A 72,089-nucleotide genomic window follows, 5' to 3' on the forward strand; every position below is an offset into this window, starting at 1 on the left:
TGAAAAAAAATGAGAGTGCATTTTTGTATAGCTTCTTTAATTTATTTTTATTAATATTATTGTAAGAAAAACAAATCTCCAGGCAGTCATCAGAAAAACTGTCTGCTTCAGTAAAGAACTTTTTCAGGAGAAAGTGCTGTCCTAGGTAAGTGCAATAAATGCGTGTAAGACGATGGTTTCATGAGAATCAGTGAAGTGGCCTAGAGGAGGAGGTAGTCCATGTCACTCCCTGGGAATAACTGACCCTCCTTCCTCAAGATGCCATGCGCCTGGACCATTGCAAGTGATCATCAAGGGGCCTGAGTGTCTTAATATTTGTCTGGCCCTCCCAGGCTGAAAGAAGAAATTTAATAAGAACAGAATTTCCCATGGAGGCCTCTCCTATGAAACAAACTAGCAACATGCAGAAGGAATCAGTTTATGAAGATGGTTTGGTTGATGGTTTGGAGCTAGGTCTAGGAGATTCTAACTTCCCTGTATGCAAATGTGACCACAGATATAGAGCTATCAGGAAGGAAGTTTGTGAATATCATGGTTCTCAGTGTTATAAACATGAGACAGGCATTTGTCCTGAGTTCCTAATGAGATCTTCAGGATGCTTATGCCCCTGAGATCCTCAATGTCTCAATTTTATATCATGATGAAATTACATTATTTATTGATGTATATTTTAATCCTCTAGTGACAAAAGAAAATACAACAGTCTGGAAGTAGAAAGTGAAAGTCTTCATTTTTCCACGCATCCATTATAGTAAATAACTCCTTGAGTTAATCACAGTTAAGAGTTTGAAGAAATTTGTTCTAAAACTAAAAATATTCACAATGTTTAATAAAATACGCAATTCATATTGGGAAAAAAAATTTGTAAAATAATTAAATAATATGAATGATAATAAGTTCTTGATAATTCCTTGTTCCATATGAGTTTCCTAATGCAATAGAAATCCATCATTAGTGCAAGCCATATCTTTCCAGACCATTTTATATGCCATTTCAGATGCAGGATAATAATAACATACAGTGCACTGCTATTTTGGGTTTATATTTTACATAAATATTACATTGTACATAGTATATCAACAATTGATAATATTAATCAAGAATCCTTTTGGACATAATTTTAACATTAAAGAGTATGAACGTACCAGAGTTTACCTATATTTTTTCATTTTAGACTTTAATATTTTGGTTTTTGTGTTATCTAGAATGTACAATAATTTTACAAAGATCATTGTACTTTCTGGATTTTTAGCATTTGTGAGTATTATCAGGGCAGTTCTGAAAAGTGGAATTTACAGCTCGTAGGTTGTATGAGTTATATCTTACAACATAACGAATTACCTCCAAACTGAGGAGCTTAAAACCACAAGTTTCCATTGTCACACACTTCCGGATGGTGAGAAATCTGGGAACAGTTTTGCTGGGTGGTTCTCACCCAGTGTCTTTCATAAGATAGCAGGCATCCTGGTTACTAGATCTGTAGTCATTTAAAAGCTTGTTCTCAAAACTAACTTCACAGCAAACAATGAGCCTATCAAGAAGGAACATATCAGGAAATCACTATATTCTCAGATTAGGAGATAGAATGCTCATGGTTAAAAAGATGTAAATGAAAGGAAATAAAAGGATTCACTGAAATAATTATAAAATCTACATTTTGAACACTCAACAACAACATATAGTTACCCATTAAATGTTTTTCATTATTCTTATATTGTAATGTGTAGTGATCGCTAATAACTGAAATGTGCTCTAATTGAGTATTTTTTCTAATTTACTGATGAGAAAAAATTTACAAGGGTAAAAATCTATTTACTCAATGAACAGTTTTCTCATTTAATGTTTTATATGTTGGATCACATTAGTAGATTCTCTTGTTGGCATGTTTTCTATTCTTGAAATAAATCCTTCTCAGTAACAATGAAAATTTTAATTATAAATTTCATATGTGAATTTATAAATTATATTGGTTTATTTTCAATTTTTGGGTATCAGAACATAGATAATACTCACCTAATATCTTTTCATAGATCTCTCTTTTTTTGTTTTGTAAGGTCGACTTGAAAGACTACCTAAAACTTGAAAATATGGGTAAAGAAACTTATAAAACAACCAGAAAGTTTTGTTTATGTTTCAAAGTATTTATATGTTGTTTGTGGTTTTCTGGTTTACAATTCTTTTTTTTTTTTCTTTTTTTTTTAATTAGTTTCAAGTATACAGTACATTGGTTAGACATCTATATAGTTCATAAAATGATTCCCTCAGTTGTTCCCTCCCTCCCCTGGCCCTCCAACTAGCCAACATGTTAATGCTAGCTGCATTCACTATGCCCTACTTCCCATCCCCATGACCATCCATCAACTACTAATTTGTACTTTTTTAACCCTTCACTCCATTCGCCCAGCCCCCCAACTCCCCCTCTCTTCTGTCTACCATAGTTGTCCACTATGTTTGTGAGTCTGTTTTTGATCAGTTTGTTCTTGTTTCTTAGATTCTGTGTATAAGTGATATCATATGTTATTTATCTTTCTCTGTCTGACTTAAATACCTTCTAGGTCCATCAAAGCAATATCTTGTTCCATCACCTTCCTTTTAGTCTGTGTGTGTCTTTTAATCCGGTGAGTCTCTTGTACACACCATGAAGGGGGTCTTGTTTTCTTATCCATTCATCCAATCTATCTTTTAGTTGGAGCACCTAATTCTTTTCCATTTGAGGTTCTTATTGATAGGAATGTAGTTGTTACCATTCTTTACTCCTGTTTTTGATACATGTTTTTTCTTCTTAAAGAAGTTCTTTCAACATTTCCTGTAATACTGGCTTAGTACTGATATATTCCTTTAGCCTACTTTTGTCTGGGAAGCTCTTTATTTGTCCTTCAACTCTAAATGATAGCTTTGCTGGATAAAGTAATCTTGGTTGCAGATCCTGGGTCTTCATCACATCGAATATTTTGTGCCAAGCCCTTCTGTCCTGCATAGTTTCTTTAGAGAAATCTGCTGCCAGTCTTATGGGTGCTCTCTTATAGGTAATTATCTGCTTTTCTCTTGGTGCTTTTAAGATTCTCTCTTCGTATTTAACCTTTGACATTTTAATTTTGATGTGTCTTGGTGTGGGCCTCTTTGGATTCCTGGTGTTTGGGATTCTCTGAGCTTCATGGGGTTGTATGTGTATTTCCTTCACCAGGTTAGGGAAGTTTTCCATCATTATTTCTTCAAATAGCTGTTCAACATCTTGTTTTCCTTCCAGTATGCCAATGAGACATATATTTTTACTTTTAATAGTGTCTCATAGACTCTTTAAATTATTATTATAGTCTTGGCGTCTTTTTTCTTGCCAATCCAATTAAATGTCCTTGGCTTTCCTGTCCTCTAGATAGGTCATTCGATCCTCTTCTTTATTCACTTTGTTTATTCCTTTGTTTATTCCATCTAATATACTTCTCATCTCAGATAATGTGTTCTTTATTTCAGACTGGTTTCCTTTTATAATTTCCATTTCCATTTTTATTTTTTTTATCTCTGTGTTAAAGTTCTCACTGAATTCATCTACACTTCCCCTGAGTTCATTGAGCATCTTTATAACCAGTGTTTTGAACTCTGCATCTGTTAGATTGCTTGACTCCATTATATCTGGATCTCTGTTCTGTTCTCTCATATGGTTTCTGCTTCTTTGTCTTCCCATTTGGCTGCTTTTCTGTGCTGTTTCTATGTACTAAGTTTCCCGGTCTTATTAGTGTGGATTTGTATAGTAGGTGTCCAGTGGCACAGTCCTGAGAGGGGTTCAGCCAAATTTAGCCCAAGCCTGTGCCCCTCCACTTCACTGTTGTAAAAGTGAAAATTCTCCAGTTTCAGGGAGGTGATATCTCCAGGCGCCAGCCCTAGGGAGAAGCACAACATTCCAAGGTGAAGATGATAAAATTGTCTATTAGGCCTTGTTTGAGCTGAGAGTTCCCCCCGGATACCTTTATCTGTGTAGTAAAGGTTAACGACTAACTTCTTCTTCTTGTGACCTATTCATTCAAAAATGTAGTAGGAGACCTTATAAGCTGCCCGCCTCGGGAAGTTCGGGGCTGATCTCCTCTAACCCTGCGTGGTAGAGATTCAGTTACCGGCCGGCTAATAAAGGTTCATGATTAATCTCAATTGGCTCCGTGGGTCTTAGAATCATTCGCGCCATAACACTGTTAAGATTCAGCAAGCAATTCACAGATACTGTGCTTATAGTTGCCTCAAAAGGCCACACAAGAAACCGAGTCCAGCTGCCTCCAGTGTGAATCTAGGCACTGCTCAGCAAGGCGCACCTGACTCACTGAGGATATACCTAAATGTGGCTTGGGTGGGGCCCTGAGCTGGGGGAGGTAGAGTTTCAGGGAATCCTCTGGGCGGAGTGAGTGATCTCTGTTATCCAGTTTGATGACTTCTCGGCTATGGTAGCGCTCCCTCAGGGCACTGAGAGTGGGGAGGGCTCAAGAGAGGAACAGTGGATCCCCCCACCCCCTAGCACTTCTGTACAGAGCAAGTCTCGAGTCTCACCTTGGCCCTCACTCCGACACCTCAGTGTCTCCCTGTAAGTCCCTGGTGCTCCCTGTGTGCAGCCGAAGCGGCACTGGTGCTGAAAGTGAGCAGGTCCATTACCACGAAAGTCCGGTCATGGATGTGGCTCCTTTAAGAGGTGTCTGCCTCTGCTGCTGCAAATGGGCAATTAATATAGCCGTTACCTTGTAAAGTGGTTGTAACGTTATATATAAAACATGAAGAACATTGTGTCCCTGTGTGTGTGTATTTATATCTTACCTAATAAGAAAATATTCAAAGCTAGCAAATACCTTAGGGAGAGTATAGTCTGTGTTTCACTCAGCCATTGGAGACCAGGAAGCCAAGTGTCCTCACCCCATCCTACCTTCTGCCATTGCAGAATGATTTCTTAAATTTCTCTCTAGTTGTAGGGCTTGTTCATCTAGATCCCAGGTGATTTTTCCTTGCTGTTTGCTCCTTGTTTCCATCACAACTTTGATTTGGTCGCCTGAGGGATGAACAGAGCCTCTATCATCTACTCCATTTTTGCCCCCTTTGGTTTATAATTCTTTTAAATTCAGTTTTGATAGTCTATATTTAAAAGAAACTACCTTTTCACTTTTAATTTTTGAATTTATTAGTATAAGTTGATTACATTTGTCTCAAGACTTTTTTTTAAATTTCTACTCTATCAATGGGTTTTTTTTAACTATTCATTCTAAATGTTAAGTGTGTCTGCAGAATTCATGAGTCCTCAAGACTACCACAAGATACAAGAGTTAACCAGAAGGACTGATAGAACTCTCTGAAAGCTGTTATATTCATAGTTACGGTTTGCCACAGTGAAAAGATACAGATTAAAACCTGCCAAGAGATGAAGTGCATGGAACAGTGTCCAAGAGATTTTCAGTCGTGAAGCTTCCAGTCATCCTATCCCAAAAGAGTCCTCAGGGACAACGCTGACTTCTCCCAGCAATAGGAGCCTCTATTTTTTGTTATGATTCTGCAAATTTTACATGCTTGCATATTTCAATGCAGTGCTTCTCCACAAACAAGGCAATTCCATGACCTTCCCCCTCAGAGATTGGTGAGCACCTCCACAGTAGACACATTACCCCATGCTGAGAACATGGAGTCTACTACGAAGCCTTTGTCTTCCCAAAATATAGAACATTCCCAGAATGTTCCAAAAACCCAGTCTTTGGTGATAACTCCTATCACCAAAACCCTGGTGGCCATTTCCCAATGATGACACATTCATGGTCAGAAGATCTGCACAGAAACATGAATACCGTTTTATCTTGGCAACTAAAATCCACTTACCATTAATTCCTACTTATAAATTCTTACAAACACATATTTTCTTCTCCCTAAGGTATTTGCTAGCTTTGAATATTTTCTTATTAGGTAAGATATAAATACACACACACAGGGACACAATGTTCTTCATGTTTTATATATAACGTTACAACCACTTTACAAGGTAATGGCTATATTAATTGCCCATTTACAAATTAGGAAACCCAGGGACAGACAAGCTAAACGATGTTTCTAAAGTCATCTTCTAATAAGAGACAGCTTCAGTCATTGACAACGTGCTTAATCACTATGCTGTCACAACCTCAGACTTAATTTGTTTTTCTAATATTCCACATACATATGCATTTTTGTTTGCATATTCTGTTCATTTTTTAAAAAAAAGATTTTTCTGTCTTTTAAAAATTGTGATTGTGGCAATTTTTCATTTGTCTGTTTGCTTATTTCATAGGCAAATATCACCTGTAAATGTTCAGAGATCCAAATAAAATATACATGCCCTGATTTTAGCCAAATCCGAAAACAATAAACACCTGAAACAAAATGAAGTTTATTGAATGCATAGATGATTCATTATGAAAATAAAGAGAGGAGACTTTTTGTCCCAACCATGAAGGAATGTTATAATGCAAGAGCCCTAGGCCTGGAACTTGCCTAGGTTTGGATATTCTGGAAGAACCACCAGGAGGACGAGAGGGGTGAGAAATGCTGTTTATTACTCACAAGGAAGGGAAGCTTCAGCAGCAGCTGAGCCCTGATCATCACAGTGGTCCTTTCCCTTTTATACACATTGTATACTTACTCATGTTCTTTCTATATAAGGACAGTGTATTTTGATTGGTTGGTGGGCTGTAAGGGGAATGACTGACCAGGGCTGGTGGTCTATGCCACGTCAGCTGTGACACTCAAAAGTCTCTTTCCTATTATGGGAAGGGAAGTGAACAACCTCCAACCGTTATAGGAAATGGTTAGCTTGGCCTCCGCTACCCCAAAAGAAACGAAGTTTGTGTGCAGTTACAAGATCATCATGGACCAGATTACAGAAAGATGCTTTAGTCACACATCTGGATTTCAAACTGAAAGCAATCAGAGACCCTGGGGGAATTAAGTAGGAGAGTGACAAGATGAAGTTGATGTTTGTAAAAGGTTTCTCTGTGATTGCCAAGTGAAGTAAAGCTTACAGAGAAAGAGATCCCTTAGGAAGCTATTGAAATAGAAAAGGAAAAAAATATGCTTTCTTTTAATTGAGTGGAGTTAATTATTTTAAAGATGTAACATACCAATATCTCACCTGATTGTCAGGAAAACTTGTGAAAGACTTTGAAACAAGTAAGGAATAATTTGGTTTCCTCTCAATGGAATTCTGGCATCCTAGGATTGATGCATATGGTACATTTTTCCCTCTGAAAATTGGGAAATAATTTTCTCCCCCAAAGAATTATGTACTTGTATTAATTTTTTCTTTGTTGAAATACTTTTAATATCTTATGATAGTTATTAAAATTTCGTTAAATGTTTTTAAACCATCATTAAGCTAATATCAATTTCTAATGCACAAGTATAAACTCAATGTAATATCACATGTTGATAAATAATTATTACACATGAAAACTATAATTGTATTATAAATATAACCCTGAATGAAATAGATAATAAAAAGACAAACAGCTCAGTTCCTAACAAGCTTTGGAACCTTGCCAGAACCAGCTCCGGCTATCAGCTAAAATATGTAACCTAGAGATCCTTGAGCCCCTGCCAGAGTCAGCCCCAGCTATCAGCCAAAATAAACAACCTACAGATGCAAACAGACCCCAAGGCTCCCTGATTTTTCTTTTTCTCGAGCTTAAAGTTCACAGGCCTGGGAAAAGATACCAATGATATTGGCCATCACTTGAAAAATTTTTAATCTTTTTAGGAAACCTAGTTAAATCTTGTGGGCCCCAGGCCTGGCTGGTCCCAGGTCTGGCTGTGATCCAGACTCGTGGCTAGAAATAGGACCCCAGATTTAGAATGTTACATTAGTGTAGAAGGGTGCCTGCGTCTAACATATGTAAGCATGATTCAGCTTATTGAATCACACATGTATAGCAGAATGCCACTGTTGTTCTCTGATATATATAAAGTGGTCCCCATGCAGTCCCCTACAGCTTGTAACTGCACACAAATTTCATTTGTTTACTATAGTTTTTACCTCTGACTCAAGCTGGTTTCACCTGGATAATGAGATTATGACATTTCTCCACCCCCTCCACCCTGCCCTTATCCTCTGTATGTCTGTTCCTTTATCCTCTGTATGTCTGTTCCTTTAATCATTACATACGATATACTGTACTTCAGGACAATAGATTTTAGTTGAACTTTTTAAATCAGACAATAGATTGTTCCTAATCAAACTAAAGCTTAGAATGTCCCATGCCTCAGAGAATTGCCCTGAAACTTGTGACTATGTGTTAACACTTGCTAATCACAATCTTTATGGCTTATCGTTCTTTATGGATTGTTCCCATCTTTGTTCTTGAGTTGCTGATGCCACAAGAAAGACCACAAAGCTAGAAGGAAGTCTGGAAAGCTCCATGAAGTTGACTAGACCCTCCCCAGAACCCTCAGGTAGCTATGGGACAATGCCCAGATTTTCTCTGCAATACCCTAACCCAGACTGAGAATGTTAAGGCAGTTTTTGAAGGTGTTAACCTGCTCCCTTCTCAGATATGACAATATTGCTCTAACAATAAACACTCATTCTAAATAGCCCAACTCCTGTTTTGGTCTATTGGTTGAGTAGCACAGCAGCATAAGCCCCGGACTTGGCTGCCCTCCGGTTTCAGTCACAGTGAAGCTAAGTGAAAAATAGATGCCATCCAACTTTATTTCTGAAATGCATGGATTTATAGATCACCTCCTGTGTGTAATAGATCAACAAACTGAAGATAAAAAGGAACCAAGGAATTAACATCTATTTTTAAAATTCTTTTTTTTTTTTTAACTGTTTTAAAGCAATGGATTGGTGACCTAAATTATCAGATTCCCCTCCACTCACATACCCAGGTTCTTGGCCGATGAAAGACCCTGGAGCTGACCCCAGGGTGGCTTCTCTGCCTTCCAAGTGTGTGGAGAACAGAAATAGGAATTAAGTATTGATGGAAGGCAGTATAAAATTGCACATTCCTCACCAGCAGTTTCACATTTCACCTTCCAGTTTCTAGTTCCTATACAGACAACTCCAGCCCTTGCTCAATTAAATAATTCATTCTAATTTTTCAGGCCATAAATATTCCCATATCAAACCACTGTAAGAAAAAAGGGTCCTACTAAAAGCGACCTCACAGGGTGATTTTCATTCAGGATAGGGCAAATTTCCCCCAAGTGACAGGGAGACCAAGCCCTGCACTGAGAGAAGAGGGGCCTTTGGCAGAGAGTGTAGAAAGAATTCAACACCTTGCTAAAGTTAGAGTCAAAAGGAAAGTTTATTAGAAAAGGTGTAACACTCCACAAAGTGTGTTCTCTTAGAGACAGAGAGTGAGAGGGACCAAGAGAGGTTTGGAAAGATAGTATGTGGCAAGTGTTCAGAGAATTCAGTTTATATATCATTCTTTAGCTCCTGTGAGTTATTGTTTAAAAGATTTTTTAACCCATTTACTTTGATAAGGACATACAGTAAAGGGAAGGGGTATATAGCGTGAAAAAGTAAGTAGAGTTAAAGTCCTGCTGGCAGTTCCTAGCCTTAAATCGGTAGGTTCCCCATGGTTTTAGCCATAGAGAATGACTCTTGACTCCTGTTTCCCCTTCACAGATGTGGAGAATGGGCTGTTAGCAATCCCAGCAGAAATCTTCCTTTGTTCTGCAGGTGTCCTGCTCTGGCTGCAGGGCTGATCAGCACATTGCAGTCTCTGAATGTGGCTTTATTAACATTTTTAATTCTCTTGCCTCCTTCCTACATTAATTTGATCATAAATTCCTAACAGGGCAGGTCATGGTGGGTAGTCACACCCCAGGCCTATACCTTCTTTTAATACAAGACTTATCTTTGCCTTAAGCGAGTCACATCACTTGTTTCAGCACATCCAGGTTAACCCACCTTTGAAATAAACTGTAACCACCCTAAAGAGAGCACATAATCTTGTTAACTATCCTATAATCCGATACCTGCCTTGCTTTCTCCCATCTTCATGTAATCTTCCTTCCATTTTCTCCTTAACTCCAAATGCATAAAAGAAGCTGCAAAGTGCCATTTTCCAAAGCATTTTTCTCAATCTAGTGAGATCTTGCTTGCAGGTGTATCCTTGGTTGGGCTCCAATACATTTTTATTAAAATTCTCCACAGGCTTAGACATTCCAACTGCTCTACATCAATACCCACCAAGGTTCCAGTGCCCCACAGCCCCCTTGACTCCTAATGTGTCTCCAGCCCTCAGCAAAAAGAGCTTTTGACCAAACCCAGTTCAGCTTATCAACAGGAAAACATCTCACCTTCCAAATATCAGTGATCCACACCACCCTAAGCTTTTATATTACATTGATTGAAACATTCATTTAAAATAGGCAGGAAGTAGACTTGGTCCCATAGTGTAGTGGTTAACACGTCTGCTTTACATGCAGAAGGTCCTGGGTTCACACCTCAGTGGCACCACGGTCCATGGTCTACAGCCATGCCACCCTGAACAAGCCAGAACCCATCTGATCTCAGAAGCTAAGCAGGGTCGAGCCTGGTTAGTACTTGGATGGGAGACCACCTAGGAAGACCAGGTGCTGTAGGCATAAATAACAAAATAAATAAATGAATGAATGAATGAATAAAATAGGCAGGAAGCAACTCTTGCTCACACTACACAAAAGAAATTCAAGCACATATAAACCCAGAGGTTCAAGTTCTACTTCAGGCGCGGTGGAGGGTGGGCCCAGCGGCCCTGGCGCCCCACCCACTTCCAGAATCCGTCCCTATAGCTACTTAACCCAGAATCCAGGATGCTCCCTCTCAGGCCTAGGACGCAGCCCAGGCCGCATCCCCTTGCACGTCCCAACGCCGGAGTCTGCGCAGTTTACCGCATACCCGGAAACTGATCTCGAGAAGCGGAAGTCAGGTTTGTTTGAGGGATATTCTGTCTTTCTAATTCAAACCTGGGCTTGGCAAGTTCCCAGCCCATATGCCACACATCTCCACAGCTCGGGGCTCCACAGCTCGGGTTCGGGGGTCGCTATGCCCGTGTCTCCGGGAGACCTTCCCAATCCTAGGTCCCCCTGTGCGTTATCGGTTATAGTCGCTCAAATGAGGATTGCTGCTCCCTTTCAGCTTTCTGGTCTTGTGGATGTCATCTGCCTCGTTTTCCTGCTTAAAACCCTTCACTGACCCTCCTTACCCACCTCTACGCCGTGTAAAGTCCTCAGTCTGTGTGCAGATTCTAGCCCTTCGCCTCCTCGAGGCTTCGCGGGTGTCCACGTTCTCTCTCTGGCCCTGGGATTCTGCAGACTGCACCTGTCTCGCCACCACTAACCACCACTCATGGCGTTCTTGGGGCCAGGATTTGCCTCTCCCCTGGCCTCTCCTTCGCATTTACTACCTCGGGAGTCCCCTGCCTTGGGCAAGGTGATAGACTCCTGACCCGTAAAACCTGTTTTTTTCATCTCAAGTCTTACGCCATGACAGTGCTAGTTGCGTTGTGTTTACAGCCCCAATCCCCCACTGGAAAGTGATCTTCCCATGCAAGGAGCATCTTCATTCCATTCTTGTATCCTCAAATTTGATTTAAATTTGATCCAAATTTGATCCCACGTTTATTACATTTTTCTTTACTTTCAAATTACTTTTTCCTTTTAAATATATCAGATTCAGATGCGGTTTCAACGCCTTTCTAATCATTAGATGTTGAAATATTCTTCAGTATTTTGTAACTTTACACTGTTTCATTGTGGGTGGTAGGTGTATGTATTTCCTAGGGGTGCCATCGCAAAGTACCACAAATTGGGTGGCTTAAAATAAATTTATTAACTCATAATTCTCTAGGTTTTAAGTCCGATGAAATCAAAGTATGGGCAGGGCCATGTTCATTCCGAAATCTGTAAGGGAGAGTCCTTCCTAGCCTCTTCTACCTTCTGGTGTTTGCTGGCAGTCTTTGAGGTGAGATGCCTTGGCTTGTAGGTATATCACCCCAATCTTTTATCTTCACAAGATGTTCTCTCTTGTGTGTCTCTTCATATGGCATTTTTATTAGTTTATTTATTTATTTGGCGAAGCAACCCTTGGTTGACCTCACAGATTGCAAGTACTTGTCAGCTTACAATCCCTTACTTTTTATTTTTTTACGCTACAGCACCTGGTCTTCCTAGGTGGTCTCCCATTCAAGTACTATCCAGGCCCGACCCTGCTTAGCTTATGAGATCAGACAGGATCAGGCTTGTTCAGGGTGGCATGGCTGTAGACTGGTGTTCTCTTTATAAGCACTCCAGTTGTTGAATTAGAGGCCCTCTCAACTCTAGTATAATCTCATCTTAACCAACTACATCAGCAGTGACCCTATTTTCAAATAAGATCACACATTGAAGTGGGGTTTGGACTGCAACATATTTTTTGGAGGGGGGCCCAATTTTACTCATAATAGTAATGATTATCTTTTCTATTGATCATTAAAAACTAGTTTAACCAGATTACCTAATACTCAACAACTTCATTTCTTATGTAGTCTGTTAAATATCAATAATGGTGTGTTTTCAGCCTTTAATCATGTTTTTATGTCCTTTAATAAAAATGTATGGCTTTTTCACACAAATCTGGAAATGCCTTGTAAGAAGAGGTCACAGGATATTTGCTAATGGGAATGGGGGCTGTTTGTTTTTATCATTTTTTAAATACCGCTAGAAAAAGAGGAAGATTGACGTCAGTATTTTAAGGATTTGCCCTATGTTCTCATTTCTGTTAGCCCTTACAGTTAAAATAAATCGTCCACTGTTTCAGATTTGTAATCATGTCATCTGTGAATAATAATAGCTCTAGTTATTTGATTCTCTTTTCTTGTCTTTCCTTTTCTCTGGGTCCTGGCTCAGGCATCGTGTGCAGTGGTGAATGGCTGGAACCCTGACCAGGGCCTTAGCCTCGCCCTGTTTCATGAAATGTTTGCTGAAACGTTCTTGCTTAAATTGTTTTTGATTTCATATTCTGTATGAGTTCATTATCAAATATCATTCAAAGATTTACTGAAGTGCTCAAATGTTTTTTCTGTTATTTTAATGTATAACATCAACTGATGTTCTAATATTGAATCTTTTTTAATTAACAGAATAAACTGAATTTGGCTAATATTGACTGCTAACTAGCTAAATTTAAATGGCTAAAGTCATATTTGTTTTTATATTATGCATTTAATGAAGGTTCAAGTTAAATTTTTTTTAATTTTGTTCAGCTTTTTTTTAATAGCCTAATGTTTAATAATAGGGACAAACTTATTTTTCTTCCTTAGAACTTAATTTACATCACAATGCAACTATCCCTGGCTTAAAATGAATCAGACTTTGTTAGGATTTAGAGCCCTCTAATTCCTTTTAATCTGTATATTAAAATTGGTTATTTTTCAGTCAGTATTTATAACAATCTCCTAGAAAATAATAATTTCCCTTAAATATGTGTGTTTGCTTTTTTAATGGGAGGCGCTGTACTATTTTACACTCTGAGCAGAAAGGTATGAGGGTTTTAGTTTCTCCACAGCTTGTGGAACAGTATTCTCACTCTTTTATATTGTAGCCATTGTAGTGGGTGTAATATTTCATTCTGATTTGCATTTTCTAATGCCTAATGATGTTGAGCATATTCTTATTTATCAGCCATTCATATATCTTCAGTGAAATATCTATTCACCTTTTTTCCATTTTTGATTGGGTTGGTTTCTTTAATGAGTTGTAAAAGTTCTTTGCATTTTGTTCATCTGGAAATGTCTTTATTTTGCCCTTATTGGTTAATAATAGTTTTGCTGGATAATAATAGTCTTGTTTGATTTTAACTTTTTCAACACTTTGAACATTTTATTACACTCTTTTTGTTTACTATTTTTAATAAATGCCAGGTATTAATCAAATTGTCGTTCCCCTCAGTGTGATGATTTATCTCTCTCTTGTTGCTTTTAAGATTTTCTCATTTTTAGCAGTCTCTCATGACTTCTGGATTTTGAGTTATAGTTAGGATCTCCATACTTCCATATTATATGGACATTTTAGTCAGGTTTATGTCTTTTTTTTTTTTTACATATACATCTCTAATCAATTTGTACCATATTCTGACATATAGTTTCAGGTATTTAATTAATTTGATCATTTTCCAAAAAACTACCCTGTTATCTCAATACCTTTTTTAAATAGTTCATCACTGACAATATATTGTCTTGACTTTAAAACTTAGTGGGAGCCATTCAAAGGGCAAAAGGAATTACAAAGAACATTGTAGGTTTTTTCAGTTATACCATAGTCATTTTAGTACTATCACCATTGTTATTTTGAAAATATGTCCTTTATATTGTAGGCAACAGTAAATAGTTATGTTAATCTAGTTAGGATTCAGTAAATTAAGAGAAAAACGCTATAAGGTGGCTAAAATTGATCTGAAAATATGAATAGGGAGACATTCTTTTTCTACTTCTTCTGTCCACTGAAAATGCCACAATGCAGTGTTAACCCAACAGTCTCACTAATGTTATTGCCAAATGAAAGGAACCAGGGCTTTTTGGAGAAGTGGGTGATTCTGCATCTGGAATAAAGAATAAAGTGAGCCTGGGAGAGCTGGCTGGGTAAAAAAGCAAGAAAATTTTCAATAACTCATGGAATCAAAAGAAAACGGGTCCTGTGAAGAGGATATCATTGCTACTGTGAACATTTGAGCCAATTATAGGGTATATTGATTTCTAATTTGAAACACATTGATTCAATTAAAATTCATGGCTCTATAATAAACTCAAGAAAAGGCCAAAAATAACAAGTTATCAACATTCAAGGTAGTTTTTAAAACAGCTGATTACTTTAGCAAATGATAATTAAAGAAGCAAACATTACGCCTTTTCAATAGGATCAATATTAGATGCACCCACAAAGTCCCGCTAAGGTTTATTTTATAAAAAATATACCAGTTAATGGATGTAGAATTAGAAAAGCAGTTTTAAAAAAAAATAAAATAATGACTTAAGGGAAGATCTCAATTACTCTCAAAATCAGCCACTTAATAATAGATGAGGAGTAGAAATTCATATACAGTTGACCCTCAAAATAGTGAGGGTAAGAATGCCAAATCTCCAGTTCCCAGGCAGCAGAAGATCCGCCTACGCCTTTTGACTACCCTAAAACTTAACTGCCAAGTGGGTCCTCTGGTATCTGCAGGGCAATTGTTTCCAGGACCCGAAGGGATACCCAAATCCGCCGATGCTCAAATCACTTTTATAAAATAGCCTATGGGCTCTCCACATCCCTGGATTCCAACTGGATTGAAAATATTGTTTTCATTGGTTGGTTGAATCCAGCTGACGCAAAACTCCCAATACAGTGAGCCAACCGTTAACTGAAAAAAATTCACATATATGTGCACATGCACAGTTCAAACCCTTGGTTTTCAAGAGTCACCTATAATTCCAAAGTAACATCACACAGATTACTAACTAGAAACTCTTAAATTAGGTCCGAAGTGCACGTTAGGAGTAATCAGCACCAATGGACTTCCACCCTTTGGCGATTACCTCCTTGACTCTGAACATTTTCCACGGGTATGTGGTGCATTGTCTTAGCAGTGGGACAAATTTCATTCTAAGAGAAATGTGAAACGCTGGCAGGGCTCCTAGCATTTGTAGATTCTGCAGCTCTAGCATACACACCACCCACACTGAAGTTTCTGGGGGCACAGCTCCTTTGAGGAAGGAGCCGGACACCTTCTGAAGACCCGGTGGCGGGCTGGGAGGGTTCCCGCGATGTGAACTACATTTTCCAGAAGTCTCTGCGGCACAGCTCATTAGGGCCTTGTAGAGTTGCACGCTGGGGAAGTGAGTGGCCGCGCTTCCAGCTCTGCAGATGCCAGGGCGCGGGACTACATTTCCCAGAAGTCTCTGCGGCACAACCCCATTCGGAGTTCTCGGAGTTGCTTGCCTGCTGGGGAAGCGCTTCCTGCGCGAAGGATGTTTTAGGCTCCGACTTCCCCGGGTCAGCATCCTGAGTTAAGCTCAACCCTTGCGCCCCCTCCCGACGCTCCGTTCGTCTCTGAGCCCGAAGCGGCAAATTGTTAGTATCCCAGTAGGAAACCAGCGCGGGATGCGGCGGGGATGGCGGGGAGGCAGGCGCCTGGGGCGAGGAGGCCGGAGGTGGAGCTTCGGCCTATGGCTGCGGAGAGATGTGCGCAAGTGTGGGGGTGGGGGGAGTGTGCGCGCGCGAGCGTGTGTGTGTGTGTGTGTGTGTGTGTGTGTGTGTGTGTGTGTCAGGGACTGGGCCGCGGCCCCCGAGACTGATGTCTATGACAGAGACAAGCCCTGTTCCTGTGGTTGTGACGTACTAGCGAGTGAGTGGGGGGAGTGAGTGGGTGACGCGGCCGGGCCCGATCCCCGTGGCTGTGACACGCATGTGTGGGAGCGTCTGTGGGGGACGCGGTCGGGCTGTGACTTGTTTACTCTGCTTTGTGAATTACCTGCGTGTGGGCTTTGGGAGGGTGACAGGGCGCAGAGGTCTCTCCGTGGCAGTGAGCTGTAGCTTTGCTCCTTTGTGGGGTTGGCAGAACCGGGCACTGTTTCTGACCTGGGCGTCAGTGGGTATGACAAGGCCAAGGTGTGTCTCCTAATGGTGAGATTGTTAGGCTGTGACTGGTGTGGGATTGTGCTCGAGTGATTCGGTGTGTGGCCGCGGATTGAGCGAGCGCCGGTGTGTCAGTGTAACCTTAGCTCTGATGTCTCTGCTGCCCCCTCTGCCTTCACCTTCCAACCATGTGGTACTTGACTAGAGGCAGTTTAGTTTAGATTCGTTTTAGATTTACAGAGAAGTTCCAAAGATGGTACAAAGGATTCCCAGGTACCCTGAACCCAGTTTCCCCTGTTTATATGGGACGTTAGTTACAATGAATGAGCCAATTTTGATACATTATTGTTAACTAAAGTCCATGCTTTGTTCATTTTCCTGAGTTTTCACAAAATATTCTTCATCTGTTCCAGGATCCCATCCAGGACACCACATTACAGTTCATTGTCATGTCTCCTTAGGCTCCTCTTGACTATGACCGTTTCTCAGACCTCCTTTGTTTCTGATAACATTGACATTTTTAAGAGGTACTGGTCAGATATTTTTATTTTGCAGGATGTCCCTCTATTGGGATTTGATGTTTTTCTCGTGATTAGACTAGTTTATGGCTTTGGGGGTGGAATATCACAGAAGTAAATGACCACTTTCTCACATCATGGCAAGGGTACATACCGTCGACATAATTTATGATCGTTGAGGTTGCCCTTGATTGCCTGGCCAAGGTCGTGTTTGTCAGTTTTCATCACTATAACGTTACTCCTTTTTCCTCCTTTCCACACTGCACTCTTTGGAAGGAAGTCACTCTACGCAGCTCTCACTTAAGGTATGAAGAATTATGCCCACTCCTCCTCCTTTGTTTTTTGTTTGCTTGTTTTGTTTCTACAAACCTTTTAAAATATAAAACCCATCCTTAGCTCTGTGGCCCTACAAAAACAGACTGTGGAGCTGGATTTGGCCTTCAGGCTGGACCTAGGTATTGGGGTCTTAGTCCTGTCTCTGCCTCTTCCTAGCATTTGAGCTTTATGAAGATAGGATTATGGTGAAGATGCGGTAATGCAGGTAAAGTTCTTTAGAACACTCTCCAGAGCACAAGTGCTCAGCAGATTCTGTTTTTGCTATGTGGTCAGTCTGGATGTTGTATAGATCAGAAGCACTGTACATATCACAGTCACTGTGATGGACTTGCAAGTTCACAAAATGAACCAAAGCTCCAAAGGGTCTAGAACGGGAATTCCTAACCTGAGGTCCTTCCTTTAATTTCATTTACAATTTTAGTAAGAAGGATATTCATTTGAAAGGATAACCTTTCAAAATTAGACTTTCTAAGATTTTAGTGTATCTCTCACAGACTGTGACAGTGATTACTGACACATTACAAATATGGACTGTACAAGTGACATTTCCCAGGGCGGTTATGTGAGAAAAGTAGATGATGATGGTAGTTTAAAATGTACATAAATCTTATTTATGTAAATTTACATAAATAAATTTACATATTTATTTACATAAATCTCCCATATTGCATAGAAGACAAGAGTCAGCAGCTCGGTAACATTCTCAGTTTGGCATCTCCTCAATTTAGATTCTTCCAGCTGGATTTTTGATGCAAAATGCTGGCTGTCCGTCTCTTTGCTGGTGGGTACGGAATGTTTCCTCCTTCTGTGCCTCAGAATCTTTTTTTTTTCTTCTTTTGTTTGCAAACATTGTTAGTTAAAAAGAATTTCATTCTTAAGAGGCTTTGAAAATTTTTAGTTAACAGTGATTATATAAACAGCAGAGTTGAGAAACACTTTTTTGTATAAGAAAAAAGAGACACAGCAGGCTTGGGTTTCTTTTATAAAAACAGATTGAAAGATTTGTAATGTTATTGATCCTCAATAATAATGGCTCACTTGTATTAAATAATTACTACGTACTGTGTTTTATGTAGATTATCTTCTTAATAGATGAGACAGCCAGACCTGGTAGGTACTATTTTTACCCCAGTCTTACCCATGGGGAACAGACACTGTGAAGTTAGTGACTGTCAGAGCTGAGATTCACATCCAGAAAGCCAGATCACAGAGCCTTTGTTCTTAATTTCATGTAATTAAGACTTCTCCCAAATTATACATACCTTTTTAAAAATTTAATTTAATTTTATATTAGTTTCAAGTGTATAGCACAATGGTTAGACATTTATATGATTTACAAGCGATCCCCCCAATTAGTCTAGTCCCCACCTGGCACCATTCATAGTTATCACAATATCATTGACTCCATTCCCTGTGCTGTATATCACATCCTGTGACTATTTTGTAACTACGAGTTCGTACTTCTTAATCTCTTCACTTTTCTCACCCAGCCCTTTAACCCCCTCCCATCCAGCAACCACCAGTTTGTTCTCTGAATCTATGAGTCTGTTTTCATTTTGTTTGGCCGTTTATTTTGTTTCTTAGATTCCACATAGAAGTGGGATCATATGGTATTTTTCTTTATTTGTCTTACTTCTTTCACTTAGCATAATGCCCTCTAGGTCCATCCATGTTGTTTGTTGTAAATGGTAAGGTTTCATTTTTTTTTTTTATGGCTGAGTAATATTCCATTGTATATTATACATATCTTTTTAAACCTGCCTTCTTCGCTTGGTAATTTATCTTAAATTTCTTTCTCAATTAATATAAATCGATATTATTAATAAATATACTGTATGCCCTTATAGCAGACCATAATTTATTTACTCTGTCCTGTATGGTGAGATATTTATATTTCTACTTTTTTTCATTTTTAAAAATAATTCCCTCAAAAATCTTAATAAAATCAATGGATTGTCTCAGTGTCAACATCCCAACATAGCGATATTGTGCTGTAGTTCTATGCAATGTAGTACCACTGGGGTAAACTGGGTGAAGGGTACACAGGATGCCTTTGTCTTATTTCTCACAGTTGTGTGTGACTCTATAATTACCTCAATTTTTTTTAAAAAAAACTGTCCCATTAAAAAAAAAATTCTCTGAACATTCTTTTGTATATCTATGTGTACTGTTACAGCTTCTTCCTTGGGATCCATTCCAAAAACAGGAATTTTGAGTCAGAATCATACTTTTGTTAAGTACCTGCAATATGCCTGACCCTGTGAATGATACTTGGAATGACAGAATGATAGAAAGAACATTGTTACCTGTGTATTACCTGATAATCCAGCAAGGAAGGGAAACTGAAGGGAAGAAACACAAGGCAGCCTGTGGTCAAGGCCAGTGGTGAACTCCATGTGATGTTCTCTGAGAGGTGCTAGGAATGGGGTTTCATTCTCACTATAGCCGCTAGTGTCAGGTCATGACCAAATAATTCTGAATGCTCGGTCTCTATGCAGAGATAAATGGAATTTATTTCCTAAGTTTTATACCTTACGTATTTTTTCTAATAATGTTCGATGCAAAGTGAAAACTAATAGGGTCAGACGATTTAGCAGTTGTCTGCAGGACACCATACAAAAAAAGAAACTCAAGATCAAAGCGGGTGTCGGAGTTGCCAAGGCCACTACCAAGCTCAGTGTTTCTCTAGGTGGACTCACAGGATTCACCCTACAGTCTTGCTTGGCCAAGATTTCTTACAGTGAAAGGACACACAGCAAAGTCAGCAGAGGGAAAGACACACGGGACAACATCCGGAGTCACCCAGGCTCAAGATCCCCAGAGTCCTGTCCCAGTATGGTCACACGGGACGTGCTTAACTCCTCCGGCAGTGAGTGTGCAGTGTTGTCTACGAGGGAAGCTCAGCTGAGCAGAGGAATCGAGGGTTTTCCAACCTCCTGTGTTAACTCTTTTCTGTGCAAAGTACACACAACTTTCCAGGATGTTTCCTTCTATTCCTCTATTTCTATTTTTATATCTCTTTCTGTCAATGTCTTATGATTTGTCATTATCTTTATATCTGTGTGTTTGTGTGTGTGTGTATTTGTATATCTTATATACAAATGTGTTATCTTGTTTTGGCCTCCTGATTTTCCTACTGACAATATATCCAAAATACCTTTCATGTCTCAGTATTACTTCCAAATTGGCATTGAACAACCACGAATACCAGTGTTTGCATTGATCATCTGCATGTATTTATGCTGTCAGCTTCTCTGGACTCAGAGCTGACCACTGCCTGGGTAGCCCCTTTTCCACCCTGTCTACCTGTCATGTCTTAACCCACGTCATCCTCTCTGAGGCCAGAGGAAACTCAAGTTTGGATGATGCAGCCCCTCTTCACCCTTGACAGTGTGACTGGAGGGAGCAGGATGTGTACCCTAAACCTGCCCAGTCTCGGGTCCAAATCACAGGCCCCCTGCCCCGAGTTAGCCAAACAGGTCCGAGGGCACAGCCTCCACCCAAGACCACTCTAAGTTCTGACACCAACTGCACGTTCAGGAGATTCCAGAAACCAGCGTCAGGTTCAATAATTCAGGACTGGAAGGAGTCCCAGAACTTGCCAAGAGCTGTTCTACTCAGGTGTAGTTAATACAGGAAAGGGTACAGGTGAATGGCAGCCAAGGAAACAGGTGCATAAGGACAGGTCCAGGGGTGTTCCCCATGTCCTCTCTGCAAGGAGTCAGGACTTGTCAGTTGGCCAGTGTCCATGTATGACAACATGCATGGAGTATTGCCAACCAGGGAAGCTCACCTGAGCTCTGACGCTCACTGGGACGTCATCACGTAGGCACAGCTGGTTGATTGATTATAGACATGATTGTTTCATTAATTGCTCTGATGTTAACCTCAGTCTCCAAGTCAACTGATATCCTATGACCCAAAGCCCCTACTCTAAGACCTGGGTATAGCCAGCAGGCACCCAAAATAGAGCCCACCCTATCAAGTGTGATGTAGATTACCTCTCAGAAGCTGAGGACAAAGGCCAGACCTCTCTTTGGTCGAGGCCAAATTTTTTTTTTCTTTAATTTTTATAAGAGTTTATTTGAGCCAGACTAACCTCATATGCTGGGGGGAGCGAGGTCTCAGGTGCTCCCTGGGCTAAATTCTTAATCCCTGCTCCCCAAAAGGGAGCTGGCCAGGAATCCTCCTGCTAAAATTCTAGACTTCAAGGTGAAAATAAATAAAATCTCCTCCACTGTGTTCTGTGCCACTGGGTGGCCTGGACTGTCAGGGAGAGCTTTTTTTTTTTTTTTTTTTCCAGAATCCTTTTAGTCTTCTCCAGATACATTTGTGTGTGGATGTTGGAAAAGGAGCCAGGGATTCTTTGGAAGCAAAGATAGAGGAGCAAAAAGGTTGTAGTAAGTCATTTTGGGGAGGAAGGTGCACTTACTTTAATGCCTCTTTCTCCTCGTCCAGCTCTGGCTACTCTGGATTGTGTGTCTTCGGTAAAGAAAACCCTAAGACGACTGATCAGTTCTTGATTCTAAAACTATGGCCCATGTAAGTATTTCTCTTTCCTTCTCGAAATGTGATATTTAAGTCCTGTGGCTGTTTTTATGAATTATCCTGAAGTCACCTGTCCCAGAGAGTCCCACCTAATTACCTGCTTTACAGCTCTTCCCTGTCTAGTAAACAGTGATGCCATATCGCTCCATGCCTACCTTTGTGGCTGACGTTCACAACCACGGAGTTTACTGTTCAGTATCTCCTTTGTGCTCAGTTTTTGATCAAAAGGAATGTTGGAGCAATGGAAGAGGGAAGTCCCTCAAGAGAAGTATTTGAGTCGGGTCCGTGGATTGCTAACTTAGAGGTGTTGGTCCCATGTGACCACAGGAGAAATCAGGAACTCTCAGCTGATCTCCACTGATTTTTTTTTCCAGGCAGATAAGAGGGCGTGTTTGTGTTGATTGGTCTCAGGCTTAGTGTGCAGTGGGAGGGCAAGTTTTATGTGGCTTTTGGGATCAGCTAGGGCTGTGATGGGGCCCACGGACTTAGAGGCCATGTTCCCGCCAGGAAAGCCAAGATAGATATTGTTGAGCAGACCTGCCAGACTCCTGTCTGCTTCTGCATCGTTTGATACCAGTATCCTCTAGATCAAGAACAAAAGACAGGCAGGGTGGTGCTAGTGATAGGTAACATCACCCAGTACAGAATAGGTGATCTTACACTCCCAGAACAGGGGGAAAACTTGGACATTTTGTTGAACCTCAGTGTATAAGTATAATAATTAAGTCTAATCTGTCTCTATGATGGAATAAAAAAAATGCTATTGTCATTACAAAGGAAAATAGAAAATGATAAAAGATAAGCTGGCAAAAGGATGGACTTGAGGCTTGAAAACATTCAAACACGCAAACCTTATTTTTGAAGATACAAGACCTTATATTACATTACACAGAAACAAAACTGTAGGAATTTTTTTCTTTCCCCCTAAAGGAGAAAGTATATTATAGGGATCACACTGGCTGAGAATTTATGAGGTGGGCATCTGTGCTTGTGGATGAGAAGACTCTTGGCTTATTCTAGTCACGTCCTGGCAGGTTGGGGTACATAGAATCCCAGGGTGTAGGTGTTTTTCTCCACAGCAGTGGGGCTCTTCAGTAACGTGGGGTTCCACTTCAGTCACAGCCTGTCTTTACTACCCTCTGCCCATACGACAGGTTTTCAGTCTGCACACTATGTCCACCCTACCCAGAGCCCTTTCATATTGGGAACATGTGGGTTTGTGTTTTCAGGGTCCGGTGACGTTCTCAGATGTGGCCATAGACTTCTCTCAGGAAGAGTGGGCTTGTCTGGACTCTACGCAGCGGGACCTGTACTGGGATGTAATGTTGGAGAACTACAGTAACTTGGTGTCACTGAGTAAGTCGCCTGCGTCATATACCTTAGACTCTGCTTCCTGGAATGTCAGTTCCCTCTACTGTGAATTTCAGGACTGTCTTTCAGGAAACTAGTCGAATATCTTCTTCTTGTCCCTGAGGAATACTGAGCTTTGTCAAGTTGGAAGTTAGCATCACTCACCTTCATCTTCTCATTCATCAGTGATCTTGCCACCTTTGTCTGGCTTCCTTCCTAACCACAGGATGAATTAGAATTCTGGATTAGAAACTAAGCTTTGTACTGTGATATTATGTTTCCACTCAAATTGCTGTTGATGGCCTGTGGTACTTTGGGGACCCACCTTTTAGGGAAAGTGGCTTAGCACAGTGGCTTTATTTTCTCTAGTTAACCAGCCTCTGTGTCTGATGTAGACATAGATTGAACAAACAGAATTCATGTGAAACCAAAGTGCGCATATTCCATTTCCATCTCATTGCACCCAAAGTAAGGATGAAAGTTATTATCCATGAATGTTGAGTTAAACATTGGATGATAATATCTTGTAAATATTTCAGGAAATTTCTTAACTTACTGTTAGTAAATAACAGTCATATTAAGGGCTAATGTTGTGCTTACTCTATACCAGGCATTGTTCTAAGCGCTGTATTTATATAAATACATTTCACTTCATTCTCGGAAGTTTGAGCTACACATAATATTGTGACTGATTTGTAAATGAGTATTCTGGGTCATAAAGTGACTTTGACAACAGAGGAGGCAGAAGCAAGAATCAAACCTGAGAATTCAGGCCTAGGATCCATACCATCAAGTGCCATGTTCTATTTCCTCCAGGGATAAGGCCTTCAGAAGTTTAAAATAAGACCTGTTCTTCACCTGTCTGGTCTACCTGTTTAGTCTTTGACCGTTTCTTTCTTGATTTTTTTTTTTTTCAATTCTCTATGATTTTGACTTTTAGGCTGTTATAAATTTGACTAAGCATCAGTCAAAAATTTTGTGAGCTGACAGTTCTTTCTCAAGTTCTCCATCATGTGGCATTTGTATTTTTGAAAGCAGGACAGCTCATTTCTAAGCCAAATGCCATTGTCTTATAGGAGCAAGGGAAGGAGACTTGACGGCTTTGAGGGAAAAGACAAGAAGACAGTACAAAGAAAGTGAGGGCCAGTCTGGCTGGAACAAGCCATTGTTATGGCAAGCGACCCAGCTAGGCAGGGAGTAGGTGCACCCCTGAGGTGTTTGGACCTAGCAAGGTCCAAGGCCCATGGCCTCACGGTAGGAAATCACCACCATGAAGTTCATCTTTACCCCATCCCCCTCTCACCTTGTTTTTTTCTCATATTTCAGCCCTATTTTATGTGTTGCTGATGATAATCTCTATTACAATCTCCATGACATTCATGGTCTGTGAGCCACGCCTTGGATAGCGAGAGTGTAAATGACATCATTCTGTACCTTCTGTAGTTCCTGAAGATTGGTTATTGTCCTAGCACTTTTTTTCCTTTTCCTTTTTTCTGATTTTTGGCAATACTGCCTCCTAGGTGCTGTTAAATTCTTTCATCCCAAGGTGATATCTGGTTATGGCGTTTTTTGAGCCGTTAGCTTCACCAACACTCGGTACCTAGATTCACTATTTCAGTGGGCGTTCAAAGTGGTGGTGTTCTACCATCACTTCTTCATTTATTCACAGTAATAATTCTTTAAATAGAAACTGTACTCTGTCTCCTAGTTGGTTTTGTATGTAGTAGCACTGTTCATATTGGATAAAAAGGAGGAAGAGCTTGTTCTTTAAAGAAAAAAGTATTATTTTTTTAATAATAAAGGGCAAATGGGCTTCCAGAATGCTCCAAGATTGGTCATTTAACATTTTTTAGTATCATTATGAACTCATGGATTTAAACATGTCTGAAGCTTTGCAGCGCCTTGCCATCAGCATCCTTTTTGATGCTCAAATTAATTTTTCTGAACATTTCCTCATAGGTATTTCACATTTTTTACTAAATTTAATCCTATACATTCTCTTTCTTACTGCTTTTGAGTGTTGGTGGGTCTTTTTGTCCATAATTACTTTTATTATATTACTTGCATAAACATATATCAATTTCAGAATATTAATTTTACACACAGTCATCCACCTGTATATTTTTATTTTTTACAGTACTGAATTTGATTTTCCTGGGTTTCCCAGGTATGTCATGTTGTCTACAAATCGTGCTCTTTTTCATCTTCATCTTTGAGATCTACCCTGCTAATTTCTTTTGCTTTATTGTGTCAGCTGGAGGAAATAGTGAGGCTAATAGTACTGTTTTCCTATTTGACTTCAGCAGGAAAGTCTCCAGTGTTACTTCATTAAGTATCGCAGTGCCAGACGTGGACTTTACATTTTAACAAGGTCTAGTTAATTCATATTTATTCTACTAGGGAAGTGTTTGCTCTGTATTTAGGTTTTTTGTGTTTGTTTTCATAAAAGGAAACAAAATTTGGTTTTCTTTTCCAGATTTGGAGTCACCATATGAGACCAAGAATTTACTTACAGAAAAGGGCATTAATGAAATAAATTTTTCCAAATGGAACCCAGATGGAAAAAGTAAATCCCTTGGCCTCTACTGGCTGTGTGAAGGTGAGTTGGTTGGAGCACAGGGCCCTCAAGAGGGCTATTTCAGTCAGGTGATAACCAACTATAGGAAAACACCCACTGATAGAGAAAATACCTCTGTTAGACCACAGCAGAGACTTCATAATAGGGAGAATTCCTATGAATGTAAGGAATGTGGGAAGGCCTTTAGTCGTGGCTATCAGCTTACTCAACATCAGAAAATTCACACTGGTGAGAAACCCTATGAGTGTAAAGAATGTAAAAAAGCCTTTCGTTGGGGTAACCAACTTACTCAACATCAGAAAATTCACACTGGCGAGAAACCCTATGAATGTAAGGACTGCGGAAAGGCCTTTCGATGGGGATCGAGCCTCGTCATTCATAGGAGAATTCATACAGGTGAGAAACCCTACGAGTGTAAAGACTGTGGGAAGGCTTTTAGACGTGGTGATGAGCTCACTCAACATCAGAGGTTTCACACTGGTGAAAAAGACTATGAGTGCAAAGACTGTGGGAAGACCTTTAGCCGTGTATATAAACTAATCCAACACAAGAGAATTCATAGTGGTGATAAGCCCTATGAATGTAAAGACTGCGGGAAGGCCTTTATCTGTGGTTCGAGCCTCGTTCAACATAAAAGAATTCATACTGGTGAGAAGCCCTATGAATGTCAAGAATGTGGGAAGGCCTTTACTCGTGTCAATTACCTTACTCAACATCAGAAAATCCATACTGGTGAGAAACCTCATGAATGTAAGGAGTGTGGGAAGGCCTTTCGTTGGGGTTCAAGCCTTGTTAAACACGAAAGAATTCATACAGGTGAGAAGCCATATAAATGCACAGAATGTGGGAAGGCCTTTAATTGTGGCTATCACCTTACTCAACATGAGAGAATTCACACTGGTGAAACGCCTTATAAATGTAAGGAATGTGGAAAGGCCTTTATTTATGGATCAAGCCTTGTTAAACATGAGAGGATTCATACAGGGGAGAAACCCTATGAGTGTAAAGAATGTGGGAAGGCCTTTAGTCATGGCCATCAACTTACACAGCATCAGAAAATTCATACCAGTGAGAAACCTCATGAGTGTAAGGAATGTGGAAAAGCATGTAACCATGTAAACCATATTAGGGAACATCAGAGAATTCACACTGTAGAAAAACCTTTTGAATACAAAGAATGTTCAGAGGTGTCTATACAGCATTCATTTCTTCTGCGACATGAGGAAAATTCATGATATAATTTAATATACAAAGTCTTCACTGGTCACTTTTCTTATAGAACTTCAGAATAGTCATGCAAATTTGGAGGCAAATTAGAAGATTGGAGAACTTACTTTTTCTTAATGATTATAACATACTCAGTGTAGACGATTTTTTTACTAGATGGGTTCGTTTAATGGATGCATAGAAGCTTTCCAGTACCTTTCAATCTCTTACATTTTGGATTCATTCTAGGGAATAACTCTGCTAATGTAACGTGTGCAAAAGCCTTTCGTCATGGTACATACCCGACTGGTTATGTAGGGTATAACCATCATTATCATCCCACCTCTTTACTCCCTGTGAGATGCTGGGCAAGTTAGCTATACTCCTGTGTAGTATTTGTGAAATGGGGATAAGCACACCTACCTAATACAGCTATTGTGGTGATTCAATGAGTTTGGTACATGTAAACCCTTGAAAGTGTATCTGGAATATTGTATAAGCTCAATAAATAGTGTGTAAGCTGTTGTGCTTATTTTCATTCCGTTAGTATTGCTATTGGTGAATTATTACAAGACGATCTCCTATAAACGCAGCGAGTTCAGAAAAGACTATGAAACTTCTAGAAGAAAATGTAAGTGATTATTGTCACAGTGTTTCTTAATACACAAAAGAGACTAAACATAAAATAAGGTTAATAAGTTGACCATTATCAAAAGTACAAAATTCTGTTCATCACTGACACCATGAAGATAGTGAAAAGGCAAGAAACAGACTGAGGAAAGATATTTTTGCTACATGCACCTGACAAAGGACTCACATAGAAAACAAAGGGATACCTCAAGTCAGTAAAATAAATCAGTTAAAAGAGTAGAGGGGAGGACTTGAATAAGCACTTAATAAGAGCTCACCAAATGGTCAGTAAGTAAGAGATAATGTGTTCACCATTTCTCATCAAGGAAATGCAAAGTAAAACCACCATGGGATGTCACTAGACGCTCACCAGAATAGCTAAAATTGAAATTGCATATGAGCTGGTCTGTTTTTTCAAATTCAAACACAATCTGTTCAGGAAGGAACTGAGCCAGCATATTGGACACCTTCTAGATCCTGAAATTTCCACAGCAGGGATGGGATGTGATGCTCCAGGGAGGTGAGTGGCCTTGTCCTGAGGAAGGGGCCAGGGCCCAGGGTAGAGTCCCTGGAGAACAAGGGGACAATTTGACTTGAGAGAGACTAGAGCTGTCCTAAATAGGTCAGCCATAGAGTGAAGGGAGTGGTTTATCTTGGAAAAGGGCTAGGGCTCATGGGAGTGAGTTTGAAAAGCTGGGAGAGGAGCTGATGGGCAAAGTGCATGAGGAAGGAAATGCTAGTGCTCAGAGACAGGTCCTGGGAGATGGGGAGAGGAGCATCCCGGGGGAACCTTGAGAAGCGGGATGAAGACTTGATTACTTGGGAGTTACAGCCTGGGGAATCTAAGGTGGGTGCTGAAGCCAGTGGGAGAACCTGGACACAGAGATAGCAGTGTGGCTAGAGCTCAGAGAAATGTCCTATGAAGACTGACAAAGGATCCAGAATCATTGTAGTAGGGCTTATGTTTGGTTTACCTCAGGATCAGGGTTACATCTCAGTTAAAGCCAGGTAGTCCTTGGGTTATGTATACTTTAGTGTTGGGTTAAGGATTTGAAGCATCTGGAAGGAGGGACTGAGAGAACGTGGAACATGTTCAAGGGGAGGGGTACCAGACTCAGGTGACTTTGTGTGAATGACGCTTCACTATCCCCAATAGTCACCCCTGTAGGAGTTATCACCATTCTTAGTGTCCTTTCCTGTGGATCCTATGCTACTATCAACAGAAGGGGCACAAGACCCACTCCTGCTTCAGACTGCAGGGTAGATGGGCACTGTCCTTCCAAACTTTATAAACAGAGGAGATGAAGGGGCAGGGAAAGAAGGGCAAGGGAAGGAGTATGAGATGGAAGAAACTTGAGAAGGAATTGGAAGATTACTGTCAGGAGAGAGGGGAGACCATAAAGAGGATGAAAAGTGGGAGTAGGAATGTGGGGATCGTAGTGGAGATAATATTGAGAAACTCGAAGCTGCACAGAGACCGGCAGGACTGGGCAGGCCTGTGGTGAATGCAGGCAAGATGCAGGGATGGGTAATTGACAGAAGGAACTAGGGAAAGTATGTATTAGTCAGGACTCACTCAGTTCAAGGAGCAAACACCTAACTCGAAATAGCCTAAGAGGGTAGGGTAGGAGAGTTAAGGAGTGACTGACTCCTATAGGGGTATCACTGCCTTTAGCCTCACATGGGTCCAGGTTTCATGCAAAATTTCCAAGATATCTGCCTTGAGTTTTGGCTCAGCTTTCTTAAGAGTAGGTTTTATGCAGAGGCTGCACATGGTGGTCCTGACCATGCCAGGCTCCATCATACAGCTTGCAATATTAGGAAGAAAAAGTCTCTCAAATGCTTCCACAGGTTCTGCGGAATTGAGTCTCTCAGACTGACTGGTTCAAGAGTCTATCCTGAAAACTATCCCCATGGCAAGGTAGATTCAAAACATCTCCGGTGCCACCCGAACCTCATAACCACCCTGAAGCTCACAGAAAGCTCTCAGAGGATGATGGGGTTGGGGTTTTTAACAAAGAACATCAGGAGCTCTCACACGAGTTGGCCAGATCCTAGACAGAATCAGCAGCTGTCCACCCCAGAACAGAAACCGGGAGGGACATTTCTACATTCAAGTGAGGGCATGGTTTCAGAAGAGGCTGACCCCACTTCTGTTTGTGGTTTTTTTTGGGGGGTGGGGGCAGATAGGGTGAGAAGGCAGCATCCTGAGCCTTCCTGTCCTTTTCCAGTTTCAAAATTACCCCTACCAAATAGTTCATATAGTCTCCAGTAGTCCATCAAAAAGTTAGAAGTATATGGTACTTTACTACCATGTGTAATTTCTAATACCATACTATGTATAGACTTTTGAAGTTTTCATTTCTGGCGCTTCAGCACACTACAGTTTCACTGGCGTTCTGCACACAATTCAGATTTTTTCCTGTGCTTGGTGCAGCTTCCCCGAAAACTGCTCTACGATGCTACTCAACCAGTGTTTACACTTTTTTGCTTGGATGACAGTTCCATGTCAGCATTTCAGCCTTTCCTACATTTCTGCCTCAGATCTCCATTCTCTTTACAAAAAAAGTCCCTTTTGTCTCCTAGTGGCTGCCATTCTTGGAATCAGAGTTGTTCTAACAAGTTCTTCACTGCCTGATGAAACAAATCATTGCATTAGGCTCCTGTGTTTTGAGAGACTAGGTTTAAGGCAGCTCTTTGGAGTTCTCCCTATCACATCACTGTTTGCTTCTGGTGCAGATCCTAAATGGAAATGTCTTAGTTTACTGGGGGTATTTTTTGTTTGTTTTGCTCTACATTAGAACGTGAGTTCTTGAATCCTGTGACCTTTTTGGCTTGCTTACCTCTGAGTCCTGAGCCCTCTGAACAATATGATGTATACTATATGCAGTGAAGAAATGTCTGTTGAATGAATGAATTTTATTCAGCTTCAGTAAGTCATTAATTAATGATCTTCTTGCACATATTGGCATAAGAAATACTTTATCGTTAAGGAAATGTCTAAGGAGCTATTGCAAGGACTCATGGGATCTCATCAGAAACCATGGAGACCAGAGAAAGACCAGAAAAGGGAGGAACGATATATTTAAATTACTTAAAGAAAAAGCCACCAATCAAGAATTCTATACCTGTCAAAACTCTTTCAAAAGTGAAAGAGAAATTAAAGACATTTCCAGAAAAAAGGAGAGGGAGTTGCTTGCTGGCAGACCTGCCCTACAAAAGCCAAAGGGAGTCTGTCCTTCAGGCAGAAAAGAACACTTGACAGTAATTTGAAGACATATAAACAGTAACTACATTAATAAATATAAAAGCCATTAGTATTATGCTTTTTGTTTGTAAAGCCTCTATTTCTTAACATGATTTAAAATAAAAATATAAAATATCAATCTATGTTAATGGCACAAAATGTGGAGATAATATTGAGGATGTAATTTATGACAATTACATTTCAGTTATTGAATGTAAGTTGGTATCAATTCAGACTCAATTACTATAAACTTAGTATGTCAGTTATAACCCCCATGGTAACCATTAAAATATCTTTTAAAAATACACAAATGTAATCAAAACATTTCACTACAAAAATAAACAGAAGGCGGTAATGGAGGAAACGAGAAACAAATAGGCATAAGACAGAAAGCAGACAGCAAAATAGCTGAAGTCCTTCCTTAGCCATTACTTTAAAGAGACCTAAGGTGGCTATACAACTATCAGGCAATGTAGTAGAGGCTTTAACTATCAAACTCTTACAAGAGACAAAGGACATCATATATTAATAAAATTCATTTAACAATTATATACTCAACAAAAATACCTCAAAATATATGAAGTAAACTTTGACAGAACTGAGAGAAATGAGATGTACAATAATAGAGATTTCAATACCCCACTTTCAATAATGGATAGAACATCTAGACAGGAGATAGATTTTTTTAGAAGGGTTGATACCATAATTCAATGAAACCTAACATGTATACAGAACACTCCAACAACAGCAGAATACACATTCTTCTCTAGAGCACATAATACATTCTCCAGGATAGACCATATGTTAGGCCACAAAACAAGTCTCAACAAATCGGATAAGGGTGAAATCATAGAATCTCTGACCACAATGGAATGAAACCAGAAATCAACACAAGGAGGAAAATAAACCACACACTCTTAAACAACAATTGGGTCAAAGAAGAAATCATAAGGGAAATTAGAAAATACAGAGAAATGAACATTAAAAAAAAAAGCTTGTAGGATACAGCGAAAGCTGTATTCAGAAGGAAATTTGTAGCAGTAAACACCTACATTAAAAGATTACAACTCAGTAAGCTAACTCCACCCCATAAGATACTAGAAAAAGAGTGAGCTAAACCAAAAGTTAGCAGAAGGAAGAAAATAATAGGGATTTATTAGAGTAGTGAAAAAATAGAAAAATGATAATGAAGTCAAAAGTTCGTTCTTGATTAACAAAACTGACAAACCTTTAGCCAGACTAAGAAATAAAGTAATCATACAAAGAAAAACTAAAAATCATTGGAGATCATTTTAGTCTTATCTAGGCACGTGTGACTAAAGTGAAACTTGAAAACAAGACAAATTCAAACACAACATAGTGGATAAGCAGAATAGAAGTGAGCACATTTAGTTACTGTTTTCTGTTAAGGACCAAATAGTAAACAGGTTTTACAGGCCACATATGCTCTGTGTCACATACTATTTTTATTTTCTCTTTACAATCTTTTGAAAATAACCATTCAGCCTCTAGGCCATACTAAAACAGGGCCACATGCGAAATTTGCACCATGGACCAGAGCTTACCTGCCTGCTGCACAAAACCAACAAGTAAGCATGGGAGAAAATTCTCAAGAAGCACTCTGTCCAGTACTCTGGTACAGTAACCATTAGCCACATAATGCAGTGAGGAGGTGGTAACACAAGTGTAAAATACACAGTAGGTTTTGCAGACTTTGTTCAAAAATAAAAAGGTAAAATATCATTAATGATTTTTACATTTACTACAGGTTGAAATGCTAACATTTGGATGTATTTGGGCTAAATATAGTGTTAAAATCAATTTTACCTGTTTCTGTTTGCTATTTTTATGTGATACTGGAAATTTTTAAATTACATATGTGGTTCTCATTACATTTGGACAACACTGCAATTTGGCAATACTGTGCTTCACTTTATTGCATTTCACAGATGATGCCTTTTCAACATCAAGGGACCCTCCATCAGCAAAAAGATTATGACTCACTCAAGGCTCAGATGATGGCTAGCATTTTTAGCAATACAGTATTTTCTAATTAAGGTAAGGACATTGTTTTAGACAATGCTATTCCACACTTAGACTACTGTTTAGCATAATTTATATACACTGGGAAGCCAAAAAAAATTGTGTGACTTGCTTTATTATAGTGGTCTGGAGCTGAACCCACTGTATCTGAGGCATTCCTGTATCTGTCAAAATCATTTTTTGTTTTTGTTTGGGTTTTTGTTTGTTTGACCTGCAAAAACTTTAAAATGTACATGCCTTTTACTCAACATATCCACTTATAAGAATATATTATTTTTATAGCATGAATTGACATTCTTCCTATGTCATGTACATTGAAACATATCACCTTTCCCAAAGAACCTCGTTTTATTCTCAGGAGCTCCTTAGTGAAAATTACATTGATTAACTTTCTGTGGAGATATTTTTTGAGGAAGGACAGAGCTGGGGTGGGATGGGGAAGGCACTGCAGTGTAAATATAAGGCAAACTCATGGACAAGTCCATTGAAAACTTCCACATCTCGTTACGTTGAAGGACAGTCATGTGTGTCTGTTGCTAGACAGAATTCATATTCTTTCAACTATTAATGTACTGAGTGAACTAGCCAACTGAGATTTCCAATCAGTTAACAAAATCAGGCAATTTGACAGAAGTCACAGCTGAAATTAAGCAGACTAGCCCGCAGGAAGGACTTTAGTGGAAGACATACAAAGAGTACAGTTACGCTTTAAGCCCTACAGGTAAACAAGAGAAATAAGGAAGGGAGCTAGACAGTGTTTGCAGAATTTGAGATTTTTTTCCAAGATACACAGAGAAGGTCACACTGAGAATGTGACCTTTGAGTAAATACAAGTGTCTTAGAGAAAGGTTTCAGAAAAAATCTATAGAAAGGAAAAATGAAGATAAAAATTCAATTGCAGTGTTAAACTGTGTTCCATGAACTAAACGATAAATGACTCACCCCTGCATCCTCAGCACAACCTCTCATTATAGTTCTTACAGTATAGTGATCTTGAACATATTCTTAACATACAGATCAAGGGCATTACCTATAGCTCTTATTTAAGACCCTTCGATTGCTTTGCACCACACTGATACCCAAATCCACATTACTAATCCTTGCTGTCATTTTTTAAAAACTCATGAATATTATAATGCTAGGATGTAAGTTTTCATCATTCTTCCCATTTTCTGTATGAAGATATGGAGATCCAGTGAGATTGAGTAATTTGCCCAAGGTAGCACCAATTTGCCTGCCCTTTTTGCCTGCCTCTGAAAGCATGTCTTTAATCGCTACGCTGAATGACCATGACATGGGTGCACCACGTGCAAGAAAGACACCACATGGGCTTTGTATGCACTGACCAAATCCTGAGACAGCTCTGAGTTGAAGACACTATCACTGTCCCCACATTCTTATGAAACTGCTGAAGCACAGATAAATCCAACACTAAGTCATGAAGTGCAAGAGCTCAATTTAGAGCCAGGAATTCTCACTGTACATCACTGAGCATTTGATTATTTGGTCGGATCACCTGTGTGAAGTCAACCTGCCTCAAAATGGATGACTGCATCTCATGTCTATCACTGCATTCACAGCACCTACTATATGGCTGGAGTATTTTGAGTAGTTATCATAGAAGGAACTACTGTTGGTACTATCTTTTCCTTATGGCCACATCAATCATCTACTCTCCACTGACTTTTCTCAGTACATATTAAGTCTTTCATCCATTGCAAACTGGATGATGCCTGCAGAACTTCACAGAGACCACTGTAGCCAGTATCACCCAGAAGACCCCTGAGTAAACCCAATATTCATGTCCGGAGTGGATTGCCATTACTCTCAACACACAACACTGCTCGCCTCTCAGAACTACTCATATAAGAATGTGTCTTATAAATTTACAATAATTAACTCCTTAATATCCTATAATTCACTTTTTCACAACAGTCTCTTATCTGTATACAGTTGGTTAGTTCTAAATCACATCTAAATGGCTTTTATTTTTTTTCCTTGACTGGGATCTTTTAAAGCACATCCAAAATCTTACATACTTTTTAAAAACATAACCACAATACCATTATCACACCCAACCAAATTGAGTGATATGTATTCTGCCTGGCAATGGACAAGGTAGATTATTTCATCAAATGTAAACATCTGACTCTTGTGTTTAGTACATATTAATCTGCAACTATTAAGTCCAGTTTGGATCATATCATTTAAATGTAACAGAAAGTACACAATTTTTTCTTTCCTGGAAAATCACCCACATTTTAGTATGACTGTGTTTTTAGTTGATAAGAGATTCCACACCTTCAAGTCTTCTGTGAGCTGATGCTGATTTAGAGGCTCAATTACATTCAGATTCAGTTTTTCAAGACTATTTTATGGACAGTGTTCTGTATTGCCTGTCACAGCCTAATGGGATGCATGTAATCTGACTGTCCCACATAAGTGTAGTAAGAATTATAAATTGGGTGATATCAACCTTTTCTACCAAACTTCCACCTAAAGTTTCAGTCTCCATTAATTAATGTTTTCTAACCCTATAATTTCACCAGGGCTTCGAATTCTATTAATCCTCCATCTTTCTTAATTCATCAAATAACTTTGCTACGCGGTTTCTTAACCTTTGTCTTTCCAATGGTCATATTCTTTACAGCAGTTGCTCGTTCCCACAGACAATGCTATATTTTTTACCAACACCTTCAACATCCATAAATCTTAATTTCAGGCATTCTGTTCTGCAGTAACAACTCTGTATCTTGTATTTCCAATTTAACTTCCTTTTAGTTCCCCCCAACAGTAACCATTTAACAAACACATGCCCCACCCCCTGCTTCCGGCAATGCTGCTATTTTTCAGTGGAGAACTCTTCCTCATAAACTTTGTCATGTAACTCTAAGAGTCTGCCACAGAAACAAAAATGATCATTTACACAATGCTACTGGTCAATTATATCTCAGTAAAGCTAGGGAGAAAATTAAAATGATCATTTCTATCATTACAAAATTATCCACTTGTTCTGCTATTATTCTTTTTTTTAAAGTCTACTTTGTCTGATATTAATATAGCTGTGCTAGCTTTCTAATGTTATTGATGACATGTACTATCTTTTCCCTTCCTTTTACTTCCAACCTATCTGCGTACTCATATTTAAAGTGCAACTCTTGGCACAATAAATAGTTGAAACCTGTCTTTTCTTCCCATGTGGCAATCTCTGTTTTTCTTGGAAATACACAGAAGAGGAAACTTCTTATGTGCAGGAAATATTTTATTTCTTCCTTTGGTTGCTGGTTACCTTTGTACTTTCTTTGTGAAAATGCACTTTCCTGTGTGTATATTATGCTTTTTAAAGTTTAGTTAAAATATACAAAGTTAAGGGTATTTTGTCCACTGGCAATAAATCCAGGGCTCTAAATGCATGCCACTTTCACATTCAATAGGAGCTCAAAGTCTCCATTGAACCAGAAGATACCTCCAATGTATGGAGGTTCCACACAGTATGTTTCCTGTGGTTAAACTAATTCAGCACTCGGGACATTTTTGTCAAGAGTTTGGGAGCTTGATACCGGTGGCTGTTGATCATTGATCTCCTCCAAGCTGTGTCGGATCCCATATCCAAAGTATATGGCAAATCCTAGTATGGAAATGAGACAATGAGAGAGAAAAATGGGCACTCTCCCCACTTCCAGGTGCCCAATAGGCCTCCTCTTACAACATCTGAGACAGTTTTGGGGAAAGGTGGTAGGAAGAGGATTGGGTTCAGTTACCAAGAGGGCTCTTGTCCCTAGAAAGCCACTTACCAATCACCATCCAGATGCCAAATTGGGCCCAGGTTCTAGTGGTCATCTGCATCATTAAATAAGTATTCACAAAAATGTTCGTCAGTGGGAGGACAGGCAAAGCAGGGACCTGCGGGCAAAGTCAGTTAATCGCTGCACATGACATAGAAGCTTGAAAAGCAGACCCTTTATTCCACTGAATGGAAGGAAGACTCCAGTCCTATTTGGACTGTGTGTTTGATGCCTACTCATATCAAGTATCCCACTGAATGTTCCTGGATGGAACTATTAAGTACTGAGTGTGGATCACAGAATGGTCCTTGGTTTTAGAACTCCCCTTGTTCTCCCCTGGTCCAGCAAAGAATGCTTAGACTGCAAAGTATGCAGAATTCATTCACTCAAGGTCGATAGTTTGGGGACATAAAGTCACTTACCTTGAAGCGAAGAGGAGTTGGGTTCTGGGGCTGTCTCCAAATGATGATTGTGATCCCCAGAATGAGCAGAAGCAGCAGCCCAGCCACTGTTGTGAACACTGGGTCTCCAGAGAACATATGGCTGGGCCAATGGGCCAGTATCAAGCACAGGACCGTCAGCAAAAGAGCTGCAAGAGTCAAGTTAGAGGAGAACAGGTCTAACTCCAGAAGTCAAATATGTCGAGACCTTGGGTCACATCCCACCCCAAAATTTCCCACGTCAAGAAAGGCCACCATGTCTCCAAGACTCCTCATCAGCTGCAAAAGGCACACATCCTGTCAATTTCAGAATACCACCAAAGAGAAATCCCGCTGCTCACCAAGCAATAAGGCACATCCATAGACAGTGTGGCCAGATTTCCGAGTAGGGATGGTGTTGACAGGGTAATATAGACTCTTTAGAGTCTTTGAGATTCCTGCTTCAGGTACAGATTCCAAAGAACTTGCTTCAAGTTCAGATTTTGTCTCAATTATTTGCACCTCCATTTTCTCATTCTTTCTTAAAACCTGGTCTGGCTGGTACCTGAATGAGAGATATCAAGTCCATATTCACACCAGCCCTACCCATCCAACATCAGGCAGCCTAACCCACTTCTTCTGCACTTAGAAGACAGTATGAAGGCAGAAGAGGGTTAGCCCCTCATCAATCCTCATGAATTCAAGACCTCCGATCAAGAAGTAGTAGAGTCTCACCTGAGGACAAGCACAGAGAAGGCCACTAGGGAGTAAGTAAGCAGGGTCCCAATTGACATGAGGTCCACAAGATCACTGAGCTCGAAGAAGAATGCCATGAATGCTAGAAAGAAGATGCAAATGAGGTGAGAAACCACTGGAAGTATCCAAGTTGAGGAAATTGATCAGAAAAGGGGTGGGTTTTGTTTATTCACCTGCAAGGATTCCAGAAACAATGGTGGCTGTGATGGGAGTGTGAGTGCGGGCATGGATCTGGGCAAGTCCCCGGAAAAGGAGCCCATCCTCTGCCATTGCGTGGATCACCCGAGGCATGGGGAACATGGAACCCAGAAGGCTGGAGGAAAAAATGGGAACAAGTGTGAAGATGTGGAGAGCAGGATACACCAGGGCTTCTGCTCCCCAGCCTACATGGGGGTAAGTTGTCTCTTCCTTTCATTTCTCCATCTAAGGCTGGGACACTTGAGAATATGAAGTAGATGGGGAGGAAACTTTGACACTGACCTGGATGAAAGAGCACAGAGGGTGCCAGCAGCCACAACATATCTGGCAGGGGCCCATCCGACCTGGTGAAAAGCTTGTGGCAAGGGGCTGTCAGAATCAATCTGATAGTAAGGCACTATGAGGGTGAGTGCCGCTGAGACACCAAAATATGCCAAGAAGCATATGAAGAGTGAGACCACGATGCCCAGCGGGATGGAACGCTGAGGATTGCGGGCTTCTTCCCCTGCAGGACAGGTGGAAGCGTTGGGTCAAGAGAACACACCAAGATGAAGGCACAAAATACTCTTAAACCTCCAAAGCAGGTTAACTTTTTAACAGTCCTATGGCCAAGGGCAGCCCAAACTGTGTCCAAACCCCAAATGGGACGGAATGACCATGTTACCTGCTGTAGCAATGCAATCAAAACCAACGAATGCATAGAAACATGTAGCTGCTCCATGGAGAATCCCATCAAAGCCAAAAGGTACAAACCCTCCAGAACCCAGAGGGCCCAAGCTGTGATGAGAGATGGTACAAGGAAGAACATGGGTGAGCTGTGTTCAGCCATGTCTACTGGATGCTTCAGTCAAGACCACAGTCCTAAGCTCAACTCCCCTCATCACCTGGACCCATCAGCCCAGGTCTCTGTTTGCTATCATATTCCTACTCCCCCAGCACACACACACACACACACACACACACACACACACACACACACACACACACACACACACATTGCCATGGCCAAGATTGCCTCCTAACCTGTAGGTGTCATTGGATCCAGATTTGGCCTCTTCGTAGTCCTGTTGCGTGAGCTGCCAGTGGTGTAGGTTTCCCTTAATGAAGCCAGAGAGGATGACAAAGCTGAGAACCAAAAGGTTCACGCTTGTGAACATCTTGGTAACCAGGGCTGACTCACTAGCTCCCAGAACCAGTAGACCTGGGGGAAAGGTGAAATATGAAACATAATTGAATAAAAAATAGCTGACTCCATAGAGACAGAAAGCAGACCAGTGGTTTCCAGGGGCTGGGGGGAGCAGGATGGGCAGTGACTGCTTAATGGGGACAGGGTTTCCTTTTGAAATGATGAAAATATTTTGGAACTAGATGAAGGTAATGGTTCCTCAACATTGCAAGTGTACTAAGTGCCACTGAATCGTACACTTTAAAATGGGTAATTTCTTACCGTCATAGCCATCTCATAGTATAGATATGTATCAAACCACCACACTAGACACCTTAAACTTACACAATGTGATGGGTGTCATTAGATCTTAATAAAGTGGGAGAAAATAATAAAATAAAATTGTTAATTTTACATTATGTGAATTTCACCTCAAATTTTTTTTTAATTAAATGACATCATTTTTAAAAACTTTGGTTTCAACACAGAGGAAGAAACATGTCTGTCTAAGTTAATAGTTCTCAGCTGGAGGTGGTTTCGTCCTCCAAGGGACATTTGGCAATGTCTGGAGACATTCTGATTGTCCCATTTGACGGGGTAGGTGTCACGGCCATCTGGTGAGTAGGTCATTGGCAGATCACTCAATATCCTACAATGATTTTTTAAAAAACGAAACCCAACAAATACATAGGACAGCCCCGCACAACACATACAAAACGAATGATCCAGCTCAAAATGCCAGTCGTGTCAAGGGTGAGAAACAGTAGTCTACCTACCGTCTTATCTTCCTGCCCCTCCCACCGCATGTCCATTTATCCAGTCTCTAATCCACCTACCATTTTGCCATCTCCAAGCCCTTACCATCCCAGCTCCCTCTCCGTGCCCCACTCTTCCCGTTGTGTTTCTGACTCCTGCCTCACCAGTGAGCAGCAGCACCAGGCCCAGTGAGATAAAGTCTGTGTACTTGGCCAGGTGGGGCACATGCAGAGAGAAACTGCCCTGCAGGACCCGAGAAATATGGTTCCCAGTCAGGCTGTCGATGGCGGAGCTCCAGGCCCTGGCCACACTGGCGCTACCTGCAGGGCAAAAGAAGTAACATTCATCTGCAAATGTTTTGCATCCCTACTAGGGTGCCATGGGATATATTTTGAGGAGAAAAACACAAAATACATAATCTCAAAGAATTTCTTTTTTCTCGGGGTGGGGAGAGCAGGCATAAATGTTTCACAAAACAGGGAAACTAAGATGTTAGGAGGAGATCAGTGTTGTGCAGAGCAACAGGGAAGTGGGAGCTGGAGGGCTGGGAGGTGGGCATTGAAATTTTAAATCGAGCAGTGGGGAGTCTCACAGAGGCAACAGCTGAGCAAAGACCTCACAGTGGTGAGGGAGTGAACCTTGGGGAACATGTCTCTCTGTCACCCACAGGAATTCTTCCCCACTTCCTACAATTCCCACTTCTTCCTGGTTCTTGGTTCAGTAATTTAAGAAAAGCAGGATAGAGTTGAGTAGAATGAAGTTTGGGGGTTTTTCTGACACTCTTACCTACTTCCCCTCACAAGGTAAATAAAGCATTTATGAGTGAAGATGAAGACTCCAATCCCTCCTTCCTATAGTCCTGATCTGCGGTCCCTTGTTTTCCCCACATCATCCCCATCATCTCACCGATGATATATGAGAGTATGAGGGTCCATCCAGTGATGAAGGCACACAATTGTCCCACAGTGACATAGCTGTAGAGATAGGAAGAACCAGAACATGGAACCCGGGTCCCAAACTCTGCATAACAGAGCCCAGACAACATGGAACTCAGGGCAGCCACCAAAAAGCAGATGACAATTGCCGGTCCAGCTATCTCTCTGGCCACTTCACCAGCCAGGATGTACACGCCTGCTCCCAGGGTGCTGCCGACACCCAAGGCCACCAGATCTAAGGTGCTCAGACAACGGGCCAAGCCAATTTCAGACCCTTCTCTTGGCTCCAAGGGTCGCCTGCGGACCAGCTTCTGGCCAAATAGACGAACATGCTGACACAGCATCCTAGATGGCGTTGAAGAGGAGGCTAAGATCTGCAGAGAAACCAAGACAGACAGCCATCAGAATGTCCATCTACCCTTGGCCTTGGGAGTAGGACATAGAAAACCAATCTGTAAAACAGTGGTAAAAGGACATATTGGGTAAGTCATTCATCTCTAAGCCTTGGTTTCAAATGTAAATAGGACTTAATATGTTTCAAAGTTCCTGGAAGGATTGCTTGAAGAGTACTGTGCCTGGCACCTAGTAGCTACTCAGTTTCTATGAGCTGAGTGGAGAAGAGTGCTGATTTTTAAAGCCACATCACCCAGGTTCACATCCAGCTCTGCCACGTATCAGTGATCTGATTTTGCACAAGCTACATACTAATACAGAGTAGGAGGCAAGAGAATTAAAATGTTAATAAAACCACAATCAGAGACTACAATATCCTGATCAGCCCTGCAGCCAGGCCAAGAGGACACCTGCAACACAAAGGAAGATTTCTGCTGGGATTACTAACAGCCCATTCTCCACACCTGTGAAGGGGAAAGAGGAACCGAGTCATTCTCCATGGCTAAAACCATGGGAAACCTAAGGATTAAAGGCTGGGAACTGCCAGCAGGCCTTTCAGTCTACATATTCTCACCTTTTCATGCTACATACTCTTCCCCTTCCTCATTGTATGTCCACATTAAAAGAAATGGGTTAACAAAGTCTTTTAAACTATAATTCACAAGAACTAAAAAAAATGATATATAAACTGAATTTCCTAAACACTCAAGACCCCTCTCAGTGCCTTTACTCTGTCTCTCTCTCACTGTTTCTCTCACTGTCCCTCTCGCTTTTGGCCTCTGAGAGGACACCACACTGTCTATAGAGTATTACCCTTTTCTAATAAACTTTCCTTTTGACTCCAACTTTGGCGTGTGTGTTGAATTCTTTCTACACTTCCCGCCAAAAGACCCTCTTCTCTTGGTGCAGGGCTTGATCTCCCTCCTCCCACCCTCCCCAACCTCGGGGAAATGTGCCCTGTCCTGCATCAATACCACTCTTTACCCACCCTTCTCAGTAAAACAGAGGAAACTCTTACTATTATCATCATTATTTCCTCCCTTCCTTGATAGGTAACTGCGGGGCTTGGTCAAGGAGAGAGAAACTTGATGGCCTTGTGTTTTGTTGCCTGCAGAGTAAAACGGATTTGGAATTTGGAACAGGGCAGAAAGAGATGGAATTTATAGGGAGGGAGATTCTAGCCCAGATCAGTGCAAACATCAAACCAGTGTGGCCTCCCAGTTGCCTGGAGGGAGGGAGTACTGCTCTTCATTCCAAATCAGAAATCTTTCCTATTCTTTTGGGGCTTAGAATGTCTCCTCACTACACCTCTGCAGGGCAAAAAGCATGACCTTTAAAAGGAAGGAAATTCTGACACAGGCTACAACACGAATGAACTTTAAGGACATTATGCTCAATGAAAGAAACTAGTCACCAAAAGACAAATACTGTATGATTCCACTTCTATGAATTACCTAGAGTAGTCAGATTCAGAGACAGAAAGTAGAACGATGGGGGGTTGGGTATAAAAGGCGAAGGGATTAAGATGTCGGATTGGTAGTTACAAAATAGTCACGGGGATGTGAAGTACAGCACAGGGAATATAGTCAATAATATTATAATAACTATGTATGGTGTCAGATGGGGACTAGACTTATCAGGGAGATCATCTCATATGGTATATAAATGTCTAACCACTATGCTGTACACCTAAAACTAATATAATATTGAGTCACAACTGTAATTGAAAGTTTTTTTAAAAAGAAAGTAGAATGGTGGTTGCCAGGGACTGGGAGAGGGGAAGTAGGAGTTATTATTTAATGGTTATGGAGTTTAATTTTTGCAAGATGAGTTCTAGAGACTGGTTGCACATCAATATAATTATACTTAACATTACTGAACTGTGTGCTTGGCTATCACCCATGGGAACATAGGTTATCACCCATGGGAACATAACATTCTAACGATAAGCTTTCTGTTTCTGTACCCCCGCTTGCACAACCCACCTGTGGGTTGACAGTAAATAGAAGAAAAATAGACTTTTGTGTTCAGACAGAATGAGGAATGGGGTTTAGGGCTCTACATTTTGGGGCTGCTTAATTTGGAGTCTGCGTACCCCTGGCAGACCCAGCTGGCTGAATAAAGAGTGTGTTTCCTATAACTCACTGATTTCTGGTGGTCCGTGTGTCTATCAGGAGCTGGCGGCTACAACACTGTACACTTAAAAATAATTTAAAATGGTCAATTTTATGTTATGTGTATTTTACCACAATTTTTTTAGAAAATACTGTCAATAATAATAGAGTTGATAATTAAGACGGTAAATTTTGTGTATTTTACCACCATTTTTTAGAATTGCTGGGTGTAACAAACAAATCAGCTTATATAAGAGACTGAAATCAATGGCTCAACAATCTTATTCCTTAAATAAGTTTTAACATTTAATATTATTTACACATGAATCAAAAGAAAAAAAACAGCCTTAGAGCTTTCAAATACTCATCCCATCTCCCCCCCGCCCCACACACACACACACAGCTCCTAGCTCCTTCTACTTTATTCCAAAAAATGGTTCTTTTCTACTCTTGGCATGAAAAGAACCAAGCTAAGCAACTGCATCCTGGGATTGCCGAGGTGTTTGGGAATATCTGAACCCATGTGTCCTGTCTCCTATAGAAGAAGGGTTACCCACACATACCAGACTGATGGAGCAGACCCTGGATCACTGGATCGGGAGTCAGTGAGGTTGAGTTAAGCCAGGTGGAGCTGCAGCTGATAATATCTCTAAAAGGAGCTAAGAACCCATATAAGACAACTCTACCCCTGGGTAGGCAGGGCAGGGGTGGGCGGGGCCAGGAGCCTCTACAGTGATGTTATCTGTGATTACCCTCAAGGCACTGTACTAAGATTGTTTTAAAATTGTGGTTAAAGAGCCTATGGCCATGCCACCCTGAACAGTCTGATCTCGGAAGCTAAGCAGCCTCAGGCCTGGTTAGTACTTGAATGGGAGACCACCTAGGAAAACTGGGTACTGTAGGCATAAAAAATATTTAAATAAAATAAAATAAATTGTGGTTAAATAAATATAACATAAAATTTGCCATTTTAACCATTTTGAAGTGTTCAATTCAATAGTGTTAAGTATATTCACATTTTTGTACCTTCACATCTCAAGAATTCTTTTCATCTTTCAAAACTGAAACTGAAACTCTGTCCCCAACTAAACACTCCCAATTCCCCATCTTCCTGGCCTCTGGCAACCACCATTCTATTTTCTGTCTCTATGAATTTTACCACTCTAGATACTTCATAGAAATGGAATCATACAGTATTTACCATCTTGTGCCAGGTTTATATCACTTAGAATAATGTCCTCAAGATTCATCCATGTTGTAGCCTGTGTCAGAATTTCCTTCTTTTTAAGGCTGAATAATATTGCTTTGTATGGATGGACCACCTTGCATTTATCCATTCCTTCATAGATGGAACTTGAGTTGTTTCTATTGTTGGGCTGCTGTGAACATAGATGTATAAATATCTCTTCGAGACCCTAATTTCAGTTCTTTTGGGCATATACCCAGAAGTAGAATTGCCAGATGACATGAATCTAAGATTCGTTTAAACGCACGAATTCATGATGATGTATGTGGGTGCCAGGCCTGACTGGCCCAAGGTCTGGCTGGTCCAAGGTCTGTCTGTGATCCAGGCCCACAGCTAGGAATAGAAATCTGCAGCCAGATTTAGAAAATATGAAAACATACTTCAGCTTATTGTATCACACGTGTGTGGCTGAAGGCCACTTTTGTACTCTGCTATGTGAGGAGACATGCTGTCTCCTGGAGAGGAAGGAGAGAGCAGAAGGGGAGCACAAGAAAGGGGAGTAGAAGAAGTGCATGCAAAATTGAGTGCCCCGTGCACTCCTCAATAGGACTGAACTCCCCAGTAGAACTGCACTTCCGAACAAAAGTGCGCTCCACACAATAAAGTTGGTGCCTGCCATTTCATCCTCATATCTGCATCTTGTGCATTCTTCCAACTAGGCCTCACACCATCAAACCTTCCCTTCTCGGTCAGCAATATCCCTGACCCTTACAATGTAGGACAGAGCAAATTTCCCCGTTGGCGGGGAGGGGGTTGGGGATGGGTGGAGACCAAGCCCTGCATCGAGAGAAGGAGAGGGTCCTTTGGTGGAGAGTGTAGAAAGAATTCAACGCATACGCTAAAGTTGGAGTCAAAAGGAAAGTTTATCAGAAAAAGGGTAACACTCTACAGAGTGGTGGTGTCGTCTCAGAGGCAGAGAGTGAGAAGGAGAGTGAAAGAGACAGTGAGAGACAGAATAAAGACACTGAGAGGGACTCTGAGTGTTCAGCGAATTCAGTTTATATGTCATTTTTTAGTTCCCATTTCCTTTAATGTGGATATATAGTGAAGAAGAAGAAGAGTATGCGGCGTGAAAAGATAAGAATATGTAGAATGATAGGCCTGCTGGCGGTTTCCAGCCTTTAATTCATAGGTTCCTGTTTCCCACAGGTGTAGGGAAAGGGTTGTTAGCAATCGCAGTAGAGATCTTCCTTTGTTCTACAGACATCCTCCTGGTCTGGCTGCAGGGCTGATCAGCATATTGCAGTCTCTGATTGTGGTTTGATTAACATTTTTAATTCTCTTGCCTCCTCTCTACATAAATTTGACCATGAGAGATGCTGACATAGCAGCCTTATAACATGCGACCCACTCACTGTGCTCTTTCTGTCCTCTTACACTTGTTGGAAATGGGGAAACTTTCCCTCTTTTCTTCTCGCTTCTTCTGGCTGGTTAAACATGAAACAGAGTAACAGGAGAAAATCCAGTTTTAATATGTGTGCACGGGGAATTCACATAAGCATAAAAATTCCACAGACAGGAAGGCAAGATGCAATATATATGTCATTCTGGACTAAGGAGTGGAAAGCGGGCATCTAGGACTTCAGAGGGAAGTCAATTTGTGAGGGGATGAAAAGAGTTAATGTTTAGTAAACTCTTTGTTGGGGCATCTTGAGACAGTGGGACACAGGGAAGACTTTAATCAAATGAGCCTTGCTAGGTTCTTTCCTATTTATCACGCTAGTTCATGTTAAACTATATTGATCTATGATGACATCTCCCTTTTTGGAGCAGGTCCTCTTCCTTAAGTTCTTTTAGGCAAAAGTTATTCCTGAACCTCCTGGGCCTTTATTATTTTCAACTCAAAATATTCTGCATGCCACAGCGGCATATCTAGGGGTGACTCATTCTCGACCCCCACATACTTCTCAACTTCCCACAGTCTGCACATAGCCTGAGATGCTCAATTGTCGAGGACATCCCCAGCCCCAACTGAAAGAAGGGAAGCTTAAAATCTCTGATGTTTGCTCATTCACACGCAAAATCTTTTAACAAGTATCAGGCATGCTCCCAGCCTTGCACACAGGGACCAAAGGAGATAAAGATGAGTGCAATTTGGTCCCATTCTGTCAGGAGCTCGGTTTGCTGAAAGAGATGCAGGCAGAGAAAGGCAACGTGATGTAAGATGTAAGCACCACTGGTTCATGGAAGGAAATACACGGGAGCAGGAAGGAGAGTTGTACAGTAAAGACACTGGGGAAGGGTTGACAGGCCAGATTATGTCATGATCAAATCACCCACATGCTAAAACACTAGGCACAAATCACTGAAACTGGACTAAAAATATACTCATTGACTCTTAACATTAATCTTTAAAAAGTCAGTCATACAAGACAAGACAGTGGCTTAAGCTGTTGTGGAGAGTTTTAGTTGTTTGCATGGAACCCAAGAGTTAGGATGAAGATTACTTTAAATGGAAGACATTTGAGAGTCAACAGACACAGAAAGAACCCTTCTCAGAGTTCCCTTATCCGTCTAAAAGCAGAAAATTCTGAGAACTAAGGCTGCCACAAATTCCCTCTTCAAGAGATGGGCTTCTCCCAGAGTACAGTAAACCTGTTACTGTAACTCCCATTTCTGAAAAGTTTTATGGGCCCTAAGAAGATGGAAAAACCATTCACACCCACATAGACAAACATTATTATGAAGTTTCTTATCTCCCCTTTTTTTCTCTTAAAACCCTATTTTTCTTCCTAAGGAAACCTATTTGTTCTTCTCCTAGAAGCCCTTTCACCCTATTCCCTGTCCCTTACACAGTCAGGTATATAAGCCTCAAACTTTAACCATTTAGCAAGCTAGCTACTTTTGTTAGCTCCTACATGCATAAATACTCCTTTGTTACACAGGAAGGAAACTAGCAAGGTGCATTTGATCAAATAATCCTGCGGGTCTGTCTCTTGTCTATTTTGCAGGCCCCTAATCATAGAACCTAAGAGGATAAAGAAAAGTTTTTCCTCTCCAAAAGTAGAAAGGTTTAAATGCTTTAAGAATGTGATGCAGCTACTGAACACAATATGTGGTTGAGTCAAAAAAGTAAAGTATAGAAGTACAGCAGAAGGAATATAGTCAATAATATTATAGTAACTGTATGTATGATGTCAGGTAGGTACTAGAATTATCAGAATGATCACTTCATAAGTTATGTAAATGTCTAATCACTATATTGTAGACCTGAAACTAATATAATATTGTATGTCAACTGTAATCGAAAAATAAAAACATAAATTTTTAAAAAGTATAGTTATCCATTTAACATTGCCAAAGGCCCATTATATGCCAGGCACCAAAATAGGCACCAATATTTAGAAATAAAGACATATTCTCCTTTTTAACAACAGTGGGACATTTGGAAATGATTTACAGTCATGTATCACATGATGACATTTCATTCAGCAATGGACCACATATATGACAGTGGTCCCATAGGATTATAATGGAGCTGAAAAATTCCTATTACCTTGTGACATCATAGCCATCAAAACATCATAGCTGAATGCATTACTCACATGCTTGTGGTGATGCTGGTGTAAATAAAACCTACTGTGCTGCCAGTTGTATAAAAATACTGTGTACCATAATTTTACTGTACTTTTCTATATTTAGATATACAATCACTTATCACTGTGTTACAGTTGTTTACAGCATTCAGTACAGTAACATACTCATAGCCTAGGAGTAATGGGCTGTACCATATAACCTAGGTTTGCAGTAGGCTACACCATCTAGGTTTGTGTGACACACTCAACGATGTTTGCACAACAATGAAGTCACCTAACCATACATCTATCAGAATGTACCCCCGTTGTTAAGTGACACATGGCTGTATATGGAATTCTTATATTAAAATAAATTCCACATGGTTAAAAGAGTCTAACTTTTCAAAACAATCATATAATAATGGAAGGGCTTATGCAAAGAGTTTAAAATAATATTAGAACAGCGATTTGAGCCTTAAGAATATCATCTCCAATATCACGTTGTATAGAATTTGAAAGACCCAAATCGTCAGGTGTGGGGAAGGAAGACACTTTCCTCTACCTTTTAAGTTCTTCTGGATGGTCCAGTAATCAAATTGACATGAGATAGATTCACAAGAGAAAACAACCAAATTTAATTACATGCGTGTGTATGGGAACCCCACATACTGAGAGTCAGAGACCCCACATGCTGGAGAGATTCAGGGATAGAAAGGAAAACAGGTATGTATGACATTCTGAGCTAGGGATTACGTAAAGCACCTTGGGTCCTCAGAGGAGAGGAAGGGCATTGTATAACCACAAAAAGAGTAGATATTCAGAATTAGATGTTTGCCCTGCCCTATAAAGAAGTCATAAAAAGTTATTTCTGGTGATAATTCTTATTATGAGCAAGGCCCCAAATTTAAATTCTTTAAGGGAAAAGTCAAAGTTTCTCATGACCCCACAGAGTCTCAATTGCTTCAGCTCAAAATAATCCACATGCCAAAGTGGCACATATTGTGGAGGGAGCTATTCTGAACCCCTTCACAAGCCCTTCATTATTTTCCTCTTAATGATTCCTGAGAATTTAACTCACTTCTACCTACGCTGCTTTCTCCCCACCCTCTCATCTTTCCAATATAATTTACCACTATATTTAATTCAGCTCACATTACTTTGGTAAATGTAAAAGATATGCTTATATTGTTTTGTTTCCCCTTTTCACTCAACGATTATTTTATGTTTCAAATATGCTCTCTGCAAGATGAGCAGGTCATTGCCGTCACCTCTCCCTTAATTTCCCAGCCTCATAACCTCCATCTCTCAAATATTAACATCTGTTCTTTTTCATGTACATCCTCAATTCTGAGAAACTGTCACTTGATTGTATAACCATAATTGAATTTGGGTGCTTTGTGTATACGTTAAATATGACTATTTAACATTGGCGTCGAAATCACTGTGGCATGTGATTCACAATCAGAAACCCTGTCCCCCACTCTTCAGTGGTTTATTCCTTCCATCTTTGCTGCTCTTCCTGTCTCCCTTCTCTATCTCAGATAGAAACACTTCTGCACCTTTCTCTCTGTCTCCCTCTCTCTTGCCTTCTGCCTCTCCCTGTGTCTCCTGCTTTTGACATGTATTGGTCACTATGCCTTGGGCAGAGGGCTATTCTGTTCCTGCCCTGGTTGCATTTAGCAAATTATTCAAATCTCTTAGGCCAGGCCAGCTGTAGCAGAGCAGAAACTAAACCAGAGGGGACTTGAGAGAAAAACACATGATTGCGGAGGAAAATGAACAAATTCCCAGGCCAAGTATACTCACAGTTTCTTCCACTTACCACGAGGACACTAGTAGGAATGCAGACACCAAAGGTTGTCTTCCTTACATTATAAAAGGAGGGACTCTAGGAATAATTGTTTGTTACAATCCTTCGTTTTTAATTAGCTAAACAGGACTTTCTTTTGAGGGATATCTGTAAAATCACAAAAAGAAACTCAACCATCCCTAAGTTAGTTTTTATTAATTTTTGAGGATTACAACATACAGACAAAAAAGTACACATGCCATAAGGTAGAGATTGATAAGTTTTCACAAACTGAATGTACCCATATCAAGAGCATCTATGACAGCAAGGAGACATTACCAGCACCCCAGAACCTCCCCTCACCCCCTGCTCCCATCCAGGCCCTCGAGGGATGACCACTGTCCTGATTTCTAGTGGCATAAACTGACTTTATCTCATTTTGTATCATACATAAATGGACTCATTGGGCTTGGAGATCCATCCATAGGGTTGTTGCATGTAGCTGAGGTTGCCCATACCTGCTGCAGTAAGAAATTTTATCAATTGTATATCAATAAAGCTGGGGGAAAATCATATAAATATGTCACAAATTATTTATCCATTCTACTATTGATGGACTTTTAAGTAGGCTCCAGTTCGGGGCTATTACAAATAGTACTTAGTAAATGTCTCTTAATGAATATGTGAACAAAATTGTGTTGGGTATATACCTAGGAGAGGTTACACTGATTTCACTTCCAACAGCAGAATATCCTCATTGTACATTCCTGCCAGCCCTTGTTTTTTTCCCATCATTTTCATTCTAGTTATTCTGGAGATGTGTAGTGGTATCACATTGTGCTTTTAAACTTGTGAAAGATGATAAAACTACAGCTCAATATCTGAAATAAGTAAAGCTGAGCTTATTGATTACTATAGCAAGGGAATGTTGTGCTGGTCAGGTGTAGTCTCTCCAAACAAAGCAAATTGTAGGGAATTGTGGAGTGTAAGGCTAGATGGACTCTCAGAGGCATGAGTGGATGGACAGAATTTTAATCACTCAGATATAACCCTTGTCAATTAATTGGCACTCAGATGTGTGTTCATGTGTGCCTATTCATAACTGGTTGACTTTCAGAAGTTAGAAGCTATTACTTACTGATTGTCTTTGAAACTGTGTTCACTGAAGCAAGTTGTTGATCAGAGGAATTTAAAACCAGTCCTGCTGGCTACTTATTATGGCAACAGAACAGTCTTTTCCTAAGAGTGTGTGAACATTTTCATTCTCAGTTTCCCCTCTAGGTCCCCACTCAGACAAAAGTGCCAGAGAGATCATCAAAGATTGTACAAATATTGAACACTATTTTTGATACCTCTAAAGATGAATTTATTGGAGAAACCTAGATATTAGAACCTTGGTTAGCATGACTTTATCCTGTTTTTTGAAATCATTTATCCAGTCATCTCTGGGACTGTATTTATGCAGAAGCATTTAAGACAATTGACAACAGATATCGAACAGCCCTGAGACAAAAAAGAAAGGTCTGTAAGACACTCCAGAACTATAACTCAAGATTTCCCAAGCCTGACTAAGGAAACAAGATCTAATGGTTTTTTGAGTTTATTTAGATAGCCAGATGCCTTTTGACATAGATAAAGATTATTCCCACTCACCTATATTGTGGTTGTACCACACAAGTTATTAAAAATCATTGAATTGTATACTTGAATGGATGCATTTTGTGACATGTAAACTCTACCTCAGTAGACTTGTTTTTAAAAATTAACCTAAATTTGTCTCCACTCTTCTTATATGATCCAAATGCATATATACCTAAGTCATGCATATTGGCTCAATTTAAATGAGTAAGCTACTACTATTGATAATACTTGGTTAATATTTGTATATCTCTAATGCAACTTTTCTGTATTGGAAGCAGATGGAGAAAGAATTTTTTAAAAAATCATGCTCTCAGGTTAACTAGAAGGCAGAGAATGCTCAAACTTCAAATTTCATGTAAGGGAAAAAAAAACCACACCAAAATCCCAAAACATTCCTTCTGAGCCTTTGCATTGAGTGCATTTTAAAAAAGTGTATTTCATCACACAATGAAGTACACAGATGTTGTATTATAAAGTTGAAATTTATATGTTATTAACCAATGTGACTCCAGTAAATTTAATAACATTTTTTTAAAAATAATTTTTCATGGCCAAACGAAATGACAACTAGCAACCTGATAGAAAGTATTTGCAACACACACTACAGACATAGGACTGCTATACTGTCAAAATTAAAAACAAATAGAGACCAGACTTAAAAATTCCCTAAGCAGACAAAATCAATTTAGTCCAGCACGCAAAGCTTAACTGAGCTTATTTTTGCAAGACAAGGGAGATTAACTTGACCTGGGTCACTTTTTGCTTATGCCTCTGAAAATCATAAGCAAAATTTAAATTGGTCTCCAAAATTGATATGAGGTGACTGCTAATCAATTCTCTTTTATTTAAGAAAATTCAAATGTTGTAACTGATCACCGTAAAGACGGTGAAGACACCGTCAAACTGCTTCGTCACTGAATATGCTGCTTTATAACAATATACCTTTGAGACTCATTCCATGTTTTGATTTGAGTGCTTCTGGTTTGTTAGGTGTCATTTTGGTGTGTGCGTAATAATCTTTTACTAATTACTGCTTCAGGGATTCATTGGTTTTACTCCTTTTTTTTCCCCCGCTAAACTTTGACAATACCTAACACATAAAGAAGAAAAACAGACTGAAATCTAAGAGGAAAATGGTCGCTCACAGCCATCTTCTGGAGTAGGGTTATTACTCTCCTACTTTACAGATAAGAACACTGAGACTCAGAGAAAGCTAACTTTTTTTTTTTTTTTTTTTGAGAAAGCTAACTTCATTTGAGAACTTACCTTCCAGATATACAGACATAGTTTCTTCTTATAGGGGGAAAAAAAAAAGTCAGATCGGGTCCAAAGGTTCCAGTTTCTGCAGTGTACCAGGAAAAATAGAAATGTCTCTAACCCATTAGTTTGGATATAGAAGCACACTCAAAAAGGAAAAGGGGCAAGAGAAGGAAAGGCAGAAAGATCCTTTATAAATTCTGCTGTGACCTAAAGCCACAGATTTTGAAATCTATGGGGTCAAGCATCCCAGAGGCTTTGTAGAATTTCCAGCTCACTCCTGTGCTGCAGGCATCAGAAGCCTTAAGGGAGCTGGGCGGTTGGGGACCGAACCCACTAGCAACTCTCAGATAGCAGAGAGATACTGATAAAGGCAAGCGAAGGAACTCCGTCCTCTTCAAAACATCCATAGGCTTCTACAACCTGAGCTATGTCATAAGCAGGGGAAGACAAGGCAGGGACTGTGGGCACCAGCCCACCCAGCTGAGTCACACTGTAGCAAAGTGCAGTCTGGGTTACCCATGCAGGCTTCTGCGGGTTCAGACAGAGGTGTCCCTTGGGGATCCAGAAAGCTTGGAGGGACAGGGCTTCCATTGGCGCAGTGTCTGGGAGCCCTCCTTCTCATTTTTTCCACTCATTCTCCATTGAACATGGCAGTTCTTACACCAAACCCGTGGAGTGAAGAGAGGCGATGAGGGCACTGAAGTAGCCTCTACCCTGGAGAGTGTAATAATGCTACGATGAGCAAATGTATGCATGTCTTTTCGATTAGTGTTTTGGATGAATGGATAAAGAAGAGGTGGTGCATATATACCATGGAACATTATCTAAGCCATAAAAAGAGGAAATCTTGCTATCTGCAACAACATGGTTGGACCTAGAGAGTATTGTGCTGAGTGGAGTAAGTCAGATAGAGAAAGACAAATGCCATATGATTTCAAAGATATGTGGAATCAATAGAATAAAATAAGTGAACAAACAAAACAGAAAAAGACTCAGATACAGAGAACATTTTGATGGTTGCCAGATGGGAAGGGGCTTGGTGGACTGAGGAGCTGGGGCACACTGGGACTGTGACCTCTCCACTGAGCATGATGGGGGAGCCAGACTGTGAGAGGATAGAAACCCCATTCCTGTCACTGAGAACAGTGAGGTGTCTCCCTCCTCTGCTCCCCACCAGGCAATGGAAGATGACACTCAACCATAGGTTGGATGAGGGCATTGCCTAGCACACACACAGGGTGGGTGGGAGGGAGGGGGAAGTGAAGGGCTGAGAAGGAGGGCGGGAAAATTCCCAGGAGTCAGTGTGGGACTTGGTCTGAACTGAGCCAGTGCCTCTTCTGGGATTTGTCAATTAATGAGAATGATCTCAAGTAAGACACGATATTAACCATTTTTCAAAGATGATTTTCCCCTAGGCCCAGCCTCATTGTGTTCATCTCTTAAATGGGGATACTAAAAATCTTGCCCCATGGCTGTACAACCCAAGGAGAGACTCCCTGCCCAGGGCCCAGCCAGGTGTCCTTCCTTCACACCCAGATTCTGGGTCTTGTGAATTTATGGAGCTGCCATGGGTTCTGAGAAGTGTTGCAAAACCCTGGCAGTTCAATCCCTTTGCCAAGATTTGCACATTCCGAGTTCCTGTCAAAAGTGCAAACCATCTGGACATATGCCTCACTGAATCCCTGGAGGAGATTTCCACGACAGGGTGCCAGGTTGAGCCAATAAAACACAGGATGCCTAGCAAAATTTGAAATCCAAATAAACAATGTTTCAAGTTTTAGTAAAGTACGTCCCATATCAATTGCCTACTGGGGACACACTTGTAGGAAAAACGATTTCTTGTCGAAGTGTGGAAATTATTCGTGGTTCGAGCTTCCAATACAGGAGCCATACCTCTTTGACTAAAATATGACTCATCGTTCACTTGAAATTCAAATTCAAACGCGTGTCCTGAATTTTATCCGGCCACCTCTTTTCACTGCCTGTGAGTGCCCTTGTCTGGCAGAACAGCTCCTTGACATCCCGGACACGGCCAGATGGTACATGGTCTCACATCAGAAGACTTATCGGTCACCCTTTCGTGGACCAATTGAGAAAAATATTTTTTTGAGCAATGCTTCTTGCCAAACACTGTCCCACTGTTTAGACAGGGAATTTGAGAATAACATCTGTCTTCAAGGATCTTACTGAAGGAGGACCTGATAAAGATCCCATATTATGGGCCTTACGGTATTCTAATGATGTATTTCTGTATCCTACTGGGATCATAATAAAACCAGAGGTAATCGAGTCTGGGGCTCACTTCTTCTTACCTTATAACTTGTAACCTCACACAAACTTCATTTTTTAATATAGTCTTTTCTTTCCTCTGATTCAAGCTGGTTTTGCCCAGATAAAAGCTTTCCACTCATTTGCAGCTGACACCCCTCCCCCACCTCCCTCTCCTTGTCCTCTACATGCCTGCTCCTTAAATCATTAAGCTTTAGGACAAATAAGCTTGGTTAAACTTTGGACCAAAGATAATATCTTGGCTTTAGAAGAGTTTCATCCTCAGGCCACAGGACAAGACGGGATGGTGCCATGGCTAATTCCAGAACCAGACACAATGATCAGTGACCTCTCGTCCTCCTTTAATCATCCAATCAGTAGCACTCGAGATACCAACTCTCTTAGTTTCCATAGTGAGTGATTTTTCCCTATATAATCTGTGTGTCCGAGATACTCTGGGAGCCAGGCCTTTGAGCGGTAGCTCTTTGGCATCTCCAGGAATTGCAATTCTCTAACAAACACTTATTCTAAATAGCCCAACTCCTGTGTTGGTCTTTTGGCTAAAAGCAAAACAGGCAGTATGAGCCCCAGACTCGATTGCCTCTGGTTTTATTATGATCCCAGTAGGATACAGAAATACATCATTAAAATGGAGACTGATGACCACTGCAATAAAGGAAGTCACACAGAAATAATCCTTCTTTTCTGATGCTCCTCCATCCCCTAGACCCTTCTGAATATTATATTCACTTCAATATAATCTCTGTTGTAGAATCTGAGCCCCTGGGCCTGTAAGAGCATCTCACAGGCTGGATTTTGCTGGTTGCACATTCTTGGTACAGTCCACTGTGTCCCTATATTCTCTATATTTCTGCCAGTTGACAGTGGCATCAGGAACTGGTCCAGACTCAGTATACCCAGTATGTTCCTGTTCATTTTGTGACATCTTATTCCCCACCCCCACAAAAATAAGCAGAGATATAATAGAAACTTCTGAGTATTTTTTAAAATGTGATCTGTTGTGCAAAAGAGAAAAATGGAGGAATCGCTCTTTCATCTTCCTTTCTGAGGAAAGCGCATGTAAGTTTAAAAGGATGCACAGAGTTGGGCCTGGTGCTTAGCTAGCAAAAAGCATTCCAGGAAAAGAAAAATCATATGCTGACAACTATGATGAAGAAACTAATGAGGACAAGGTTATTTAGGTCTTTACGAGAACCGATAAGAATTTCGTTTTTCAAAGACAACTGGGAACATTAAGGTACTTTTTAGCTAGGTTATGTCAGGATAATTATGTGCGTTTTGAAAAGAACATTCTGGTCTAGCTCCAGAACATATCCCAGAGAGGCCAGAGTGGATGTCGGACAAATGCATAGGATGCTGATTCGTCACCCAGGGGACATCACAGCCAGCAAAAGGGAGGCTGTGGGGTGTAGGGAAGTATTGGCAGGGTGGATATTTTGGGAGGTGGAATTTCAAGGACTGTTAAGTTCCCACTGACTTAGGATGATAGGGGAGATGGAGTGATGTACTGGCAGTGGGAGTGCATACAGGAGATTTTATGGATGCAGATCAGTAAATCAAATTTGACCTCAATCCAAATTGATTTCTCCCTAAAGTGCTGTGAGCACTTCACAAGCAGAAAAATGGCATTAACCAGAAATGTGCTTTCCCAGGCAGGCCACCAGGGGGCGCGCCGAGCGAGGCAATTTCAAGCAGAGCTGAGGCGCTGTCCCTGCGAACTTTTTTTTTCTGGCCATTAGAGATGAACCAAACCAGAATTGCGAAGGTTGTATCTTGCGACAGAAAACGCTTTTAGTACCAGCGTCCGGGTTCAAAACCCAACGCCACCACTTGGCCAGCTACTGGGTGCCTTTAATATCTATCTCTGTGCTTCGTTTTCTCCTTTTATAAAATGGGCCACTGGTAAGTGCTGGGTAACTATGAGCATTTTGTGATTTTAATGCCAATGACTTTAAAACAGCCCTTGTCCTGGGCCCCAGAGGACCAGATGACCTGTGCTAACTGCTTTATGTGACACTCCTCACCCTAGATTGATGTCTGTAAGATGCAGAATAGCCTGAGTATTCCTAAAAAAAAAAAAGAAAAGAATTCCTAAAATAATTTGGAAAATGAAGTCACACAGGTCTGATTTATTTTTTCTCCTCCTTTGACCCTGCAGGATACTAACATGCTGCACTGTAAATTTCCAGGAGGGAGAATGTAGGTTCCAGCATTTCCCTAATTTCTTTTCTTATATCCTATGTTTAAATGAAGAAGGCAGTAGATTTGATTGCCAACGAAAGAATGTCCACCTAAGAAAGTCTTATAAGAGTTTATTTGACAATGAATTCCAGAAGGCAAAATCTCAAGGGGTTGAAAAAAATGCTCCAGAGAATGGCAGTTTTCAGCTTCTTTGAAACATTAGAATCAAAGGGGAAGATGTAAGGGGAGTTACATGAAATCCATTGGTGGTAGATTAGGGAGGTAGGAGAAAGCAAAGCTGGGGGAAGTCTCTGGGAATGGATAAAAAAGACAAAGTAGAAGAACACACACTTCTTTTACACTTATTGGTGGGTACACAATAGTAAATAATAGAGATGTTATTTGGGGAACAACATAAGAATGTGGCCTTCTGTGGTCTCTGCTCTGGTGCACAGGTTGTGCCTTGAGGGCTCTAAAAAAGGAGATTACTCTGACATTTCAAAGCTATGTTATCTTAGAGAGCATTTGAGATCTTGCTCCCTGGCAATGTAGTCAGTTTGGCTCAAATAAACTCTTATTAAAAATATCTTTTTTAAGTATCTTAGATGCAAAAAGACAATGAGCTCACTTAAGGTAAAGATGACCTTTGTCAAGGAAGCTACAGGCCTAGGAGGTAAGGATCCGCCATCACCTGCTTTTAGTTAGGTATTTTTATGCTCAGACCATCCTATGTGGTTACTTTCAGTCTCCGAGTTTGTAGGACCTGTTTTGGAAGATGAAGTTCTGGAGATGGAGGTAGTCAGGTTTAGTATGTGGCCCCTTTTTCGTCCACAGATTCAATTTACCTGGTTCCAAAATTTTAAAATAATTTTTAAAAGATAAAAATTGGCAGCTTGTACTTCCACTCTCGTTTCTCTCACCATTCGTCATGTTTGCTTACCACCCATACACATGTAGGCCCTGCAGGTACTACTCAATTAGATTTTATGTTATTTGGGTTTTGTAAATTATTTTCTCCCATACTATATGCATTCTCCCGAACCTCTTTTTTTTTTTTCATTTAACAGTGTATCCTAGAGATTTTTTAAAATCAAAGACAGCTTCCTTAGTTTTCTGCACAGTTGCATACCATTCCCATGTACATGTATGAATCAGAATTATTTGTTTACTCTTTTACCGATGGATTGTTTCCAATATTTTGCTGTTATACACAGTGCTACAATTAATAACCTTGTATTTGCTTAATTCTGTACATGTGTAATTCTCTCTGTAAGAAAATTAGCAAGAAATGATAAAAGGGCAAATGCTTTTGTGATTTGAATTCCCAAGTGGCCACCAGAGAGTCTTCCCATTTTGTGCTACAATTTCAATATCTGAGGACTTGTTTCTCCATTGGGTTTCCAACAGTGTGAATTTATTTCCATGGAATGTCTGTTCATATCCTTTGCCCATTTGAGGACACAGATTTGCAAAGATACTTGGTCATTCATTTTGAGGTACATATCAATCATCTCTGTTTGCAAGACACTGACTTGAAAGACTTGACGTCCCTTTACCTCACGTCACTTCCATTCTCCCTCAGTATAACACCATGAAATCAGGATTTTTAATATTCTCATTTAAGAAATGAACACAATGAGGCTGGGCCTGGGGGGAAATCATCTATGAAAAGTGGTTGACACCATGTCTTACTTGTGACATGTTCTCATAAATTGGGAGATAATATAACAGTAAGTATTACTGTATTATTACAGTGATGACATGGCTATTGTTATAATAAGCATTACCATTATTATCATTATTGTCATTGTTGCTTATAAAAATTACTATTATTATAAATATTGCTATTGTAGTAACAAGTATTACTAGTACTTAAGTATATCTATTACTACTTATAAGTATTGTTATTTTTCTAATAGTATTACTATGATTATCACTATTGCTTTTGTCACCATTTATTTTTTTTAGTAACAACCATCAATATTTATTAATCATTGTTTTAGTTCAGGGTGCTATGACAAAAGTACCATAAACTGGATGGCTTAAACAGCAAATATTGATTATTACAGTTCTGAGGGTTGGAGGCCAAGATCTGTGTCTGGTGCTGGCAGATCTGTGTCTGATGAGGACCCTCTTACCGGTTTGCAGATGGCCATCTTCTTGCTACGTCTACGGTAGCTCTTATTCGCAGATCCCACTCTCAGACGTGCTTATGTGCAGGTAGGGTGTTTTTTGTTGAGTTTTAGGTGTTCAGCTTCTTGTTTCAAAGGGAGAGAACTGGGGACATCTCTCACTCTGCCGTGTTTCTGACGTCACTCCCTTTTGCTACTATTTAGAATTGTAAATATTACTATTATTATTTGAGTTCCAGACTTATGGGCCTCGAGGACTCGGCTCTAACCACTTTCTTGCCCTGCCTGCCTTCTCCCACTGAAGGAGACCCCCAAGCAAACATTCCAAAGCCCTTAGCTAAATAGCAACACTAGTGAGCAGGAGTCTTGGTTTGCAACAGCTCCATAACCATGAGCAAATGGCTTGATGTCTCTGGGTTTTCAAATAAAAAGGAGAACTGCAGTAGCCATTGCACTTCTGTGTGCTTGGGACAAAAAAAAAAAAAAAAGAAGAAAGAATGCTGTGAAACACTAGGAATGCTGCTTAGCAAACAGTCGTGCTCAGTAAATGGAGCCATAATTGAGTTCCGGGGCCATCTTCTCCTGGCTCAAGGCTCCCCCGCCCACCCCGCCCACCCCACCCCAGATCTGTGAGGGACTCACTGACTCATCCATCCAGCTTTCTGCAGGCCATCACCTAAGCTAAAATATAACAGAAACGTGTCTGACTTACACTTTGCCCTCGAGACACCCCTGGTCCGATGGGATAGGCACCCCAGCCCAGGCAGAGTGGCTCAAGCAATGGAACTTAGGTGGAAAGTCACAAATCTCCCAACTAAATATAAGTGCTCTCTCTAAAAGGAACTTCCAGGAGATTGCACACATTTGTCTTCCTGGGGATTTATACTTCTTCTTCAATGTTTATTTCAAGTCTCCCTGCCTGCCCCGCCCCCTTCTTCTCCACGGTCACCCAAAATGTGCTTCCCTGTGCAGTTAGGGGAGGTGATAGCTGGGACTTCAGAATCTGCTGGGGTCTAAGTGTGCCCATTGGTGAAATGGGAATATTGGCAGTCTAAAGACAAGAACATTTTGACTCTCAATTGCTCGTGATAAAAATCAAACTTAAGATACAATTTATAACCGACTCATGAAATACTGAGCACAGATGTAAATGTCCTACAATAATGATTAATTTGGACCTGTTCTCTCCTCCAAGGTCAGATTCCTGACTCTGAAGCTTCAGCCCTCCTCCCAGGCCCCAGGATCCCAGCCTCCAGCCTCGGGAAATTCTCCCTGCAAAAGACTTTCAGGTCAAAGCCTTTATTCTCCTAATGCCAGTCCTCACAGCACCTCCTTCTCCACCCCTCACCCCTACTCTACTTGTCAGTCTTAACTGCTCTTTAACGTGGGGGCCCACGTGGACCCCAGAGTTGGGATGAAGATCATTTTGTCTTTATCCCAAAGTGAAAACTTCTGAGCGACCAGAGATGCAGAAAACTAGATGAACTTCTCTCATTGACACTCTCCGAAAAAACAGCTGCTCTCTACCCCCCTCCGAGTGAGTTTCCTGCTAAGTCAGCAGCCAACACACACTGCCGCATTTTCTTTAGCATCAAAAAGCCCAGGAGGACCTTCCATCCGCTCTCATAGAAGCCCCAACACCCCTTCTTTTGTTAAGTTGATAGATATAAACGTTCCTTGAGGCTGTTCCTCCAGGTTCTCATTACTGGGAGATGGATCCTTCAGGCGTGTGTAAACAAATCTCATCTTTTCTCTTGTTAATCTGTCTATTGTCTGTTCATTTCCAAGCCCTATTGCTGCACCCAGGTTGGAAGAGGAAAAATTTTTCTCCCCACACTTAAGAATGCCGTTCATAATACTTCCTACATCGTGGGGAGTCAGCTCTGTACTGACCCCCTCCATCCAACTACCAGATGTTTTAACCTTTTCAAACCCTGAGCTCTTGATGCTGGGCCCCAAGTACTAAGGAATTATCTCTCCAATGAAGACTTGGAAAATAGTTGCCTTTAACTAATACTTGTTGGACAACTAAATGCATCGCAAGACACTTTAGAAATATCCAGTAAGAGAAAAAACTAGAAATTTAAAAACAGTCTCGCCTAGTAAGTCCTCAACTGATAAAGAAAATGAGGGACATCTGGTCTCTCTCCCTCATGGCCCATCTTCTCTCTCCCCCTACTGTGTCTCTATCCCTTCATGCCTTTATCATATGCTCTGTGATTTTATTAAACAATTCTCCCATCAGTGAAACATGTTTGAGCATGGGGCTTAGTATAAATTATGTGGCTTTGAGTATTTGACAGCGCAGACTCTAGAACAATTGTGAAAGGAAGTTATCCACAGAACACCGGTAAAAACAGGAGGGAAGTCTTCCCACTCAAGACAAATGACCAGGGGTCGAGACACTTGCAAGATGGGAGAGAGACTGGGTTCACCCCAAGTACTGGAGGGAAATAGGGAGTCGTAGCCAACAAGTAGAGTCAGGGGTGAATAGACGGAAAAATATTGAGACACGATGAGTAGGGGGATTTTTACAAAGGAAGCCTGACAAGATTCTTGCTGAAAGCAGGTCTATAACGTAGATGTCAAGTATAGGATGAGGAAGTTGATCAAATTTCAGGGGTGACCAGATATCAAGGGTGGAGGGTGACTTCTCAAGATTCCTTGCTAAGACTGGATGAGGCTGGCCAGAGGGAAGTCAAGGATCAAGGTTGAGGCCTCCTTAAGAGGGCTTGGGGAAGCCTGACTCAAGTTTGGTCAAGGAGGGGTCTTGGTCAGTATGTACCCTTGAAATGTAATGAAAATGGCATTTACATGTATGGTCTTATCTTCCCCCAAGTCAATGATCCCAGTCTAATCAGGAGAAAAACATCAGACAAATCCCAGTTGAAGCACATCCTCGTACAAAATACCTGAGCACTAAGCCTCCACGCTGTCAAGGTCATCCAAAACAAGGAGAATCTGAGAAACCCTCACAGCCAAGGGAAACCTGAAGAGACAGGACAGTTAAATGGAATGTGGTCTCTTGGAGGGGACACTGGAAAAGAAAAAGGACCTTAGCTTAAAAGTTTAAAAAGACTAAGAACATATAAAGAAACCGTGGACTATAGCTAACAATGATAATAATATTGTTTCATTAATTATAACCAACACACCACACTAATGTAAGATACTAATAATAGGGCAAACTAGGCACAGGGATAATGGAAACACTACAATCCGGTTTTTCTGTAAATCTAAACTTGTTTTAAAATCAAGTTTATTTTTTTAAAAACCGTCCTGTCTTAATAAACTCCTAGAAATCCAATGAATAGCAGTATGTCCCATTCCTCACCCCTAGGCTCCCATAGTAAATAGAATTTGAATTTGCCATTATTAACAGATATATGCCTACTCTGTGTTCTGTGATAGTCTACCGAGTCTCCAAACAGCTCATGGATTCTCATTCTTTGCCCTGAATGAGGATTTGAATGTCTTTCCTGAGCCCTGGAGAGGAAGGAATTCTTGCCTCAATGTCCCCGTTTCACACTGAGATCACCCCAGCCCTGCCCCACTTTGTTTTTAGTTTTTTCACTCGTTCCCTCAGCTCTACCCCTCCACCCCCATCTTTCCATCAGTTTTTAAGGAAATTATGATCTTGACCTTGGCTCTGACTTGCCTCTGATCTGCCCAGCCAGGGCTTTTCTACAGCATTCCCTCCACCCTTAATATCTGATCAACTTCCTCATCATCCACCATTTAACCAAGTCCTTGCTCTGCCCCCAGCAAGAATCCTGTAGGTCCAGTTTAGTGAGACTCCCCTGGCCCGAGGATCTCCTTAACAATTCTCCAACCACTGACACCCTCATTCACTTCTCTGGCTACAAATCCACAATTCCCCTTGTTGTATTTGGGGTGAGTTCATTCTGCCTCTGCTATCGAGATAATGTTGATCCTGAAGGCATTTGGAACAAGCCACGCCTAATTGCCACTTTGGCACAGCCATTATTTTGAGGGAAAGGCACCTGAAACACAGCAAATACTAGAAAAAAAATCTGACTTTTTTTTTTTTTTAAGCAAGAGATAAAATTTCCATATGAAAGCTATCCTCCCTGCCCTTAAGGAAAGCCACATTCTTGTCAAGGACTAGCAGCTAAGATAGAAAATATATATATGCTTTCCTCCTGTTCCATCTTTTGTCAGTTTAATTCTCAGGCCCAACCAAAAAGAACATAAAGGTAAAAGTTTGCCTCCTTACACCCCGTATTGCAAGTCTTGAATAAAGTCCTCCTTACCATTTATAGCAAGCATCAGAATAAACCAGAATAATTTCTCTTCTACAATCCACATTGTCTTGTCACAGTTCACCCTAATCAGAGGCTGGCCAGTGTTTTTTGTAAAGGTCCAGAGAACAAATATTTTAGGTTGTGACATAGTTTTAAATTTACCTAACCCTACCTTTGTCACAAGGGGGCAGCCATAGAATATAGGTAAACGAATCGACGTGGCTGTGTTCCAATCAAACTTCATTTATGAACACTGAAATTTGAATTTCACATAAAGTTCACGTGTCATGAAACATTATTCTTTTGGATTTTTTTCCCAAACACTCAAAAAGGCAAAATTCTCAACTCAAGGGCTATATGAGAAAAGACATCATCAGGCCAAATGGGCCACAGTATTTCAGCCCCTGTTTCACGCCTCATCTTCCACTTCCAGAACTGGGCTTCACTGGCAGTAAGTTCTCAACTCATGTTTCAATGCCCTTCAGCCAAAGATGACTAGAAGCTCTCCTTTGGGTGAACACTTTAGGTTTCTCATTCCACGAAGCAAGGGAGACACACACCGTAGGGAACCATTACCTTTAAGTCTCAAGCTAAAGAGTGTTAGAAGAGACCTATGGTAGGATTTGGGCTTTGGGTGGGTTTGGGTGGGGAGAGCCTGAGGAAGCTGGGTGGCAGGATGCTTGCTCTAGATTGGTTCTGTGAAAAATTGTAGGAACAATTCTAAGATTGAGCCCTTCGTGGACACCACAGTGACCTCAGTTTTTTTGTGCTGAAATAAAATGATTAAGTGGGCTTGTTTACTTTCCTGTTAACTCCACCTGAGTCAAAATTTTCTTTTTGCCTTATATTTTTTTAATCCTTTTATTCTCAGCACTTAAGACTGAGAACAGCACATCTCAGATGCTCAGTAAGCATTGAGTGAGGTGTATTAAGCCTTGGAAGCGTCAGACACATAAGCAAAAGAAAGGCACCCGTGACACTCAGGTGCCCTTGAGAAGCATCTTTCATCTAGTCTGGAAAGAATCTTTCCCCCACTTTTTTTTCCTAGCCTCACTCCAAAACAGTAAATTTAGATAAAATAAAATAGAATTCCCTTAACCTCAGAAATAGAATTATCACCCCAGGCTGTAGGTAAATGTTCCATAGAATTATGGGCCTTAGAAAAGTGAATACCATGCATAAAAGGATTTCAAAAACCGTTGAGGTTTAAAAAAAAAAAAAAAGGTTTTAATTGGTATGGAGACAAGCCAGATAACGCTAAGGACTGAGTAGGGAGGGTGGAGAGTCCAGGATGATTGTAATGACAACGAGATCTAATGATTTGCAAATGAAGACCTTTCAATTCTTCAGGAAGAATTCCAGATTAGGCAAAATTCCTTCCATACACAGCTCCACCCCTTAACCACCGCAGGCCATCGAATCTCATTTCCGTGGTCTTTGGGATTTCATTTTTTCTGTCAGGAGCCAAAAAAGAAAAAAAAAGAAAGGCTCATTAAAGAGTAAAATTATAACTCGAGACTTAAAGTTAACATTAATCAATAGTTAATAAATCAATTTTACCTCATTAATGCTGGGGAAAAAAGGTTAAGAAAAGTAGTTAAGAAAGATATTAACTTGAGACCTTAAATATGCATGTTCAATGATCAAAATGGCAAAGACTAAACTGAGCATGGAATTGTCATCTCAGAATGGAAGTGTAAGAATACGTCATTTACAATGATGTGAATCATGGAAAACATTAGATTAGGTCTTTTGCTTTAAATTTACTTAACATCAGCTTTGAATATCGACTTTGTTTAATGTTCCTTTGATTCAATTGCATGATAAAATTTGGCATCCTTAAAAGAATGCTCTTTGCTTCCTTACCAAATGATAGGCCCAGGGCTGGTTTTGGAGGTGGGGGACACAGGTGAACAAGACAGACAAGCCATTGTCTTTCTGAGACAAACTGTGACAAATAATTGAGAATCAACCGATAAGCAGGTTATTAGACAAACAGATCTGCTAAGCATAGGAAGTTGGCAATCAAAAGGGGGCACAGGATGCTATTGAAGGTAACACCTATTCTGGAGGTCTCCCCCTTATGAAATTTGCTCTCAAAAGGGTTCACTGCAGCATCATTAACACATTATCCTAAATGCATAAAAATAGAAAAGGCCTAATACTCTATTGCCATTCAACCAGGAAAACACAATTTTTTATTTTTAAAGATTTTCTGAAATCCATCCATCTACAGCAACTCCTTTGAACTTGAGTTTCTCCTCCAAGATTTGTCATACGGGGAATTGTAAGACCTCACATCTCAATAATATATACAAACTAACTAATACCGTGCATCTTTTAAAAAGATATCGAAAACATACTGAGAAACTATTCTCATACTTACGGTTGTCAAAACACATTTTAAATACTTTTTAACAGACTATTGGATTTCAAGCACAGAAATGTGTTCTCAATATGAATGTTTAGATGGATATGTGGAGTTGGAAATATAATAAATGAATATAAACACAATTATATGTATCTGTGCTTGTGTGTGTTTGTTTTTCTGCCTATCACCCTACTGCTATACCAGGGGTTGTCGGTTTTGGCCCTACTCATATTTTGGACAGGAGACAACGCTTTATTATAAGGGACTGTTCCATACTATAGGATGTTTACCAGCAGCCCTGGCCCCTGGCCACTAAATGCTGGTAGCCTCCCTCTCCCCACCCCGTTGTGACAACAAAAATTGTCCCCTGACATTGTCGAATATCTCCCAAGGGAAAAAAATCAGCCCCAGTTGAAAACCACTATTCTAGACTATAAAATTCACGATCTTAGTCATTCCTTTCACCCCAAGATCTAGCAGAGCTCCTAGTATCCTATTTGCTCAAAAATAATATTTAAATATTTGTTTTATCGGGGAATCACCTCATAAGTTATATAAATGTCTAACCACTAGGTGGTACTCCTGAAACTAATATACTATTGAATGTCAACTGTCATTGAAAAGTTTTGAATTCTTAAAAAATTTGTGAAATGCGCGATTTATTTTAATTCCCCCAGGACATGAAATTACTTCCTTCAGGGTAATTCTCTGCATTTTCTTGTTGTTTACAATTAGTTCTGATGAGATAAACAATAAATAATAAACAGTTTAAAGAACAAGTGAAGTATGTCTAAGCAAGAGCTCCAATCTAAGAGGGCAGGGTGGGTCGGGGCGGAGGCAAGGGGAGGGGAGTGGTCTTGCCTCAGAGTGGGGGTGGGGGTGGGTTGAATAGATCTTCTGCTTATATAAGGGCGCAGCATCGCCCATGTCTCGCTACCTGAAAATAGAGGCAGAAGTGACTGTTTTCATCTCTATGCTTTGTAAGTATCACATTCGCTATTCCCTTTTGTTGCAATAATTTGTAGCCTTATTTATCCTTATTGTAGCTTCTGAAATCTCTTATTTTCAACACTTTATTCTGTTACATCGCCTAAAACTCTAGCCCTTGCTCCCTAAATGTTCTATGTGCCACGTGTTTTCTGTCTAGGTTCCTGGATCTAGAAGCTGTGGGTGGGATTGTGGGGTTTTCCTTGGTACCAGGAACAAGGCATTTCACTATAAATCGGCCCTGTAGTCGATTGTAAATTGACACAAAACAGGCCCCCCAAATGGAGCCACTTAGGCTAAAACCCAGGCTACCAATCCGAAACTGTAATTAGCCTAAGTATTAAGTCTCGGTTTGGTGGCGTGGGTGCATGCGCTAAATTCTAGGACATCCAATTCTATGCAAGTTGTGCAGTTGGTTAAAAGTTCTTGTTTTAAACCATTTCTCATTTTAACTTAACATGTTTTCCAGATTTTAAGATTAAGGCGGCCTTAACCTTTTTATCCTTTTGCAAGAGTTCTTTGCCTGGTAAGTCCTTCCGCTGGCGATGACATCCCTGGACTCTCAACCTGTGGAACTCAAACTGTGGGGGCACTTTCTTTTCTGACTACGAAAGTGCCGCCATTTTTTGAGTTTTACCGATTGAGCTAGTAACTTCCGGTAGTGTGGGCTGCGGTTGACGTTTCATTCTCAACGGGGCACAATACGTTGAGCAGTGCAGGCCTGGTGGCCTAAGGACTTGGGTAGCAGTGCTCCGCCTGTGACATTCAGATGTAAAAGCGCTCGGGTGTACAAGTGGAAAGAGCCACACTTATTTGCGTGTCAGTGGACACCACTGAAGGGCCCCGAAGCTGTCCGGTCAAGTAGTCCGATTTGGAACCTCCCTATATAGGTTTTCATTAATGAATCCTGTTGCTTTAGAAAACAGGAAGTGCCGTAGCATGGAACTGCTACCTGGTAAACCAGTGGGGGCCGCTAGCTGAAGTGCTAGCTGATGGGAAGGGAAACTCGAACGTTTAACAATTTACTTTCAAGTCCATGACGACCGTTTCTGGCATTTTCTAGATTTCCTCTGCGAACCCTGCACTACTAGTGTCTTCCGTGGACGAGTGCAACACCTCAGATCGTGTTACTCAAAAAGGGGGCACTTGCCGTTTTTGGGACTGGAAAGTGCTCCCTTTTTGTGTGTCATTGTTTTGAGGAAAGCGTCTTACTATTTAGAAAAGTGGTTTTTTGAGCGTGCTAAACTTTTCTTTGACTTCCCCAGACTGCTCTTCAACCTGGGTCCTGTGCGTGATTGCAGCAACCAGCCTGGTAGCAATTACCATGAGTCACCGCTCCCTTAATCAGGGGCTAGGCGCCATCCAGATTGGCACATGCCAATCCGCTTCATCCTGGCTTTCCCCTGAGGGTATTTTGCATAAGAGGTTTTGGCATCAAAAAGAGCCCAGGGGCAATTGTCGGGAACAACGGGCTTCAGTTTACTCCTGAATCTCCCAAATAAGTTTGTCACTAGTCATTAAGTGGCTAGTTCTACAACCTCGTAAATTCTAAAAGTTTTAAGTCATCGGTCCATCTTTCAATTAATGTGTTGAATGATATTGAATAGTAACATTTAAGTGTACAAAGTACAATTAGAAAATAAAAGTTGTCCATGTAATGCTCCTTGTGTAATTTTTTTTTTACCTCCAAGTACACTAGTAAATAGTGTGGCATGTAGCAGTCTGGAGTGGGGAGGATGGGTAGAGAGCAGTAAAATCTTGACAATGGGTCTTAGTTGCTTCTGAGACCCATTCACTTTAATCCATAGACATTTATGGCCCCCCAAAATCTCCTAAGGTGTTGGTTTGTTTGCTGTAACCCTTTGGATGTGAATACACATAAGGCCCATGGGTCTTAGAGACATGGAAAAGCATAAGTATCCTCAAACTAGTGGTGGCCTTGCAGCATTTTAATTCTGCACACATTTCATTGGTTATTGAGGTGGGCAAAGAGGCAAAGCCATAAGATTTTTGAAAGCACTCTAAGGTTCATGATTGGGTGTGTCTCCTGAATTAAGGCTTCTGCCCTAAAGTAGCTGAACCTCAACTAATGAGGTGTTCGGCCAAGTACCTAGCCATTTGAAACCCCTACAAAAAAAAATATCCTCTACCAGGAGTATTATACATTTAGAAAAGTAGCTTGTGGCCACAAGTACCCACTCTTGGAAAAATTGGTTGATGTTAAGCACCAGTCCTTCGTATCATTTTCCTCACTGCCAGTTTCAGAAGCAAGTATCTTGATTACCATCAGCTCTTGGTTGCTGGGCTTCTGCTTTGGAAAGCTGGGAAATTGTTTAATCATCACACGTAACTCTGCCAGTGATCCAACATGTTGCCCACAGGTTTTAGTGGCCCTCGCCCTCATCTTTATAAGGCAGCACAGGGATTAACAATGAGTCGGGCTTCTTGCTCAGCTAGCTTCTGAATGTGAGAAGGGCTGTTTTTGGAAACGCTGCTGAAAGGGGTTGGAGGTCAGGCCAGGTACACAAAGAGGGTTTGGTAATTCAAGAATTTGATTTCAAGGGACATGTGCGAGTGGTCATGGAGTATTTATTCATGTACACAGAATCTAAGTTACTTCCTTTTCCAACTTTTCATAGGTTACAAGGCCACTAAATGCTTATATCCGTACAAATCTCCCTGCTTCCTAGTAAATTCTGGTCTCTCTATACAGCAGTTACTGGGTTAGGTACCATATGTTCACAGCATTCTTGGGAAGTTTTACAATCTGAAGTTCCCTGATTCAAGTCCCCAAGAGTAAAATTCTGGTTGATTTCCTTCATGTTTTCATCCAAAACCTGGTGTAGGTTACTGGTCAGCCTATGGTTGCCTCATAGTGGCCGGTGTCTAGCCATGGTTTGATGGACTCCAGCCAGGAGACAGTTATGGTGCAAAACAAGATTGCCAGGGTTGTTGGTGGGACTATTGGCATCACACCAGGTGTCAGCTACTCTTACTATACCACTAACTCTGGGAACGGGGCTTCCTAACTTGGACACAATTGACGTTTTCAGTTAAATTGTAGGGGGCTGCCTTTACTATAGAATGTATTATAGAATGTTTAGCAGGATCCGTGGCTTCTACTCATTAAATGCTAGTAGCTCCCTTACTCCAATGTCTTCTGACATTATCAGTGTCCCCTTTTGGGGGTCGAGGGGGCATGTGCAAAATCATCCTTGGTTGAGAGCCCCTGCTCTAGAATTTGGCCCTAAATTCTCTCCTTGTCACCAACATTCCCCAAACTAGAGCCCCAAGCCCCATCACATGTTGATTATATATACCTCAAACAAAAAGGACTTATTCTGCCTACGAGTTTGCCTCTTGAGGAAATATAGAGCCTGAGTATTATGTTATTAACAGGTCCTGGGGCGATCTCCCTCTGTTCCAACTTCAAGAGAAGAACCAGCAGACAAAACCAGTCAGCAGCCAATGTCCAAGTAAGGTTTTGTTACCCGGAGTGCTGCCAGTCTTCTATGGGTCATTTTATTCAGGTCCATTCCAAATAACCTGAGGACACAGGATGGGAAATATCATTCCAGACCACTCTTGTGGCATTCGATTGATATACCCAATCTTCCATGCATCTTGCACTGGTAAAATAATTCCATTATCTAGTACTTCACTTGAAACCAAGTCCTCTTGGAAAACATGCTTACTTAAGTAAGCTACACACCATTTTAAGTCCCTCACATGTGTCAACTCATTTAATTCATGATCATATGAAGAAGTAACTATTCCCCTTATTTTTATAGTCAGGGACATTGAGATACTAAGAGGTTGGATAATTTACCAAATAAAATACACCACAAAATTAGAAAGTCATAGAATTAGAATTTGAGGCCAGGCAGAGTAATTACAGATTCTCACTCAGCTACGATGGTCTCATTTGACAGATTAGGAAATAGATGCTCAGTGCATTCTCCAAAGCCGCACAGCCAAGCAGATGGTAGAGGTATTGCCCAAGATGCAACATGAGGTCTCCTCTGTATTCCATTCAAATTGCATACATGAGATGAATGAATGACAAACGAAATAGTCCCAAATTTTCTAGATTATTTGTCTATCCAAACTGGGAGAGGGGGATCTTAATTATTGATCTTCACTCCTAACCCCAAGCCCCATGTCCTGTCCACCCAGAGCCAGGAACCATCTCTCACCAGAGGACTCGAAGTTTGCAGCCAGGGTGACTCAGCCGCTTGCACAGCAGCCTGACGCCGGTGTTGCCCAGGGAGTTATTGGTCAGATAAAGCTCTATCAGGGTCTGGTTGACCCCCAGGATGGAAGAAAGATCTTCAGAGGCTTTGGCTGTGAGGCCACAACTGTCCAGCCTGTTGAAGATTAAAGAAAAAAAAATTGGTTGAAAAAATTATCATGAGCTACTTTTGGAAAGTCTTTTTTCATAAGGAATCAGGGTAAAGATTTTAGGGGACTAGTTTACAAGAAAGCAGAGTAGAACCAAACCAGTCCAGGTCACGGTGCTGATGGCAAGCTGTTCAGAGAGGCATTTACGGATGCCTCTCCATTCACAGCTTCATCTATAATAGAAACCTGTTAGCTTTGCGGCCAAATATCCATTCCCCTTTGGGGAATTCTACCCCAATTTCTCATCGGTACCTCAGTGTCGGTCCATCTGGGGTTCACATGGTTCTCAACCTCCAGAGGTGAATAGAGGGTCCAGGCCTAAGCTGGTTGGTTTCCGTGTCCCCAGCCACCATAAGTGGTTCAGCTGGACACAGGATCCACCTAGAGCCTGTGAATCGGAACCATGCTTTTCCTAGAGATTTTGCTTTCAGAACTTGGACTTGGAAAGAAGTCATCTACAAAG

The 72,089-nt window shown here is 40.7% G+C and overlaps 3 protein-coding genes and 2 pseudogenes across 6 annotated transcripts in view; 2 read left to right on the forward strand and 3 right to left on the reverse strand.

The window, feature by feature from the left end:
* Positions 1–10,468: 10,468 nt before the first annotated feature.
* LOC111734056 lies at positions 10,469–10,587 on the forward strand (annotated as a pseudogene).
* Positions 10,588–12,128: 1,541 nt separating this feature from the next.
* Positions 12,129–12,247, reverse strand: LOC111734058 (annotated as a pseudogene).
* A 3,627-nt stretch (positions 12,248–15,874) lies between these two features.
* ZNF331 (zinc finger protein 331) lies at positions 15,875–27,654 on the forward strand. 2 transcript variants are annotated; one of them, XM_011385625.2, is made up of 4 exons: positions 15,875–15,990; positions 21,885–21,968; positions 23,204–23,330; positions 25,801–27,654. In XM_011385625.2, exons 2-4 carry the CDS (start codon positions 21,960–21,962, stop codon positions 27,135–27,137), a joined length of 1,473 nt encoding a protein of 490 aa, XP_011383927.1. In that variant the 5' UTR covers positions 15,875–15,990; positions 21,885–21,959; the 3' UTR covers positions 27,138–27,654. The 2 variants fall into 2 exon arrangements, with proteins under 2 accessions (XP_011383927.1, XP_011383926.1); XM_011385624.2 differs by having other exon boundaries at positions 15,909–16,068.
* Positions 27,655–36,534: 8,880 nt separating this feature from the next.
* Positions 36,535–41,386, reverse strand: LOC105309478 (cationic amino acid transporter 3-like). Its single transcript, XM_011385670.1, has 11 exons — positions 41,014–41,386; positions 40,272–40,427; positions 39,210–39,387; positions 38,851–38,963; positions 38,469–38,691; positions 38,162–38,301; positions 37,968–38,070; positions 37,595–37,797; positions 37,236–37,402; positions 36,823–36,931; positions 36,535–36,656 (listed from the first exon to the last, which is right to left on the reverse strand). Exons 1-11 carry the CDS (start codon positions 41,384–41,386, stop codon positions 36,535–36,537), a joined length of 1,887 nt encoding a protein of 628 aa, XP_011383972.1.
* Positions 41,387–70,683: 29,297 nt separating this feature from the next.
* Positions 70,684–72,089, reverse strand: part of NLRP12 (NLR family pyrin domain containing 12) — a 17,947-nt gene continuing 16,541 nt past the window's right edge. For all 3 annotated transcript variants that reach the window (XM_011385628.1, XM_011385630.1, XM_011385629.1), the window contains 2 exons: positions 71,422–71,592; positions 70,684–70,771 (listed from right to left, as the gene is read on the reverse strand). In XM_011385628.1, the coding sequence (XP_011383930.1) occupies positions 70,684–70,771; positions 71,422–71,592 (259 nt within the window). The remainder of the gene's footprint in view (positions 70,772–71,421; positions 71,593–72,089) is intronic.

The sequence above is a fragment of the Pteropus vampyrus genome, unplaced genomic scaffold (assembly GCF_000151845.1).
Source record: "Pteropus vampyrus isolate Shadow unplaced genomic scaffold, Pvam_2.0 Scaffold745, whole genome shotgun sequence".
Lineage (NCBI taxonomy): Eukaryota > Metazoa > Chordata > Mammalia > Chiroptera > Pteropodidae > Pteropus > Pteropus vampyrus.

Excerpts from the sequence above, each read along its gene's own strand:
- ZNF331 (XM_011385625.2), top strand. Across the intron at positions 23,331-25,800 it reads CAGTAACTTGGTGTCACTGA|ATTTGGAGTCACCATATGAG; the intron begins GTAAGTCGCCTG and ends TTTCTTTTCCAG.
- LOC105309478 (XM_011385670.1), bottom strand. The coding sequence starts at position 41,386 with ATGCTGTGTCAGCATGTTCGTCTATTTGGCCAGAAGCTGGTCCGCAGG. Across the intron at positions 37,798-37,967 it reads TTCTCTGTGCTTGTCCTCAG|GTACCAGCCAGACCAGGTTT; the intron begins GTGAGACTCTAC and ends TCTCTCATTCAG. Across the intron at positions 37,403-37,594 it reads TGGATGTGCCTTATTGCTTG|CTCTTTTGCTGACGGTCCTG; the intron begins GTGAGCAGCGGG and ends TGACTCTTGCAG.